At 46.5% G+C, this 71901-nt stretch overlaps 4 protein-coding genes across 7 annotated transcripts in view; 3 read left to right on the top strand and 1 right to left on the bottom strand.

Annotated features, from left to right (window-relative positions):
• The first annotated feature begins 41481 nt into the window (after positions 1–41481).
• LOC141021955 (uncharacterized) lies at positions 41482–41847 on the top strand. The gene has a single exon (XM_073497815.1). It carries the CDS (start codon positions 41482–41484, stop codon positions 41845–41847), a length of 366 nt encoding a protein of 121 aa, XP_073353916.1.
• A 1879-nt stretch (positions 41848–43726) lies between these two features.
• LOC109779093 (F-box/LRR-repeat protein At2g42720-like) lies at positions 43727–46428 on the top strand. Its single transcript, XM_040388159.1, has 5 exons — positions 43727–44173; positions 44279–44395; positions 44985–45140; positions 45223–45333; positions 46375–46428. The coding sequence occupies exons 1-5, from the start codon at positions 43727–43729 to the stop codon at positions 46426–46428; spliced, it is 885 nt and encodes a 294-aa protein (XP_040244093.1).
• A 17025-nt stretch (positions 46429–63453) lies between these two features.
• On the top strand, positions 63454–67343 carry LOC109779087 (F-box/LRR-repeat protein At3g26922). Of its 2 annotated transcripts, none has more exons than XM_020337690.2 (5): positions 63454–64494; positions 64808–64849; positions 64938–65133; positions 66001–66035; positions 67070–67343. In XM_020337690.2, exons 1-5 carry the CDS (start codon positions 63583–63585, stop codon positions 67073–67075), a joined length of 1191 nt encoding a protein of 396 aa, XP_020193279.1. In that variant the 5' UTR covers positions 63454–63582; the 3' UTR covers positions 67076–67343. The 2 variants fall into 2 exon arrangements, with proteins under 2 accessions (XP_020193279.1, XP_020193278.1); XM_020337689.2 differs by having other exon boundaries at positions 64694–64849.
• Positions 67344–69033: 1690 nt separating this feature from the next.
• LOC109779088 (uncharacterized) overlaps positions 69034–71901 on the bottom strand; it is a 7485-nt gene continuing 4617 nt past the window's right edge. For all 3 annotated transcript variants that reach the window (XM_020337692.3, XM_020337691.3, XM_045227947.2), the window contains exons 6-7: positions 70740–70841; positions 69034–69706 (exon numbers count right to left, since the gene is read on the bottom strand). In XM_020337692.3, coding sequence (XP_020193281.1) covers positions 69419–69706; positions 70740–70841 — 390 coding nt within the window. In that variant the 3' untranslated portion in view covers positions 69034–69418. The remainder of the gene's footprint in view (positions 69707–70739; positions 70842–71901) is intronic.

Below are 71901 nucleotides of genomic sequence, written 5' to 3'. Positions count from 1 at the left end.
TTGGCGAAACGCATTGCGCATAACTACGCTTAATCTGTGCATAACTGCACATAAGCATGCGCTTTGGTCAGTAAAGCGCAAGGCGGTGGCAAAACGCACAATTAACGCCTAGCGCTTTTTGGAACTATGATAGCAATGGAATCTTAAATTAGAACAGTTGTTCTTCAGGTTTAGGCACTTGTTCTACATGAACAGAGTACAGTAAGACGCAAGAATATAGTACTTAAAATAGAAAATGAGCTCATAGACCTTACCACATTCTTGGTTCGGGACCAGTACAGAACAAGGCGTTCCCAGTCATAGTCCAGTAAATGTGTCTTAGGAGAACGTAAGGGAATTTGATGAGTTTCTTTGCCGGTGAAGTACGTTTTCTTCAGGTAATTCTGATACTGCCACCAAGCATTCTTGAAGATAGCAGAGGTATTAGCACAGGTTACCTCATCCAGAGTTTCCAAATCGGTCCTTCTCTATAGAGAAAAATTGGAAAATTTGTTGTATTATAACCATCATGGAGGTAGGATGTATAGGACAAAGCAAAGTAATTGCCATGAATAACATTACTTACACATAACTCCTGGACAAACACCTGCAACTGGCATTTTCCTTCATCTTCAGTATAATATTTCCAAGAAGGGAAGATACGCACATACGATTTAACAACATCACATGTGATAAATGCTAAAGTACGACTAGCTGGTTGTGCTTCCTCCACGGGAATAGGCGTACTAACTGGTGGAGTTGGGGTTCGCCGTGGTAGTACTGGCCCTTTGGGCACTGGAGCTGCCTTACTAACTGCTCTTGTTTGGGAGCTCTGTGGTGGAGATGGTGTTGTGTCAACACGAACTGGGTTACTATCTGCTGGGGTTGGGGTTAGATTGGGTGAAGCTGGTTCTCCGTCCATCGCAGTAGGGGTACAATCTGTGAGAGTTTGGGTTATGTGTGGTAGGGCTGGTTCTCGTACATGTACAACCGGGGTGCTATCTCCACCAAGGGGTCAAACTGTTTTATTTGAAGACCGTGTTTTTAGTCCGCTAGATGCTGGCATCACCCGCTCCAATTCAAATGGCTGATAAGCAGGAAACATAGTTGAATGTACAGACATTGTATGAGAGACAGATACAATAGATAGTGTGGAAAAAAGAGGACATGAAATAGTTGACATGTATATTGTTTAACTAAAACGGATAGCATGACATAATTTCACATATATGATGTCTATCTAAACTGGATAGCATAGCATACCATAATCCAAAGATATGATGAATAACTAAAACGCCATGCCAAGTTAGAGCATACACCTCGGTGGGAGAATAGGACTGGTCATCTGTCTCTGAATCCATCTCTGAGGAGCTATCGGGACCAACAAGAGATCTGCTTCGATAGGTAGCACTGTCTGCTCTGAAGGCCTTGTTTTCACTCCAAAAATTTCAATCTCCCACCCAAATGGCTGATTCACTTGAAGAGTAGTTTAATGTACAAACATTGTCCACAAATGGAAATGTAATGAAGAAAAGGATGGGCAAGATATCATTCAAATATATGATGCCTGGTTAAACAGGATGGCATTGCACATTTCACATATATTATGGCTGGCTAAAAGACATGAGACTGCATAATTTCCATATATGATATAGAAACTAAACAGGTGGCGACAGAACATGTCTAAACTAAGCAGATGACATATATGATGTCAAAAGTAGGCACTGGAAGGCAACATATGCATGATATGACTAACATCATCATGCCAAGGTAGAGCAAACACCTTGGGGGTAAATAGGAGTGGTCAGCGGCGTCTGAATCTGCCTCAGAACAGATATCTTCCTCTAGATTACAATCTGGAGAGGGGTGGGGAGGGTTTGCCATTGAACCCACCATGGAGCGATGTCTGCATGACATTGTATTGCCGCGCAAAACTCCTCTCTTTTTCTCTACATGTTCAGCATGACTGTGTACAATATCTGACATGCATACGAAAAAATATGGTGAGATTATGTAAGGAGAGCATGCAGAAATTTAGAGTGATGGTAACAACCAGTGGATGGATCCAAAAATAATGATAGCAGGCTGATGATTGCTTTAATTTAATAAAAAGACAGATGATGAATGCTTTACTATTTGTTTCCCACCCAAGATGAACAACATAGGCATACCCTAGGTGAACCATATATTAGAAAGAGATACTATTCATTGCTTCCTCGATATGTGCCCCACAACTAATTTAGAACTCAAGTTTGAACATTAATTTGGACCTGACTTGGATTCCAAGAGGTGAACAGGATGATAAAGTAGCAGGTAATTTTAAGCAATGCATAACATAAGCAGAATCAAAAGAGTGCGACCTCTCTTGTGGACCTGTGTACTCCTCAGGTTCATCTGCTGAGTCGATGATGGTGATGCCGTTGCAGTGGGTGCCGGCGGCAGGGAAGGAGATCTGAGGCAGCGAAAGACGCTCAGGAGTCGTGATGTCTGGTTTGGTGGATGTTTCTGTCGATGGAGCACCTCAGGTGAGGTGGACGATGTCGCGGCAGGAGTAGGACAAACCACACAAAGTTCCCTTCGAGACCTACCTGTAACTGAAGTAATTCTGTAAGGGCTCATTTGGCTTGCATGATTCTAAAAATGCAGGGATAGGAAAAACACCGGAATAGGATAGGAATGCACATGGTAAACAGAGCATTTGTAAACACAAGATTTTTGTTAACTTGGGTGTTTGGTTTACAGGAATTGGAAGAGCAGAGGAATGCAAAGAAACATGGCCAAAATAAAGTGAAACCATATGAAAGCATGTACAGTTAGAATGTTATTCTGCCACTAATGCACTTGGTCTTGTTTTCATGCATAGGATTTTGAAAAGTAGGTCCAGGTGGATGTTTTGCTTCATTCCTTTCAACAAACTGCATGAATAATTGAATAGTATAGTGCCATTGGAAAATTCTCTATTGCTATGTTTTTCCGTCGAACCAAAATAGCCCTAATGGATCGACATGAATGTATAGTAATAAGTGATGCAACAAGTGTACAACCTCTTTGCCGTAGCTGTGTCGACCTCAGCATCATTGGGTTGGTCGCTGAAGCAGTTGAGGCAGAGGTGGCTGTCAGAGGTGTGGAGGAAGATCTGAGGAATCTGTAGACGGCGTCCAGGGCACTGCTCTGTTGTGATGGATCGTTCTATCGTTGGAGCAGCCCCGGTGAGCCGTAAGACGTCAAGGCTGAAGCAGCACAAGACAGACATCGTCAATCTCAAGTGGGATTCTAATAGCATCTCCAATAGATGATGTAAAATAGATGTAAAATTTACATCACCAAAAACCACCTGACTACAACAGATGAGGTAAAAACTGTTGACTCTGAACTTAACCGTCGAAACTGAAATTTACTGTGGAATCTGAATGTTACTGTCGAAACTGAACGCAATGGTAGCAGAGAGGCACTTGACATGTAGTTTAGGGAGGGCCTGCAGTTCATCTTCAACCTGCACCCCCCTGAGCCGCTAGCCACCACCGGCCGAACCGCCGACCCCAGCGCCGCCTCACCGCCCCGAAACAACTCCCCACCGCCAGTCCGCCGGCGCCCCGGCCAGCCCTATAGGCCCCCCGCCCCCCCCCCCACCCTGAACCCTAAGATAGATAGTGGGGTACCTCTCCGGCGAGCCCCCATCCCCGCGTCGGATGGTTCTTCCTTAACTCCGGCGAGCCCCCCCCCCCTGAAAATCGACTGACCCAAAAGTCGATTCAGTCGACTGAAGTGTAGCTAAATCGGAGCAGAGCAGCAGCACGAGCGAGGGGGAGAGCAGCAGCAGCAGCGCGAGCGAGCGAGAGCCGAAGCAGCAGCAGCTGGGCGAGCGAGTGATCGAGCGAGAGCCGGAGCAGCAGCAGCGCGTGCGAGCGAGCGAGAGCCGCAGCAGCAGCTGGGCGAGCGAGCGGTCGAGCGAGAGCCGGAGCAGCAGCAGCGTGAGCGAGCGAGCGAGAGCCGCAGCAGCAGTAGATCCGGCTGGTATGGACGCCACCGCCGAAGGGGCCTCGCACTGGGGGAGAGCCGCCGTGGAGATGTCGCCCGCAGCGCCGGCTTCATGGTAGCCGCTCCATGGGGGTGCGGGATGGAGCACCGTCGGCGCCGGGAGGTCGAGCTAAGGAGAAGGTGCGATGCGATGAGTGTACAACCTCTTTGATGGCGCCGAGTAGGCCTCGGCTTTGTCCGAGGAGTCGGTGAGGATGCTGTGGTTCCGGTGGAGCAGGTTAAGGCGGCGCTGTGGGGATGGAGCAGCCGCGATAGATGAGGCGATCGTCGGAGCAGCTCCTTGGAGGTGGAGGACGGGGCGGCTGAACCGGTGGGACGATGAGATGGACGACGGATCCTCATCCGGGGAGGTGGACGAGGGACGTCGAGCTGTTGCGGTGGACAACGTCATCGGGGAAGAGGCTCCGGCTGGGCAGCGGTGAGGTGGCGGACGGAGGAGGGTGGGGTTTCGCGGCTGGAGCGGAGAGGTTATGGCGGCCTGGGATTTCGAATGGCAAAAAGGAGGCGATGGGAGGGGGTGAACCATGACTTAGGGACGCGCTTGTCCAAAATGTAGGGTGTGTTACAAAAGTACCCCCCACCGATTTGAACTAGCGCCCCTTTCGGCTCAGGTTAGAAGGGGGATTTCACGTTTTGGGATTTGGCAGCTGGAGGGAGTTTTCGCGCGTGTTGTAATTTCGGGATAGCAAGGCGCGGGTTGTGAAGGCGCCAGTTTTGGGAGCACGATATCTGAATTTTTGGGATATAACAAGGCGCGGGCTGAATTTTAGGGACAAGCCTAACGTGTAATATTGTACTTGTACGTACCAAATCAATTCGCACTTCCCTCAACCAAAAAGAAAACGAAAAAAATAAAACTATTCACACCACACAAAGAGAGTCTTGCCCCGTTTTACTATAAAAATGCTATTTAAAGCTACTCATACCAACAATTTAGTGCAATTAAATGCTATTCGGTAGTATGAATCCATGTTATGTCCAATTAAATTTTTTCGCTTGCTGTATAATGCATGTAACCTACTCATACCAACATTTTAGTGCATTCCAAATGTCTATACTACCGCTGCAATTCGAACTGAATTTGAATTCGTTTCTCTATTTCAATAAGAATCTATAATCATGATTGTTGCCAACTTCAACCATCATTCGTGTATTACCTTAATAACACACCACATGATTACTATAGAGATAGATATGAACTATGTGTACTACATGAACTCGAATTCTATTTTTTGAATACACTTGATGTTGATTCCAAATAATAGTACATTTGATGTACTAATTATAAATTCATAATCTAAACCATGTTCCATACGTGTACACCGCGTTTATCACACATAGTATAGTGCCCCGCCCCCTACAATATGACAAGTATTTAGACCTGAGCTGCAAAAGCCACACATTAGCCCAAATTATGATCAATGTTCTATATGTTATACGTAGTACTAGCAAGATGCCCATGCGTTCCACATAACATCAACATGATCAAGGGGAGGCCTAATTTGCAAATATGGAGAGGGGTGTGGGTATCTTTTTTCAAAATTGCCATAGTTTCCTTCCTATCCGTCAGATATAAATCGGACGGCCTATATTGCAGGATGGCACCATCATCAACAACTCCGTTTTTTTTATAAGAGTAGAGATAAAATATATTAAATGTAGTATCACATGTTCATAACCACACCATGTGTATCACCGTTATATATATTCACACATGCGTCGGTTTAAAACACTATGATAAATTCTTGAAATATCCGAATTCGCTTTTTATAATGAAGTATGATCTCTATTCGTCTTTTACACCCACACAATCCTCTTATCTTTGTAGCTAGCTAGCGCTAACTTTCTCTTGTGCATGCAGACGCCTGCATCCCTCTCACCCTCCCTCAGCATTCTCTAGCTCCATCGCACAAATTCGTCTTTTCACTTTAGGTCGTTCACCCACAGTGTGTGTAGGCCCCCCAGCTCCTTCTTTACGGCACACATCGATCGATATGCCTCTCTAGCCAGGTGTGCCTAGCACAAAACACAAGCTCCCCCTCTTCTCTTATCACCGTCCATGCCTCACTCCCACCACTCTTTTCATCGATCTCGTACTCGCACACTCCTCCCCCCTCGATATAGTATGACTCTCGCACCACCTCCTAGATGCATCCCTCTCTCTCTATCCTTCTCCCCGTGCCTCATTTGCTTCTAACACACACATGCATGTATACCGATCAATCTCCCAACATATACCTAGGTCCACTTTAACTATTCCCCCCCCCCATCGATCGACGTACCTCACAAGTTATGTCTCTCCTTTCTCTGACAAAGGACGATTGATCTTCCTATGTAGTTATGTCTGCTTACCACAGCCATATCGCCCCCCCCCCTCATCATTCGTGCATGCCTCTTGGCCCGACTCTCACACGCACGTGCACAGACAGGCAGTCATCCCCTCTCTTATTGATATTGTAGGCGTGCCCTCCGGTTGTCTAGCAAGCCTATCCCACCATTTGTTAGAAGCAACTCCACTACCACCCCCTCCAACACTCTAGCTCTGTCTCTCTCCCAACCTTATTCCTCTCCTACACATATGCATGGATGCCGATCGATCTCCCTTAATACATGAGGTAGATCGATCTCCCTTAATACATGAGGTAGGCCTCTCTCCTCCTCCACACATATACTAGCCATTGTACCTCTATAGTTAATTAGGCCTCCCTCCCCCCCCCACCACACACCGATAGTCGAGCGCTATAGGTAGGTATCCATGCCACAGAGACAAACTACACATGTCCCCTCTCACGTTCCAGTAGGCCAGCCACTCTATATCTTTGACGTGGGCACACACAAATTCGATGGCACTCTTTATCGACCGCGCGCACACACACACACACATCATCATCCCTCTCTTCGATTCTATGGACACCTCAAGCCAATGATACCTCCACTCTCTTCTCGTGGATCGCCCCCTCTATATATATGATATATCCAGGACTCTATTTCACACACATTGCATATGTTACATTTTTTGATTAACCCCCCCCCCAAAAAAACTCTCACGAACCCACACACTATATCTCTCTACGTTTGTATCTCTCTCACACAACCCCACGTAGGTGGTGTACGTACACAAGAAGAGAATAGGTGCACTGGTTTCTCAAAAAAAAAGAATAGGTGCACCGTGCACGTACTCACGCTTCGTGCCCAGCCACACCCGCGCGGGTACACGGTGTAGCTCATTTCTGTACGAAATGGCAGCCCACGTGCTAATTTGAACGCGTGTAGCGGTTGTTTACCTACGGAGGTCGTGTACCACGCGTGCACGAAAAAAAGTTCGACTTGATGCGTTGGTGCGTTATTTTTAAATAAAGTTATATCGCTCAATGGCACGTACACAGAATATAAAACGATTTTTATGGAGAAAAAGGTAGTCCGCTCCACTATATACAATGGAGCCTGCCTGCCTAGTTTGTCTCTCTTCAGAGTATCTCACACAAGGCTGCGGTGGCCTCTCTCTCTCTCTCACCGTTGGTCACTGATCCGGCCGCATCCCGTCCGCCGGCGGAAAGGGAGAACGTGCATCGTTTCTCCGTTCGACGGTGCCGAGGCAGCACGTCCCGATCTGCGGTACACGCCATTCTCTCTGACCAAGCTTCGGCATGGTAGGGCCTACGCCACCTGCTCGTTGCCGCAGTATGGGCAGATTCCGCCTGCCGCCGCTCACCTGGTTACATCCCGACGACCTCCAGGTATCCCCTCCAGCCTTGCTCCACTGCCCGTCTTCCCACATCGCTGCATGTGGATCTTCCATAGTTCTTTGCCCAAAACGTAGCTCGTCCGGTGTACTTTCCATATTGCAATCTCGTGCTCACACCGTTTTAGACAAACACAACCGTGTTGTTATCTTCCCTTAGGACAAGGAATATGCTTCTTTTTTGTCGTCGCATGTGTCATCAATTGTTATTGGCCAGTAATTGTTTCCTTTCTACCTCTTTTTTGCAAACAGGGCTATCCATTTCACCTTGTTGCTATTGCGACCTTTTGGTGAACTGCACAAATCACTTTTTTCTTAAGAGTGTTTTGTGCAGTTCTACCAAAATGTCACATGGGCAACGTCTCTACATTTCAGTGCGACTGCACAAAGGGAGATTGGTTTTTCTCTATCCTCCTCATCCAACTCCGAGCCTAATCTTCTCCAAATAGTTAGTCTTAAGAGAGACTGCAAAGGTGATCGGCTTCTATTTGTGTGTTTATTGTTTCATCAGCAGTCCTCTATTATCGTAATCACACTTCATATCTTTGGAACAGGGATGCTCAGCTCTATTTTAGTGGAACTGCACAAAATGATCGGAATGTTGCATGCTCCAGACAGCTACTTTTTTCCCAACATGCCTTGTTGATTTAGACAGAGCTCGGGGACGTTGCTGCCAATGAAAGCATGGATCAATTTTAATTTAACACCTTCTCACAACTTTGTCTTCAGTTGTGACTTAAATATTAGCTCTGATTAGCAAGGAAGTTAGTTTTTTATTGTTTCCGAAAGAGCATCGATGGCAAGACACACGAAACAAAAGCTGAAAGCTCACACCATTGTACAATTTCATGTCGCTGGAAAATTATTTGTATAGTACGTCAATTATGTAAACAAATGCTGGAAGCTTGATAGCACTGCCAGAAGCCTCTTCGGCATCCGGGTCCATGTGCCATGCATAAAATTATACTCCTTCGTTCCTAAATATTTGTCTTTTTACAAATTTCAAATGGGCATATTTTAGAGTGTAGTTTTACTCATTTTGCTTCGTATGTGTACTCCCTCCGTTCCTAAATATTTGTCTTTCTAGAGATTCCAACAAGTGACTACATACGGAGCAAAATGAGTGAATCTACACTCTAAAATATGTCTATATACATCCGTATGTAGTAGTCCATTTGAATCTCTAAAAAGACAAATATTCGAGTAGTCACTCGTTGAAATCTCTACAAAGACAAATACTCCGGAGTATATTTAAGAACCGAGGAGGTAGTGCACAGCCGCATGGGAGACTCAGACCAGTCGTTGCGCCGCATTAATAGTGAGTAATGAGCAGTAAAATCATAAGCCCCACCTTTCCCACTGTAAGTTGCTTGGAAGAAGCAACCATCAATACGCTCTTCTTTGAATCCGCTCATACTACTCCATCCGTCACTGTTTATAGAGCGCGCTTCAAAAAAGGAGAAAATTTCTGGGACCAAGGCGACTAGCGATCAGCCTGAAAAATAGCATTGGTAGTTATAGCACGGCGTCTATTACTAGAGGAAATAATGCGTACACACATGCATGCAGTGCTTCCACCCCGGGTACACACATGCATGCACTTACTCCACTCCGTAGTACTACATCGAGAGAAAATTGCGGTTACCACGCCCTAATTAATTGAGCATTAAACCAAACGCATCTAAAGTCTCTCTGGTGGTGGAAATGCATCATAATGAAGCGCGCCCTGTAAACTGTGACAGAGGGAGGAGTAGTATGAAGGTGCAAAACCAAGTATGCGTATGGCCAGTCGGTCAACGCACCTCCTCTTGGCATATCACTGACATGTGAGACCGGAGTGTGAGCAAACCGATCTCAATTAACGGCAAAATGGCCAACCTGCCGTTCCTTGAGAGAGACGAGGAGCGAGAACACACAGACGGGCTCGCACGGAGGACAAGATATATTCGAGCATGGTTGATCGATATCATCATTACATGTTGGGCTGCCATTTTCCGCCCTTCTCCGGAATAAATGTGTACTTTATCAGAGATTAAGAAAAATAAGAGTACAGAGGCTCCACCATGCGGTTCTAGTAGTACTCGTACTACTAAACCTTGCGCTTGGCTCTTCGCCTCTTCGTGAAGTCGAACAATGATGGTACTCCGCATGTTCGGTACTACAGTGTATGCCTCTGGCAATCTGACACCGAATGAACTGATGCATGTCTACCGCCTGGGCGAGGATACGTTGCATTAGTCAAAAGGCGTAAGCGAGCTTCACCTTGTCCTGCAAGCTTCTCCTCGTTCTGCGAGTTGACGGGACACACCAACAAGTAGTGCTAGTCCATACTCCCTCCTTTTCGGTTAATATGGCTTAATCTTTTTTACGGGTAAATGAGAGAGCTTTATTCATATATAAGCATTCTTAGGACGATCAGCCAAGACACTGGTCACTAGGAAGCGAGGTACCCCGCAAAAAAGAAGTAGGAAGCGAGGTGTTTCATCAAGCCAGCTCTCGGCCACATTCAAAGTGCAACAAGCACGGTTCGCACAAAGATGCGCCGCAAGGTTTGCTGACCTGTTTACATGTTGAATAACAAAAAAGAGGAAATATTACCGAGCGCTCCTATTTGTAACAGGATATGAGCCAGAATTAAGTGAGAATTGTGGCGAGTGTTCCATGCAATCAACTTCCATTATCACATGCGAGAACCCTCGAAGAGAACCAAATGTGTTGAAGATTGCTTTATCACATTTTAAAAATATAATAAGAGTGCAGACGCTCCTCCATCCGGTTCCTAGTACTACCTCTATAGACTATAGTAGTAGTACTAGTACTGGTAAACTTTGCGCTTGGCTGTTCGCCTCTTCGGGAAGTGCAACAATAATAGTACTACTAGTATACTGTATGCTTCTGGCAATCTGACACCGAATTAACTGTTGCACGTCCACTACCTAAGCGAAGGACTGCTTGCATTAGTCAAAAGTTTCTCCTTGTCCTGCGAGCCACCGCGCGCAAGCTTCTCCCGTCCAGCAAGCTTTTCCTCGTTCGGCAACTTTACGGGACACAGCAAAGTAATGCTAGTCCATACTGCCTCCTCTCCGGTTAATATGGCTTAATTTCAAATGAGATAAATACACTGTATGTCACTGTATATTTGTAAAAATACGGTCACTGGACTTCATAATATGCTCATTGCGCTCAATATATACATTTTCCGGTGTTTATACGGTCACTAGCTCACCCTGGTTGAGTATGTGTGTGCATGCACGTGTAGGTTGAGCACTTGAGCGTGACCATGTGTGTTCCGTCGTGTGCTCGGACATGCATGCATTAGGGCGTCGCGCACGTTTTTCCGTCCATGTGTACGTGTGACTGTTGCATACACGTAGGGGGAGTACGTGTAGGGGCCACTAAAGGAGCAGTCAAATCACACAGTAAGTTAGTCGGAAGAAGCAACCATCATTTCACTCTTCAATGACACGTACGCAATATAAAATGGTTGATATGGAGAGAAAAAGAAAACCACTATATATCCACTAGCAGGAGCCTAAGCTACAAGCCTTCTTGCTTGGGTTGCTCTCTTCACAAGCATAGAATGATGGTGGCCACACTGCTGGTCACATATCCGGCTTGATCCCGCAGCTGGGGGAAGGGAACAATGTTCTGCGTAGACGCGGTCGACATCGGCGAGGGAGAAAATCCACAGTCGGTGCGTCCCAATCGGGGGTCACCGCGGTATCGGCCGATGCCGCGTCCCAACCGCCCTTCTAGCTACAACCCGACATCCCAGGTAGTCCATCTTCCTTTTGGAGCCGGCTTGCTCCACTGCCACAGCTCCCCACGTAGCTCCATCTCCATGTTGATCTTTCTCTACTTCTACCGGCTTCTACTTGTGATGAGTTTATGTCTCATGAACTAGTGCCAGTACTATTATTCTAATCACACTTCTGCAATATCTTTGCCATCAGGGATGCTCAGCTCAATTTTAGTGGAACTGCACAAAAGCATCGTATGATCTGAGGGTGCCAGCCGTCTTTCCTTCGACAGGTTCTACCTGGCCAGGAAATTAAATCCTGTTTAGGGTTTAGGTCGTAGTGACCCCATCAGTAGTTTTTCTTTCGTACACGCTCTCACAACTTTTGTCTTTAGTTGTGAAGTAAATATTGGCTATGATCTGTGAATCATTGAGATGCATCAGCATGCGTGTTAGTTTTCCTTTGTATTTGATGGAATGTTGTAATGGGGCAACCTTGGAGTAGGAATGAAAATAGAGTGGAAAGTTTCCGTTTTTCCGGAGAAAAAATGGAAACGGAGAGAAACCAACGTTTCGTTTCGTTGGATCGCGCCATCGAGCAAAACCAACGTTTAAATCACGTCTGTCGCGTTCGTGTCTCACCCTCCTCCACGGCTCGACCCCACACGGTCGCTCAGCATGCCACTGATCGCAAACCGAGTATACGATAACTTTCCCGCCTACTTGTCGATGGATCGCACCATGGAATACTAGTACTACTGGAAGAGATTGACGAGTTGGGGGAGGACAGCTAGCTGTAGCACGGACTCCCAAGAACTTTTTACATGCATGTTGTGGCCGGCTATTGCGACCTTTGAATGCGGAGCAGTCGCGTGCACCAAGAAGCGGCGCGGGCGACGCTCTCTCGGCCGGCGCGCCGCTTCAATGACGGCGCCAGTGAGAGGTCGCGTCCGCTCTGGCCGGGCATGAATGCGGCACTGACCGTTTCGGGCGGGAAGCACGCACGGGTGATGAAGAGGGTTCGGGTTGGTCAGGAGCGGCCGTGGCAGTGGTCCGGACGCCCGCAAACAAGAGATGATGTACATTAATATTGCCGCGTATATAATTAACAACGTAAATAATGTGCCAGTTGGACAAATATGATTGGAGATAGAGATGGAAATGGAATTTTACGTAAACACGGATATGCATGTCTATGTCTATGTGTGTGTGTGCGACGACTCTCGCGGCCTGGAAGCGGGGCCGTGTTTTTGATCGAGTTTTCTTTCTTGGTACGTTAAAAAATTGTCCGCCAGTTTTCGTTTCTTTTTTCCGGGAATGCGCGTATTCTATTTAAAACCACTGCTATGGAGAGATTGTTTTACTCCATTATAGTGTCTTGTTTGATAGAGTTTCTCGCGTCTCGCTCTCTCACCCTCTCCATATCAAAACAAGATGACAGTGTCCACACTATCTCTCTCCTCACCGGTGGTCACAGATCCGGCCGAATCCTGTCCGCTGCGGGAGGTGAGGAGGTGCAGCATTGACATTGTCGCCGTCGGCGATGGAGGAAGCCGATGCGCACCGTCCTCTCGAAGCCGGTGCTGGCGCGGACGAAGGTCCTCTGCACCCTTATTCGCTGCCTTCGTGTGGGCAGATCCCGCCCGCCCGCCTAAGCGACATCTCGCCCACCTGAGGTATAACTTCTTGTATTGGTCTAGCTCCCCAGGTCGCTGCATGCGGGTTTTCTTCTATGCGACTACTCCCCAGCTCCCCATGTATAGTAGCTAGGGTTCGTCGGCTGGTCCAACATCACCTACTATTATAGAGGAAATGCCACTCGAAAAGGTGTCCTGATTTATGCCTCGGTGGAGGTATACATGTTGTTTCGACAAAAAGTACATGGTGGTTGTGCGGTCATTGTCCATATGCTCCTATTGCTGCTGCTAATCTAATACTATCAGAAGAAATGCTTTTTTTCTCGGGTATCCTGGTTTAGTTCCCATCAAGATAATCATGATGCTTCTGTTTGTTGGTGTACTTTTCATAATTCTTATTGACAATTGAGATGTCGTTGTTAATCTTGTAAAACAAAGTAACAAGACTATATCCCTTTTTCATATTTTTGGAAACAGCGATGCGTATCTCCATACTCGGGCATGTCTTCCTCAATTTTAGTGGAACTGCACAAAATTGGATGGCCATTGTTGTTCCGCCTCACTGTCCTCTGCCGCGTGGTTCTTCCTTCCTCGAGCTTGACTACTGAGAAGAAACAGACCACAGTGAGTATTTGTCGAACTTCATAGGTGCCTCACCCAAACTTGATGCCAAATGGATGATGCATCACCACGATGACCTATCGATGCTCATGGTTGCGCCTCATGGTTGCGTCAGCTGGTGAAGCTAGTCGATTTTCAATGAAAAAAAGTTGTCTTCCATCAGTGCTCTTTGCTTGTTACCCACAAAGATGATATCCTTCGTCAGTTCACCTTGGTTGCGTTGGAGACGCAGTCGTCTTTCACGTTGGTGCAATTTTATCACACAATTGGCTATGAACCAAATGTTTCCTCGAAGAAGGATCGACGTTGGTACTAAGAGCATAAGTTTTGTATTGATTTCTAAGCCTTCTCACAACTTTGTCTCCAGCTCCCCTGTAATTTTATTTGTCCATCTATTAACTTTGATTAAAAAATGGTGTGGACTAAAAACCCGGATGGATGTAGTAGCCCTCCATTTTTATTTACTCCGCATATTAGATTTGACTGAAGTCAAACTTTGTAAAGTTTGACCAAGTTTAGGCCGAACACCACAAACCATAATTATTAGAGAGGGCAAACTGTACATACTCTCAAACCTTTCCGATAATTAAAATTAAAATTCTTTATTTGTACACACTCTCACACGTTTTGATAATTTGGCGCATGTGTGGTTGTTCACTTAAGGGAGGGTAGTGTACTGCACGTGAAGGACGGGAAGTGCGACCAGGACGCGTGGATTGTTAGTTCATCGGAAGTACTCCCTCCGTTCCTAAATATTTGTCTTTCAAGTGGTTTGCAATGGACTACCACATACGGATGTATATAGACATTTTTTACAGTGTAGATTCACTCATTTTGCTCCGTATGTAGTCATTTGTTGAAATCTCTAGAAAGACAAATATTTAGGAACAGAGGGAGTAGTAGTTTTCTTCACTGGTACGTTAAATAAAGAGTTTCGTTTCGTACTTACACAATTTAAAACGATTGTTATGGAGAGAATAAGAAAACCACTCCACTATATATTAGTCGTATACACAAGTACTATATGGACGCAGCTTCATTGACTTTAGTGCACCTGCCTTTGGGTTTATGACAGGTGGGCCCAAAATGTGGCTGGCCCACCTGTCATACAGCCAAAAGCAGGTGCAGTTAAGGCACCGGAGCTCAGTCTGTACTACAGTATATATATAAGCTGGAGCCTCAGCGCTTGTTCGCTAGGGTTTGCACTCTCCGCACTCTCGCCGCACTACATATATATATACACGCTGGAGGTTCAGCGTTCCTTTGCTAGGGTTTGCTATATTCACTGTCTCTCACCCTCTTCACCAGATCTAAACAAGACTGCGTTGTGGCCTCTGTCTCTCTCACCCCCCTCACAGCTGGCGAAGGAGGCATCCGGATCCCGTCGCACCAGGAAGGGGAGGAGGTGCAGCGTTCACTCTATCGCCTTCGGCGAGGGAGGCAATCCACTGCCGGCTGCGCTTTTCTCTTTCACCCAGCGCCTGTGCGGGAGGGCCACCGACCCCTTCTTCCTCACTGTCGTACGTAGTGTGGGCAGATCCGACCTCCCGCCGCATGCCTTGCCACATCCCGACGACCCTAAGGTATAAGTTTCTTTGCAACCGTCATTGGTCTAGCTGCATGCTGATCTTTTTTTATTCTGTAGTCGAATATAGGTCTTGGTTCAAAGAGGAAAGAAGGGTGCGGTGGGGTGGAGCATGAATCTAGGACGTGGTTCAATGAGGAAAGGAGGGAGGGAAAGTAGTATAGACTAGCTATCCAGCCGCTTTGTTGGTCGAAAAGGGAAAAAGGGGGTAACCCAGTACACACATCTGTAAGGAACCGAACTCTTTGTTGAAAAGGGAAAGAAACTGGGGGGTCGGGTAGTTTGTGCAGGACTAGATTTGCTGCCCTCACATCGGAAAAAGTTTCAAAGAGAACAAATATGGGACCAACGCAGATATGTTGCTTGGCTACATACTCTGCATCACCCATTTATACGTATGAACGCACATGGTGCTGGCATGTCCCATGTCCCATCCACATGATCATGCAGTGTGTTTTGAGATGTTGTGCTACTTGTATTGGTACTGTTTTAAATAAATGTTGAATTGAAGCTATTGTATTTTAAGCAATGCCACTCTCAAAATTAACTACTGAACTATTTTAAGAGAATTTCTCTGTTAATATGAATCAATGCAACCGTTTTAGAAATGCTACTGTCCTATACTTTGTTTTCCATCAAGATAAGGTAGATGCTTCTTTTTGTGGCCGCATGTTTCATCCTCCTTTATTGGCAGTAATTGTTTCCTTTTTGCCTCTGTTAAATCAGGGATATCTATTCAACTTGTTGCTATAGCAAACTTAAATGTCACACCGGCGACTTTACTTGATTTCAGAGTAACTGCACAAAACGAGATTGGATTTCCTATTCGTGTTGGCAGATTCATACATGATCTTGTGTGCGTCATGACAGGTTGGTACTTGCCTTCATCCACATGATCGTGCAGTGTGTTTTGAGATGTTGTGCTACTTGTATTGGTACTGTTTTAAATAAATGTTGAATTGAAGCTATTGTATTTCTGTCTTTTCCCATTAAGTAGTGAACAAAAATGGGACCAACCCAGACATTATGCTTGTTGCTTTGTTACAACAAACTCTGCATAACCCCCTTTATAAGTAGATTGAAGCACATGTTGTTGTTGCGCCCACTCTCCCCTGGAACTGTTTATGCTTTTTGTTAATATAATGCCGCTGGTAAAATTAAGCAATGCCACTCTCATAATTAACTATTGAATCTTATTTCAAAACTGCAACACTTGTTAGGGATTGGCAGGATTACCATTTTTGTGGCCGCATGTTTCATCCTCCTTTATTGGCTAGTAATTGATTCCTTTTTTGCCTCTGTTAAAACAGGGATATCTATTCAACTTGTTGCTATTGCGACATTTTGCTTCGCTTAATTTTGGTGGAACTGCACAAAATGAGACCGGATTTCCATATATGTGTTGAGATCTCTCTGAGGTCTTCCTCACGAGTTATTTCAAATCTTGGTCTTGAAAGGTCAGTACCGACTTTCCTCAGAATTAACTACTGAATCTTAGTTCAAAACTGCAACACTTGTTAGGGATCGGCGGGAGTACCAGTTCTGCTGGGGATCGGCCGAAGTACATGTTTAAGAAATGTATTGTTCAGATAATGTCTCTGTTATTATATATCAGTTACAGTGTTTTACAAATGGTACTATCCTGCTTTGTAGTTCTTTCACATGTTTAACCAAGGTATTGTTAAGATAATGTCTTTGTTAAAATGAATCAGTCGCATTGTTTTAGGAATGATACTTTTCTGCTTTGTCGTTCTGTATACATGTTGAAACAAGGCATTGTTAAGATAGTGTCTCAGTTAATATGAATGAATCACACTGATTGAGAATTCCTACTCTCTTGCTTTGTTTCCCATTAAGATAAGGTAGATCAGTAGATGTTTTTCTTCTGGGAGTACAAGTCATCAACCGTTATTTCTCAGTAATTGTTTCCCTTATACCTTTTGTTGCTTACAGGGATATCAAAACTAAAGCTCAATTTTATTCCGACTTTGATTTTAGTTGAACTGCACAAAAGGAGCCAATGTGTCTAAGGCAAACTGCTGCATTAGTGGGTCCAGTTGGTCTTACCACTTTGCAGAAAGAAGCAGTCATTGTTTGCGCTACATTACACAAGGAATGATTGAGAAGCTTTACAGAGTATTAGTAGACGCTGGTGACATGACTAGTCTGCAGAGAGCATAGGAAGCACTGGGCAAAAAGTGCCCAAACAAGTACAGGAAGCCAGGACAGGACTCCAAATCTATCAATGTCATTCTAAGCAACAATGATGGGGCATCTGGGTATGGTAATCTGTTTACCGTACATTCAGTTTGTTAGTCCATCGATTGGTGGGTTGACACTGGGCCGATATTCATGTGTGTGCTGTTGTGTCTTTGTTTTCTTGCAGCATATAAATACGATATCCACAGGGATGCTCAGCTTGATTTTAGTGGAACTGCACAAAATGTCCAGATGGTTTGTGTCCTCCATAATACTTCATCATGCACAATACATCGAATGGTTCTCTAATCATTCGTCATCACCTTGAGCCACCGGACTATATGTTTGAATGGTGCTGCCAGCGTCAGCCATTAAGAAGGGTAAGAAGAAAGACAAAAAGAGAGATGGATGCTTTACTTGTGGTTCGGAGGAACACTGGGCAAACAAGTTCCCAAACAAGTACCAAGAAGCCAGGACAGGACTCCAAGTCTGTCAATGTCACTCTAAGCAACAATGATGGGGCATCTGGGTATGGTAATCTGTTTACCGTACTTCCAGTTTGTTAGTCCACTGATTGGTGGGTTGACACTGGGGCCAATATTCATCTGTGTGCTGATGTGTCTTTGTTTTCTGGCAGCATATAAATACGAAATCCACAGGGATGCTCAGCTTGATTTTAGTGGAACTGCACAAAATGTTCAGATGGTTCGTGTCCTCCATAATAATACTTCATCATGCACAATACATCGAATGGTTCTCTAATCATTCATCGTCACCTTGAGCCATCGGACTATCAGATGACAAATTGATGACAAACCCTGCCCGTTCCACAATCATAGGCATTACATATTTTGAATGGGAAAAGCTTGTCAAAGTTGACATTAGTTTAATATATTGGAATTGGAAAACCTTGTCAATTTTTGCTCATTTTATGTTAGCCAGAAGACATGCATTTGATATTTTGGAGTGGGACACCCTTTGCTGTGAGCAACGTCGATCGTTTTTTCCTATTCCTGTCTTTAGTTCAGAAGTAAATATTTACTCTGCTGATATGCATAGTCACATGAATGTTGACTTATGTAAGATATTTTAAGAGTTTGTTCTGAATATTGTCTATGTAATGCCAGGCCTTGTGTTTGATTGCAAAGTTGAGCTTGGAATGTTGTGGCATGCGGCATCATGAGCTGTTCACCGTGCCTCCTGAGAATAATGCTTCGTATTGTTTTGTATGCCGATCTAATGCCAGTGATTTGCTTGTTAGGAAGATCATCCTCTTCTGTTGTTTCCGTGCTTAAGAAGTTCATCGTCTTATGTTTCATTCATAGCCTATACGACAAGTCAGGTAGGTTAGACGTGAAACCATATGATCTTCCGACCAACTCATCATCTTAGGTTGTGATTGGATCGTCGTTTTCCAACTGAAACCGCTTGTAAAACTGACGCTTGTAAATAAAAGCAGATGGTCTCGGGCGAAGCGCTTGGTTGGTCGATTTTGACTAGTAAAATACACACCGGTCTCTCAAATTACACGCGTAACCCGCCGGTTTTACTTACAGACCTCGGGCCCTCGGTTTCATTATGCCTGTATTTTACGTGTTGTTTCCGATGACGAGTAAATTACACTTGTATCTTAATACAGGTGTGAAATAAACAAGAGCTCCCAAGCGCGGCCTTACCGTCTCATGCCGTCTCAGTCTCTTGAAGGTGCTCATAGGTGTTTGATGATCCTGGCTTCCTGAATGAGCAGTGGGCGCTGTATCAGACCATCCGTAGGGCCCACGAGGCCCTCTCCGTCGTCCTTCGAGTTGTTGCGCTCGCCGTGGCGCCGAGCATTGTTAACATGGTCAATGAACATGAGGATTCAGGAGATGAATTTATTTTGACAGGTTGACAGTAGGGACCCACTAGGGCCATAGCCGTACGTACGCAAGTGCCTCCTTATTATGTGCAACTATATTATTTTTTTGCTTCCTCCTGGTTTCCTGACATCACGGTCCCACACCATTGTCAACCTATGTAGTCAATATAAACAAGAGAATTACACAAGGTGCGGCCGACAGCTGGGACCAAGCAGCTTGAGTAGTATTTGTGTTTTTGAGGCGTGAGCACTGCAGAGTTTTTCTTGGTGATGTTTTCTTTGTTATTCAGAGGAGAGCAGGGTATTAACTGGGCAGGCTGTGGCCCGTCTATCCCAGGATAGATATCCAACCCAGATATTAATTTTTTTCAAGATGAAAATGGCTAGCCCAGCTATACGTTTTTTTGAGAAATACCCAGGCAAGGTCAACTTGTTACTCTCCGCCCCGCTGGGCTGCAAATCTTTCCTAGGAGGGATGCATTAGGCTTAACAGGAAAATGGGCTTTAAAAATAATAAATGGGATGTAATTATAAAAACTGGGCAGTAACTATAAAAAAATGCACCAAGCACGAAATTAGTTTATAAAATATTATTTATGGATTTTGAAAGTCTTAATTTTTAATTGTTGCGCGCGCAATGTTTTGTTAGATTTTTATGTAATACAAATTTATATTTAAGCTGACTAGAATTTTTGGGATAAAAATATTTCGGATCCCATCAAAATGTGGGAAATTTTATTGAATTCTGTCTTGAACGGTTGGTTGAAATTATTAATCGTTGTCCTAGCTAGAAAATGGGTTGTACTTTTAACAAACTGTAAATGGGTTGTAGTAAATTCCATTATAATTCAAAAATGGGATGTACATTCTTACAAATCACAAATGGGCTATAAGTTCTCTGCCACACACTTATGGGCCTACTAAGTTGACGCGTCCCCTAAAAAAAAGAAGTTGACGCGTATGCAAGGCTTTGTCAACTTATTATAGTCAACACACGGTTCTAGCAGCAGTGGCCGTTGGATGTCCATCCAACGGATGTCGTGCTTCTTCTTCAATCTCGGATATTCTAGCTTCACCCACCCAAAAAATGATTCCTCCCCCTGACATCTAGGGTGCACCGTTTCGGAAGCTGACCTGTGGGCCTACTAAGTTGACGCGTACCAAGGGCTTTGTCAACTTAGTCAATATGAACGATTCTAGCTGCAGTGACCGTATGATGTCCATCCAACGGCCGTAGTGCTTCTTCAACCTCAGGTCTTCTTGCTCCAGCCGCCTAAAGCAGCGCCGGTCGTGCCGCCTGCTCCTGCCTCCCGTGGCCGGCTGTGCTGCCGTGGAGGCCTCACCGCCCCCTACTACTCCCACCGCTGGCCAGGCCATCCCTCCACTCACCCAGACCCCCTGTTATTCTGCGGCGACGGCAGCCTCACACCGCAGCCGAACCAGTGAACCCTCGTACTCCTCTCTGCGCGGGCTTCCACTGCTGCGTCTTCCCCGGCTCCGCGTCGTCCCCTTCCTAGGCCTCGTCGCTCGCCGTCGTCCACCGCCCTGGTGCTCTCGGCGCGGCGTGGTCAACGTGGTCAAGGAACGACTTCCATCGGAAGAGTACTATACGTGGAGAGGCTGACAGCTGAGTCCACGGCAGCCGCAAGGAAGTGCCTCCTTATTATGCGGAAAATAATTATTCCTCCACCTGACAGCAGGGACCCACCGGACGGGCCACCGTATTTGGCGAAAAAAACATTTCCCCCTGACTGCTGGGACCCACCGGACGGGCCACCGTATTTCACGAAAAGAACGTTCCCCCCGCTGTCAGCTCGGACCCACCGGAAGTGCCTCCTTATTACGCACAAAAAAATGAATACTCCCCCTGCTAGTTGGGACCCACCTTGGTGGTAGGCTGACTTGTGGGCCTACTAAGTTGACGGGGATGGAGTGCTTTGTCAACTTAGTCAATATGAATGATTCTAGCTCCAGTGACCGTACGATGTCCATCCAACGGCCGTAGTGCTTCTTCAACCTCTGGTCTTCTTGCTCGAGCCGCCCAAAGCAGCGCCGGTCGTGTCGCATGCTCCTGCCTCCCGTGGCCGGCTGTGCTGCCGCGGAGGCCTCACCGCCCCTTACTATTCCCACCGCTGGCCAGGCCCTGCGGCCATGGTAGCCTCACACCGCAGCCGAACTAGTGAACCCTCGTACTCCTCTCCGCGCGGGCTTCCACTGCCCGTCTTCCCCGACTCCGCGTCGTCCCTTTCCTAGGCCTCGTGGTCGTCCACCGCCCTGGTGCTCTCGGCGTGGCATGGTCAACGTGGTCAAGGAACGACTTCCATCGAAAGAGTACTATACGTGGAGAGGCTAACAGCTGGGTCCACGGCAGCCGTAAGGAAGTGCCTCCTTATTACGCGCAAAATAATTATTCCTCCACTTGACAGCAGGGACTCACCGGACAAGCCACCGTATTTCGTGAAAAAAACGTTTCCCCCTGACTACTAGGACCCACCAGCTACATCTTCGCACGCAAGGAAGTGCGTCCGGGCAAAAAAACGATTCGCCCCCCTGACTGCTGGGACCCACCAGCTACATCTTCGCACGCAAGGAAGTGCCTGACAGTCGGGACCCACCTAGTCGACGCGTACGTAGCGTTGTCATTCTGGTCGCGAACGCGTACGTACATACTGGTCGATGTAGAGGCGCCCACTTGTCGTAGTAGAGGCGCGCACGTAGCATGTACACGTACGTACAGCGGCAAGTGTGCAAGAAAGAAAATACGGCCACGTACATACGGGCAGGGTCTCGAACGCCTACTCGCGCATATGTACGGCCAGGGCTCGTGTACATGGCTGGGTCGGAACGGAGAAACTGCGTCGTCGTCGTGTTCATGGGGAGCCAACCGGCTGGGTCGGAACGGAATGCGTCGTCGTGTTCATCGGAAGGGCTTGGACGGAACAGCCGATAGAAACGAGGCCTGGCGTACCGCAGAACGGAGGAAACGCCCTTGTGTTCGACCGGCCACGGTCGAAACGGGATCCTGTTCATCGGGAGGGGTCTGGCGTACCGCAAAACGGAGGAAACGAACCTCCTACGGTCGAAACGGGGGTCCTGTTGATCGGGAGAGGTGTGGCGTACCGCAAAACAGAGGAAACGGACTTGTGTTGGAGCGCTACGGTCGAAACGGGGGTCCTGTTCATCGGGAGGGGTGTGGCGTACCGCAAAACGGGACTCCACGGGATACTGTTCATCTCCACCGTCGACCCCCTCCAGCCTCTATGGGCTACTGTTCATCCACCGTCGACCTCCTCCAGCCTCCACCTGCGACTGTTCATCCACGGGCTCCTGTTCATCCAGCCTCCACCGCGCGTTACTCCACCGGCTACTGCTCAACCAGCCCTCTCCACGGGCTCCTGTTCAACCACCCCTCCACGGGCTACTATTCATCCAGCCCTCCACCGTCTACTGTTCATCCTGCCCTCCACGGGGTGGTCCTGTTCATCCTGCCCTCCACGGGGTCCTGTTAATCCAACCCCAACCGGCTCGATCGATCGGGGTCATGTTCATCCAGAGGCAACACCACAGGGTCCTGTTCATCCACCCCCACCGGGAACTGTTCATCCAAACCCCCCAGCAACGCTCACTGTTCATCCAGAGGTAGCATCGATCGGCTTCAGTTAGCAGCAGTAGCGAAGGAATCGCTCGATCGAGTTCAGTTAACAGCCATCGATCGATCGCTCGGGTTCAGTAACGCGTAGCCTGCAGTGCAATTGCTCGGGTTCAGTTAGAGCCCAACGCCTAGCTCGGGTTCAGTTAGAGCCCAACGCCTCGCACCCACACGCGTGCGTGTACGAGAGAAACGCGCATCGCTCGGCCCCGACCACCCACCGTAACTGGGAACAACCCGATATTTTCCTCGCCCTCGCTTCTACCACGGTTTTTCCCGTCATGGACGGCCCAAAGAATGTCATGCAGCTGCGTCTCCGGCCCGCCCAGGACGAAAAGCCAATTTTCTGTCATGATTTTTTTGTCATAGAAGTAGGACCCCACCACATCTATGATGATACCGTGTTTTGTCACAATTATTGTCATAGAAGTGTCATAAGTATCACAGAAAAAAATTCGTTCGGCCCAAAATGTCACGGATGTGTCTTTTTTTTGTAGTGGCTTCTTATCGCTGCTTTTGAACGACCCCTCGTTGAACGGCCTTGGTTGGCGGTGATGAACGGACTGAGGGGGTGGCGGCTATGAACGGCTTGGCCCTCCCTTGGATTCCACCACGAGGCACTAGGGGAAGATGGGGAAGGGCGCAGTCGATGGCGCTGTGCCACATCAAGGAAATGGGGTTGGGGCCGCAACGACGCTCTAGGGGAGGGAGCCGATCGGCGGCGGCGCGCTGGGAAAGGGAGTCGGTGCGGATCCAGGGTGCTGCTGCAATGAACGACATGCAGTGGTGGCGTAGAACGGCCTGCAGTGATGCCGTCAAACGGCCATGGCGGCAGTGGGGGAGGAGGGCCTCGCTGGTGAGCAGGCCGGTGGCGCGGTGGCGCTTGGCCAGGCGGAGTATGGGGCGGGCGTCGGTTAGGAGGCGTGGGGCAGTGCGTGACTGGGAGGTGGCGGCGGTGCGGCGCCCGAAGGTGGGGGCGGCGCGTTGCCAGAAGGTGGGGCTGGCGCCGGGAAGAAGGTGGGAGGCGGGGCGGCGCCGGGAAGAAGGTGCGAGGCGGGGCGGCGCCGTGAAGAAGGTGGGGGCGGGGCGGCGCTGGGAAGAAGGTGGGGTGCGGGGCGGCGCGAAGAAGATGGGGGCGGGGCGGCGCCGGGATCCAGCCGGGGAGAAGGTGGGAGCGGGGCATCACCGGGGTCCACACAGGGGAGAAGGCGGGGGGCTGGCCATCGCCGGGATCCAGCCGGAGACAGGGATGCGGGAGTGGGTGGGCTGGGTTTTCTTTTTTTTCCTTCACGCCCCTTATAGGCCGAGGGGTAACAGAATAATATTCTGTTACTAGTAACAGAATAGTCTTGTCCTATAACAAAATTAAAGGAAAAAGAAATCATGAACCCAAAACCCCCCAAACCTTTTAGTACCGGTACTAAAGGGCTCCCCGCCCCTGGCGCTGGCACGTGCCACGTGGTGGCCCTTTAGCGACGGTTCATGCAGAACCGGTACTAAAGGGGGGGACCTTTAGTCCCCACCCTTTATTGCCGGTTACAGAACCGGCACTAAAGGGCCTTACGAACCGGTGCTATAGCCCGGTTCTGCACTACTGTAGGATTCCCCTTTCCTTCTCCGAAGTGGGAAAGGGGGAAAGGGAGAGGGAGTAGGAGAGGGAAAGGGAGGCGCCGCACCCTCCCCTAGTCCAATTCGGACTCCCATGGGGGGGAGTGGCCACCCCTTGTGGGCTGTCCCCTCTCTCTCCCGTGGCCCATGAGGCCCATGACTTCCCCCGGGGGATCCGGTAACCCCTGGTACTCCGGAAAAGTACCCGAACCACTCGAAACCATTCCGGTGTCCGAATACCATCTTCCAATATATCAATCTTTACCTCTCGACCATTTCAAGACTCCTCATCGTGTCCGTGATCTCATCCGGGACTCGGAACAATCTTCGGTCACCAAAACACATAACTCGTAATATAAAGCGTCATCGAACGTTAAGCGTGCGGACCCTACGGGTTCGAGAACTATGTAGACATGACCGAGACACATCTTCGGTTAATAACCAATAGCGGAACCTGGATGCTCATATTGGTTCCTACATATTCTACGAAGATCTTTATCGGTCAAACCACAATAACAACATACATTATTCCCTTTGTCATCGGTATGTTCTTGCCCGAGATTCGATCGTCGGTATCCTCATACCTAGTTCAATCTCGTTACCGGCAAGTCTCTTTACTCGTTCCGTAATGCATCATCCCGTAACTAACTCATTAGTCACATTGCTTGCAAGGCTTATAGTGATGTGCACTGCTGAGAGGGCCCAGAGATACCTCTCCGATGCTCAGAGTGACAAATCCTAATATCGATCTATGCCAACCCAACAAACACCTTCGGAGACATCTGTAGAGCATCTTTATAATCACCCAGTTATGTTGTGACGTTTGATAGCACACAAGGTGTTCCTCCGGTATTCAGGAGTTGCATAATCTCATAGTCAGAGGAATATGTATAAGTCATTAAGAAAGCAATAGCAATAAAACTTAACGATCATTATGCTAAGCTAACGGATGGGTCTTGTCCATCACATCATTCTCTAATGATGTGATCCCATTCATCAAATGACAACACATGTCTATGGTCAGGAAACTTAACCATCTTTGATTAACGAGCTAGTCAAGTAGAGGCATACTAGGGACACTCTGTTTTGTCAATGTATTCACACATGTACTAAGTTTCCGGTTAATACAATTCTAGCATGAATAATAAACATTTATCATGATATAAGGAATATAAATAACAACTTTATTATTGCCTCTAGGGCATATTTCCTTCACATTGCACATCCCGGTACACTGCGAGAGGCATTCATATATATGTAGTCATATAATTCAGTTTAATGAGTTGTAAGTAACTTAAACTGTGATGATCATCATTATTAGAGCATTTTCCCAGTGAGGAAAAGAATGATGCAGACCGATGAGTCCTAAAAAAAGTGGGGATGATGTTCATAATATTGTTTTAAAAAAATGAGAGAGAAAATAAAAAAGAGAGAAGTGGCAATGTTACTATCCTTTTACCACACTTGTGCTTCAGAGTAGCACCATGTTATTCATGTAGAGAGTCTGCATAAGTTGTCACTTTCATATACTAGTGGGAATTTTTTACAATCTATAACTTGTCTTGCATATTCCGACGATGAGCTTCTTCAAATGCTCGCGGTCTTCATGAGCAAGCAAGTTGGATGCACACCCAGTTAGTTCAATATAGAGCGTTTTCATACACTTATAGCTCTAGTGCATTTGTTGCATGGCAATCCCTACTCTTCGCATTGATATTGATTGTAAGGCTTCTCCATTGCGTAATGATCCGCCGAGTTGATGCGATACCTTTTCAACTTTTTGTCTTCCCTTATAAACCCCTACCATCATTCTCTTTGCCATACAAAGTGCTAAGTCCATGGCTCACGCTCATGTATTGAGTGGAGTTGAAAACCTGAGGCGAGAAAAAGTATAATACAATTGCTTGGTTTGGCACCTGGGTGTTCATGATTTATATTTTATGCTAGGAAGACCAAGCTATGCCATGCTTACATGATTAAATGACTAGGAATAACGTTCTTTAAGGGCATCTCCAACAGCAACCCGCAAAATTCCTCCCGCATCCGTCCGCGGACACGAATGCGGGAGGACGCCATCCAACCATAGCCGCATCTATTTCAAACTCTTTTTCAACAGACCAGATGAAATTCATGCAAACCCGACGGATTTCCTTCAAGTTCTAATATAGTTTAGATAAACAGACCATATTTCGACCATTTACTAAAACTATAAAAAATAAACCCTATACCGGACAACCACCTCGTAAGTATGATCGACCTGTCCTGTCACACCGCCGTCGGCATCCGTGCCGTTGTCATCGTCCCTCCAGCGGCATAAGGATGTTGGAGGGCCGCGACAGCCCAGTCCAGCGGCTGCCTGACGCTCGCAGAGGAGCCGCTCCGCCTCCTCCTACGGGTTGTGAATGGCCGCCCTGGCCATTGCTGGAGGTGGCCTTGCCCCTTCCGGCGTTGCAGAGCAGTCACTAAGCGACCACGCCTCGCCGACCTTGGCGAGCCCATTGTCAAGACGGCGGCGGCGCCTGGCGGCTGTCTCCGCGGTGGTGACGGAGTGGTCGACCACTGATTACCCACAAGTATAGTGGATCAATCGTAGTCCTTTTGACAAGTAAGAGTGTCGAACCAAACGAGGAGTAGCGGGAAATGATAAGCAGTTTTCAGTAAGGTATTGTCTGCAAGCACTGAAATTATCGGTAACAGAAAGTTTGATAGCAAGGTAATTTGTAACGATCAACAAGTAGCAATTGTTACAAAGGTGCAGTAAGGTAGCCCAATCCTTTTTGTAGCAAAGTACAGGCCGGAACTTTCTCTTATAGCAAGCAAAGCGTTCTTGAGGACACACGGGAGTTTCATCTAGTCACTTTCATCATGTTTGTTTGATTCGCGTTTGCTACTTTGATAATTTTATATGTGGGTGGACCGGTCCTTGGGTATTGTTCTTACTTGAACAAACCTCCCACTCATGATTAACCCCTCTCGCTACCATCCGCAACTTCGAATGAAGAATTAAGATAAATCTAACCATAGCATGAAACATATGGATCCAAATCAGCCCCTTACGGAAGAGCGCATAAACTAGGGTTTAAGCTTCTATCACTCTAGCAACCCATCATCTAATTACTACTCCACAATGCCTCCCCTTAGGCCCAAAGATGGTGAAGGCCCAGTTCTTTTGGCCGACTCTCCCATAAACTTGAGAATTGACCCTCCACCCAGCTTCTCCCAGAATCTTGAACCCATATTTTTTTACAACCCTGGCTAGTTAGGTGTCAACAGCTGGGATTGTAAAAAAAATATGGGTACAAGATTCTGGGACAAGCTAGATGGAGGGCTGATTCTCAAGATTCTGGGAGAATCGGCAAAAAGAACTGAGTCGAAGTGTCATGTAGTCGACGTTCACACGACACCACTAAAGGAAGCAACAACATATACATATCATCAAAATATCGAACGAATACCAAATTCACATGATTACTTATGACCGGACTTCTCCCATGTCCTCAAGTACAAAAGTAACTACTCACAAATCATATTCATATTCAAAATCAGAGGGGTATTGAATATCATTAAGGATCTAAACATATAATCTTCCACCAAATAAACCAAAGCATCAACTACAAGATGTAATCAACACTACTAGCAACCCACATGTACCAATATGAGGTTTTGAGACAGAGATTCAATACAAGAGATGAACTAGAGTTTGAGATGAGATGGTGCTGGTGAAGATGTTGATGAAGATTGGTCCTCCCATGATGACAGGATCGTTGGTGATGACGATGGCTTCGATTTCCCCCTCCCGAAGGGAAGTTTCCCTGGCGGAATCGCTCCGCCGGAGAGCAAAAGTGCTCCTACCCAGGTTCCACCTCGAGAGGCGTCGCTACTGTAGGATGGTCCTAACGCGACAGTAAAATCAGAGACCCTTTGACGAAACTGTGTGTGATGCATTAATCGCAAACAGTGTTGTAAGAAAACCGTTAAAAATGATACGAACTGTTTGCGATGGCGGAGACATCAAACATGATTCCGATTATGTAGCGACCAGACCTCAAATGGCTTGTGCTGCTGTGCACCAGTGTCATCCCTGGATCAGTAATGCTGACACGCACAGTACAAATGGAGGATTTATAACAGAGTAGCAATCACACACTTATTACATCGGATATCTCCATAGAGACTAAGTATAATAAACATGGCTTAAGGCCATCTAATAACGATAACAGCGGAAGACTTGGAAGATAAGTGAGTCCATCAACTCCAGCGGCATCACTGAGTATAAGACCACGACCTAAGGCACCTTACTCGTCGTCTGAAAAGTCTGCAACATGAAACGTTGCAGCCCGAAAACGGGTCAGCACATAGAATATGCTGGCAAAGTAACACATAGAGAATAATGAACATAATAATACTATACTACATGCATATATGGCTGGTGGAAAGCTCTATGGTTACAGTTTTGCGAAAAGCCAATTTTTCCCTACTTCAAAGGAATAAATTTTATTTAACTATCATGGTGGTTGTGAAACATTGAGATGGTTGACAGCATCTCAATCCCAATTAAAAAGTCATCAATAACCCAACAAAATTAATTAGAAGTAACATAGTGTTGAGATTCACATGATAATCCAAGTACTAGATACTCAAGTTGTCCATAACCGGGGACACGGCTAATCATGATCAGTTTGTACACTCTGCAGAGGTTTGTGCACTTTTCCCACAAGACTTGATCTCCTCCGTTGGATTACTCGCACTACATGGTGTTTGAGTAACGGATGACCAAGACACAGTCTTTCAGAAGTGTTTGCACCTTACGTATGGGTAGACCGTTACACCTACTTTCCCCTACATCTGCTAGTCTACCACTGTAAGAGTTCACACAACTTAATCAACTATGCTAGAGCCCATAATAGCTTGCGGCTGCACACGGAAGTTTCTAGCATGAAAAATCTCATGATCCCTTTGAACCTGGGTGGCGGTCCAAAAGAAAAACAGGCAATCCTGGAATACCCAGGTACCTCAATCCACCCAGATGTGAGTTTAAGTTGCCACCTTAAGTAAACCATTAATTAACAATCTCACATCTGTCATGAATTTCACTCAAACCCAATCCACGTCTACGAGCATAGCATGGCAATAGTAAAAGCAACGTAGAAGTAACTCCCAAGGGTTTGATAGAAAACAGGTAATAGGTACTACCTCAACTACTTCCCAATACCCACAGTTTATTAGATCCTAATCATGCAATGTGTTTGAAGGAATAGATCTAATGCAATAAAACTGGGTATGAACGGGGTATGATCAAAGTGTTACTTGCCTTGCTGATGATCCGCAAAACCTAGCGATTCGAAGTAACAAGCGGCACACTCCGGGTACTCTATTGCAAACAAACAAGCATACAATCAGTTCTCAACTAATGCACAGGTAAAACTCGAATGAAAGATCCAACCAGAAAGTTCAACTTAAGAACTCCGGTTTGCAAAAAGAATCAACTCGAAAGAAGCAACGAAAGTCAAACGGCGGAAGAAAGAAACTTCGTTTGCTAATCTGGATCTAGGTCAAATTTTACTGTAGCAAAAACTTGTTTGAGTAGGTTAAACGGAAAGAGAATTTCGAGACGAAACTCTAGGCGCTTGAATCACCTGATTCCGATAAACGAGCGAGAAGTTAAACAGAAACGAAGATTCGATCAGAAATCGAATCTGAGAAAATAACGAGAAAAATCCGCCGAAAAAGAAAAACGGACGAACGGTTAAAGAACGGACGTTCGTTAACAGAGAAAAACCGACGAACGCGTTCGTTAAAACGAACGGTTCGGTGAACGCTCGTGAAATAAGAAAAACCGGAAAAAAAACCGATCTAGGGTTTTTTTTAAACAAAAGGTTTTTTTTTCAGAAAACCGGTCAACACGACGGGAACGGCGGCGGCAGTACCTCGACGGGGCTCGCTCCGGCGAGGGCTCCGGCGGGCGCGGCTCGGCGGCGGGGGTGCGGGGCTCGGGGGCGGAGGCTCCGGCGGCGAGGGCGGGGCTCGGGCGCGGCTCCCGGCGACGGGCGGCGAGGCGAAACGGCGGGCGGCGGCGGGGCTAGATGCGGCGGCGGCGGCGGCTTCTCCGGCGGCGATGATGGCGAAAACGGAGAGGGGGGGTATATATGGAGAGGGGGGCTAGAGGCTTGGGGAAGGGGGCACCGAGGCGGAGGCGAGCTCCCGTGGCGTGGCCGGACTCCGGCGGCGTGGGGAAGAAGGAGAGGTCGCGGCGGCGGGCCGTCGGCTGGGCCTTTGGCCCAGTCGGCGCGGGCGTCTTTTTTTTTTTTTTAAAGTTCCGCGAAGCAAATTGCATATAAAAATAAATAAAAATCAGAAAAATATGAAATAAATTTTCCCCGTCTAGTTAGAAAATCTAGAATAGGGTGAACATTTTTTAAAATCAAAAATAAACATTTTGAAAACATGCATATTTTTAAATGCAATAAAAATTGCAAATAAAATCCAATAAATTCCAAATAATGATTTTAACATTTTTCCTCCAGTATTTCAATTGTTTTGGAGAAGTCATATTTTCTCCTCTCGTTTATTTTAAAATGAAATATTTTTCCGGAGAGAAAAATAATTAAAATCCCAATCCTCGTTTGAAAAATCAAATATGAAAATTCGAGAAAATCCCCAACTCTCTCCGAGGGTCCTTGAGTTGCTTAGGATTTATCGAGGATTTGTCAAAATGCAATAAAACATGATATGCAATGATGATCTATGTATAACATTCCAAATTGAAAATTTGGGATGTTACAAACCTACCCCCCTTAAGATGAATCTCGCCCTCGAGATTCGGGTTGGCTAGAAAACAGGTGGGAGTGGTTTTTCCGTAGATCTTCCTCTCGCTCCCAGGTGGCCTCATCTTCCGTGTGGTGACTCCACTGAACTTTGCAAAACTTGATAACCTTGCTGCGGGTAACTCGGCTGGCATACTCGAGAATCTTAACTGGTTTCTCCTCATAAGTCAAATCACTTTCCAACTGAATCGCTTCCAGTGGCACAATATCTCTCAGTGGTATCTCAGCCATCTCTGCGTGGCACTTCTTCAACTTCGAAACATGAAATACATCATGTACTTCAGACAATCCTTCGGGCAATTCCAGCTTGTAAGCAACTTCTCCCATACGTTCCAACACTCTGTATGGTCCGATAAAACGGGGCGCTAACTTTCCCTTAACTCCAAAGCGCTTCACTCCTCGAAGGGGTGATACTCGAAGATACACTCGGTCTCCGACTTCGTGAACTGTCTCTTTTCGTTTAGAATCAGCATAACTCTTCTGCCTGGACTGGGCTACCTTGAGCCTATCGCGAATCAACCTTACTTTCTGTTCAGACTCCTTAATCAAATCTGGTCCAAACAACTGACGGTCTCCAACTTCGTCCCATAGCAACGGTGTTCTACACCTCCTTCCGTACAAAGCTTCGAAAGGGGCCATCTTCAAACTGGTTTGATAACTGTTGTTATATGAAAACTCCGCATATGGCAAATTGTCGTCCCAACTAGATCCATAATCTAGTGCACATGCTCTCAACATGTCCTCCAAAATCTGGTTGACTCTCTCGGTCTGTCCATCTGTCTGTGGGTGAAATGTTGTACTAAATTCCAACCTGGTTCCCAATGTTTCATGTAGCTGCTTCCAAAACTTCGAGGTAAATTGGGTTCCTCTGTCTGATACAATAGTCCTCGGAACTCCATGCAAACATACTATCCTGGTCATGTATATCTTTGCCAACTTAGCACTGGTGTAGGTGGTCTTCACTAGAATAAAATGAGCTACTTTCGTCAATCGATCAACTACAACCCATATTGAGTCATAGCGTGAACGAGTCCTGGGTAATCCTGTGATAAAATCCATGCCTATTTTATCCCACTTCCATTCGGGTATCGGCAATGGTTGTAGCAATCCTGCTGGCTTCTGATGCTCTGCCTTCACTCTCTGACATACATCACAAACTGCTACATACTCCGCAATATCCTTCTCCATTCCGGTCCACCAGAAAGTATTCTTCAAATCCAAATACATCTTGGTATTCCCTGGGTGAATCGAGTACGGTGAATCATGGGCTTCTTGCAAAATCAACTTTCTGATCTCCGGATCATTTGGCACATATACGCGGTCCTCAAACCATAAAGTATCGTGCTCATCCTCACGAAATCCCTTGGCTTTTCCTTTGCTCATCTTCTCCTTTATCTCTTTAATCTTCTTGTCTGACTTCTGAGCTTCTCTGATCCTTTCCATCAAGGTAGACTGAATCTCCAATGTCGCTAAATAGCCTCTCGGGACTATCTCCAAACATAGCTCGCATAGGTCCTCGGCTAACTCCTCAGGTAACTCTCCTGGCATGAGGGTGTTGACATGACTCTTGCGGCTTAACGCATCTGCTACTACGTTAGCCTTTCCAAGGTGATAATGCAATCTCATATCATAATCCTTGATGAGCTCCAACCATCTCCTCTGTCTGAGATTTAACTCCTTCTGCGTGAAAATATACTTCAAACTCTTGTGATCCGTATACACCTCACAATGGTTTCCGATGAGAAAATGTCTCCATGTCTTCAATGCATGCACCACGGCTGCTAATTCCAAATCATGTGTAGCATAATTCTTCTCATGGGGTTTAAGTTGTCGTGAAGCATACGAAACAACTCTTCGTTCCTGCATAAGCACTGCTCCAAGTCCTCGACGAGAAGCGTCGCAATAAACTTCATAGTCCTTGCGTTGATCTGGCAGAATCAACACTGGTGATGTAACCAATCGTTTCTTCAACTCTTGGAAACTAGCTTCACATTTCTCAGTCCAATTGAATTTGGTGTCCTTCTTCAATAGCTCAGTCATGGGCTTAGCAATCTTCGAGAAATTCTCGATGAATCTCCGGTAGTATCCTGCAAGTCCAAGAAAACTCCGGATTTCTCCAACTGTCGTGGGTGATTCCCAACTTGTCACTGTGTCAACCTTGGCAGGGTCTACTGCTATTCCTTCTCCGGAAATAACATGTCCAAGGAATCCAACTTCCTTCAACCAAAACTCACATTTGCTGAACTTGGCATATAACTGATGTTCTCTGAGCTTCTCAAGTACCAATCGCAAATGCTCCTCATGCTCTTCCTCATCCTTGGAAAAGATTAAAATATCATCAATGAATACCACGATGAACTTATCCAAAAACTCCATAAATACTTTGTTCATCAGGTTCATGAAATAGGCAGGTGCGTTAGTCAGTCCAAATGACATAATGGTATACTCATACAATCCATATCTGGTGGTAAATGCCGTCTTGGGTATATCCTGCTCTCGAATCTTTAACTGATGGTATCCTGATCGTAGATCGATCTTGGAAAATACTTTAGCTCCTTGCAGGCGGTCAAACAAATCATTTATCATTGGCAGTGGGTACTTGTTTTTGATGGTCACTTCATTCAATCCTCGGTAATCAACAACCATCCTTAGTGATCCATCTTTCTTCTCCACTAGAAGTACTGGTGATCCCCAAGGTGACGAACTTGGGCGAATATAGCCTTTATCCAGTAACTCCTTGATCTGCTTCTTAATTTCCTCCAAATCCTTAGCGGGCATCCTGTACGGTCTCTTAGATATTGGCCCGGTGCCTGGCAAAAGTTCAATCAAGAACTCAATGTCTCTATCCGGTGGCATGCCTGGCAACTCTTCTGGAAATACATCCGGATAATCCTTCACCACTGGTACTTCCTCCTGTACAACTCCTGATAAGGAATTCACTTGAGTCCTCTTCGGCATATGCCTGGATACATACTTGATCCGTTTTCCTTCTGGGGTGGTAAGCAAAATCGTCTTGCTGGCACAATTGATGTTTCCTCCATACAACGATAGCCAATCCATTCCCAGAATCACATCCAAACCTTGCGATTCCAAAACAATGAGGTCTGAGGGGAAAACATGCCTACCAATGGCCAATGGTATCTGAAAACATCCTTGGGTGGCCATATACTCTGCTCCTGGCGAGGTTACTAACATAGGGTTTCTGAGAACTTTGGTGGACATCTTAAACTTATTCACGAATCCCCTTGATATGTATGAATGCGATGCACCAGTATCGAATAGAACAGTTGCAGTAAATGACTTAACCAAAAACTTACCTATTACTGCATCAGGCTGAGCTTCAACCTCCTCCACGCTCACGTGGTTCACATGTCCTTTGTTGAACGGGTTCGGCTTCTTCCCAGAGCTTCCATTGCCATTTCCATTTTGGGCTTCGGGACATTCGTTGGCATAATGTCCATTCTTCTGGCACTTAAAACAAGTGACTTGGCTCAGGTCCCTCTTGGCTGGGGTAGATGGGTTGGTGCGGTTCTGTCCGTTGCTTCCTCCATTCCCACTACCATTCTTGGAGCCATTATGGTTGTGCGAACTACCTCCTCCATGGGTATGCTGAAACTGTCCTCCCGGCTTTGGGGTAAAACGTGGCTTCTGCTGGGCTCCAGAGTTATACTTCCCTTGTCCATACTTCCTCTTACGGTTTTCAATCTGTTGTTGCTTCCCTTCAATCATGAGAGCTCTATCTACCAGCTCCTGGTAGTTGTTGAAGGTTGCTACCATCAACTGCATACTCAGCTCGTCATTCAGTCCTTCCAAAAACTTTTCCTGCTTGGCTGCATCTGTAGCAACGTCATCTGCTGCATAACGTGCTAGCTTACTGAATTCCTCCACATACTAGCCTACGGTGCGTCCTCCTTGGCGTAGGTTACGAAACTCACGCTTCTTCATAGCCATAGCTCCTGCTGAAACATGAGCTGTACGGAAAGCTTGCTGAAACTGGTCCCATGTGACAGTGTCAATAGGGTGCGTGGCTGTGTAATTCTCCCACCATGATGCTGCGGGTCCATCAAGCTGATGTGCGGCGAAACGCACTCTTTCCGCATCTGTGCAACCTGCAATGGTCAACTCCCTTCCAACTTTGCGGAGCCAATCATCTTCAACAATCGGCTCGGTGCTACTGGAAAACACCGGCGGATTTAACCTTAGGAAACGGGCTAAGTGATCAACAGGTGGTGGTGGCGGTGGGTTGTTGTTGTTGTTGCCTTGGTTCTGAACTAACACTTGCATCAGGGCATTCTGTTGCTGAATCAACTGGGTGATCTCTGGCGGGAAAACAAATCCGGTGTCGCGTCTCGGAGGCATCTGATGGGTTTAGAAAAGATGAGAATTAAGAATAGAATGAGGTCTAGAGAGAAAACACTACCCATATGCTCATGAGACAAATTCAATCAATATCACTCAATCAATCCAAACAAGACAAAACAATCGATCTAACTAGCGTTACAAAGTGCTTGAACTATAGTACTGAATGGAGGTAAAACGACTACTGGTATGGTGGTCTACTAAAAATTCTGATCCGTTGAAGACTCCATGATGTCTGCTCCAGCTTCATCAATCCATTCGTCTTCACTTGGTTCCGAGTCGGTGTCGTCGATGATGATGTAGTTATCCGGACAAGTGCATTCGTCGACTTCTGCTTCTGGTACTGGATTTTCCACGGATGCTCCAATCTTCTTCTCCAAATCGTCAATCTTCCCGACAAGTGCTTTGATTTCCTCCAAATAATCTTCGCATGTAGTCTTGAGTTCTTCTTGGAGTTCCTTGATCTTCGTAAATGCCTTCTTTAGTTCTTCCTTGTCCGTGCACATCTGGTTCTCCTGGCGACGAATATGTTGGTTCTGTTCCTGGATGAAAGCTGCAATTGATCCATCCTTCTTGGTCTTGATCATCTCCCATTGCGCGTCTCGACGTCCACAAATTTGATAAACCGTATCCTTAAGCTCCTGGTGGTAGACTTCTCCAATGCGTCCCATGGCGATGTGTGCGGCCATGCTCTTCCCTAAACTCCAAGTTGGTGCTTCGAAAACCAATCTCATGGGTTCCGTAATTGGTGCGAACGTCCTTCCTGGAATGATAACTTGAATCTTCCAGCTCTCCTCTTCAGGTAATGTGGCGTTGTAGGTTCCGGTGACGCTTGGTATTCCTATATTCAAGTACTTGGTGACTTCCTTCAAATGCCGTCCAAACGGCGTGTCTTCATCTGGTTGCATGAACTTGCTCCTTGCATTCGCCATTCCTAAGAGAGTAGAAAGTGGAGAGGAGTCAGAAATGAGAAGAGAGAAGCTTTCTAAGGCTTAAGCTTAGTGGTCGTCTCCTATAGTCAGCGTGTGCTCTGATACCAACTTTGTAGCGACCAGACCTCAAATGGCCTATGCTGCTGTGCACCAGTGTCATCCCTAGATCAGTAATGCTGACACGCACAGTACAAATGGAGGATTTATAACAGAGTAGCAATCACACACTTATTACATCGGATATCTCCATAGAGACTAAGTATAATAAACATGGCTTAAGGCCATCTAATAACGATAACAGCGGAAGACTTGGAAGATAAGTGAGTCCATCAACTCCAGCGGCATCACTGAGTATAAGACCACGACCTAAGGCACCTTACTCGTCGTCTGAAAAGTCTACAACATGAAACGTTGCAGCCCGAAAATGGGTCAGCACATAGAATATGCTGGCAAAGTAACACATAGAGAATAATGAACATAATAATACTATACTACATGCATATATGGCTGGTGGAAAGCTCTATGGTTACAGTTTTGCGAAAAGCCAATTTTTCCCTACTTCAAAGGAATAAATTTTATTTAACTATCATGGTGGTTGTGAAACATTGAGATGGTTGACAGCATCTCAATCCCAATTAAAAAGTCATCAATAACCCAACAAAATTAATTAGAAGTAACATAGTGTTGAGATTCACATGATAATCCAAGTACTAGATACTCAAGTTGTCCATAACCGGGGACACGGCTAATCATGATCAGTTTGTACACTCTGCAGAGGTTTGTGCACTTTTCCCACAAGACTTGATCTCCTCCGTTCGATTACTCGCACTACATGGTGTTTGAGTAACGGATGACCAAGACACAGTCTTTCAGAAGTGTTTGCACCTTACGTATGGGTAGACCGTTACACCTACTTTCCCCTACATCTGCTAGTCTACCACTGTAAGAGTTCACACAACTTAATCAACTATGCTAGAGCCCATAATAGCTTGCGGCTGCACACGGAAGTTTCTAGCATGAAAAATCTCATGATCCCTTTGAACCTGGGTGGTGGTCCAAAAGAAAAACAGGCAATCCTGGAATACCCAGGTACCTCAATCCACCCAGATGTGAGTTTAAGTTGCCACCTTAAGTAAACCATTAATTAACAATCTCACATCTGTCATGAATTTCACTCAAACCCAATCCACGTCTACGAGCATAGCATGGCAATAGTAAAAGCAACGTAGAAGTAACTCCCAAGGGTTTGATAGAAAACAGGTAATAGGTACTACCTCAACTACTTCCCAATACCCACAGTTTATTAGATCCTAATCATGCAATGTGTTTGAAGGAATAGATCTAATGCAATAAAACTGGGTATGAACGGGGTATGATCAAAGTGTTACTTGCCTTGCTGATGATCCGCAAAACCTAGCGATTCGAAGTAACAAGCGGCACACTCCGGGTACTCTATTGCAAACAAACAAGCATACAATCAGTTCTCAACTAATGCACAGGTAAAACTCGAATGAAAGATCCAACCAGAAAGTTCAACTTAAGAACTCCGGTTTGCAAAAAGAATCAACTCGAAAGAAGCAACGAAAGTCAAACGGCGGAAGAAAGAAACTTCGTTTGCTAATCTGGATCTAGGTCAAATTTTACTGTAGCAAAAACTTGTTTGAGTAGGTTAAACGGAAAGAGAATTTCGAGACGAAACTCTAGGCGCTTGAATCACCTGATTCCGATAAACGAGCGAGAAGTTAAACAGAAACGAAGATTCGATCAGAAATCGAATCTGAGAAAATAACGAGAAAAATCCGTCGAAAAAGAAAAACGGACGAACGGTTAAAGAACGGACGTTCGTTAACAGAGAAAAACCGACGAACGCGTTCGTTAAAATGAACGGTTCGGTGAACGCTCGTGAAATAAGAAAAACCGGAAAAAAAACCGATCTAGGGTTTTTTTTTAAACAAAAGGTTTTTTTTTCAGAAAACCGGTCAACACGACGGGAACGGCGGCGGCAGTACCTCGACGGGGCTCGCTCCGGCGAGGGCTCCGGCGGGCGCGGCTTGGCGGCGGGGGTGCGGGGCTCGGGGGCGGAGGCGAGGGCGGGGCTCGGGCGCGGCTCCCGGCGACGGGCGGCGAGGCGAAACGGCGGGCGGCGGCGGGGCTAGATGCGGCGGCGGCGGCGGCTTCTCCGGCGGCGATGATGGCGAAAACGGAGAGGGGGGTATATATGGAGAGGGGGGGCTAGAGGCTTGGGGAAGGGGGCACCGAGGCGGAGGCGAGCTCCCGTGGCGTGGCCGGACTCCGGCGGCGGGCCGTCGGCTGGGCCTTTGGCCCAGTCGGCGCGGGCGTCTTTTTTTTTTTAAAGTTCCGCGAAGAAAATTGCATAGAAAAATAAATAAAAATCAGAAAAATATGAAATAAATTTTCCCCGTCTAGGTAGAAAATCTAGAATAGGGTGAACAATTTTTAAAATCAAAAATAAACATTTTGAAAACATGCATATTTTTAAATGCAATAAAAATTGCAAATAAAATCCAATAAATTCCAAATAATGATTTTAACATTTTTCCTCCAGTATTTCAATTGTTTTGGAGAAGTCATATTTTCTCCTCTCGTTTATTTTAAAATGAAATATTTTTCCGGAGAGAAAAATAATTAAAATCCCAATCCTCGTTTGAAAAATCAAATATGAAAATTCGAGAAAATCCCCAACTCTCTCCGAGGGTCCTTGAGTTGCTTAGGATTTATCGAGGATTTGTCAAAATGCAATAAAACATGATATGCAATGATGATCTATGTATAACATTCCAAATTGAAAATTTGGGATGTTACAGATTAGAGTGGAGTGTGCGATATGTGGCATACGGTTGGTCCATACGAGCTGTTTGCGATGAGCATAACAACAGAAGCAGTCAGCCAAATGAGGGTGTGTGCTATATACAACATACAGTTCACTCAAATGAACTGTTTGTGATTAGGCAACACAACAGAAATGGTCAGCCAGATCAAGGTGTGTGCGATATACGGCATATAGTTCACTCGGATGAACTACTTGTGATGAGCCAAGAGAACAGAAACGGTTCGACTTAACAAGATGTGTGTGATACGTGGCAAACAGGTCCGTAATCAGAAATGTGTGCGAAGACCAATAATAACACAGACGATTGCTGCTAATAATCCGTGTGTGTTGTGGGAAAATGCTTGCTGGTATACAATTGTCAGCGGTTGATGAAGTCATCACCGACGGGTTCCCTAGTTTACTCCGTGTGCGATCTGATTTGCCCTGTCTATAGAAGAACAACATATATAACCAAAATAAACATCCAATTACATAAGTGACTATACAAAACATTCGCACACACCTCAAGAAACAATTACATGCATTCTAAACTAGGAGAAACGATCATCTAATCATCTACTTCTTGTGACGCTGCCGCCACTGCTCTGTGGCTCGACAATCCCTCATCTGGGGCAGGACGAAGGCACTTCCTCATGTCAATGATCCGCATGTACATATCGTAGCTTGTGTACGCATAATTGGCCACGTACTTGATGTGGTCTTCATCCATTCTCTGCTCCCAGGCACTGTGCCAAGCGACCTTGTCCTTCTTTCTCTCATCCTTCATCTTCATGTAGTAGGGGTCGATGATGGCCGAGGAGAGGTCAACCAGGGAGTTCTGATTGTTCTTTGTGCTTCCTCGGACCCTGTAGTGGTCACAGATATTGACAAGATTCCGGCAGGCCAAGCCTGAAACCTCGAGCACTTTTAGATCGTTATTGGTGTCCACCGTAGCAAAACAGTAGTTGTGGCTGTTGATAAACCTGGCGAAACGCTTGCAAGTCCTTGTGGCCAGGTGGTAGTGGTAGACGAGGACGTCATGGCGCATGCACAACTGGGCGACGGCAACCTTCTGGTCATGTTTGGCATGACTGTCGGTGAACTCGAGGTCGAAGTCGACTACTTGGTACTTGTCCTCAACAAGCAACTTGTCCATAGTTTGGATGGATGTCTCCATCGAGACCGGCTCGTTTGTGTACACCACTGAGAGGTCCATCCCCCTGGTTTCCACTACGTGAGGCGTGGTGGACTGCCGCCCGTTGTCGCCGTCAGCCACTGGGGAACTTTCAGCGCTCTGGTTTTGCCTTGCGGACTTGATGGTTGTGGCTCCAGGCCATCGATCCTTCCCGGCCTTGGCTTCATCTGCACATGCCAAGCTGTCCCGAGGTTCAGGCCATCTTCCGAGCTTCCACAACATGGACCCTTGGGGACGGCTGCACTTGTCGCTTATGGGTTGACCACTGGATCAACGGCAACTCCATCGCGGAGATCGGCCCGCTGATCTACGACAAAGTGCCTCGGCCACGACGCAAGACCTCCTCTGTCTGTGACGCCCTCACCGACCGATCCTAGGTGCAGGACATCTCCAGTTTTCTTAGGCCGGCTACGTTGGTCCAGTATGTCCATCTGTGGCGACGACTGCGACACTTAACCCTACCAGACTCTCCTGACTCGATCTCTTGGCGATGGGCCGCCAACGGTGTCTACTCCGCGAGCTCTTGTTACAATGCTATGTTCCTTGGCTCCATTGAGACCCCCTACTGGTGGCTAACCTGGCGTACATGGGCGCCACTTTGGGTGAAGATCTTCTTCTGGCTCGCGCTCAGGGATCGATGCTGGACAGTGGAGCGCCTCACTAGACATGGCGTACCGCACGGCTTAATGGGCTCCCTGTGCGACCAGGCGGCGGAAACCATCCCCCATCTCCTCTCGGGATGCCCATTCTCTAGGCAGGTATGGCATGACATCCCTGCTTGGTGTCGACTTCAGGCGACCATCCCTTCTGAGGATGTGCCCTTCCTCGACTGGCTTGCTTCCTCGGCCACCGGCATCCCATCCTGCTTGCGTCGCGGCTTCACATGGCTTGCGCTGCTCATCACTTGGTGGATCTGGAAGCAGCGCAATGCTTGCGTCTTCGATGCCGCCAGGCCGTCTGTCTCCATGATCTCTGCGACGATCAAGGGGGAAGCTCGCTGCTGGGCTCGCACGGGCGCCCTAGGATTGTGCAACATCTTGCCTAAGGAGTAGACCTTCTGTCTTGCGGGCATGTGCACCTTTTTTTTGTACGCCATAACCTGCTGACTCACGCCGCATCGTGTGTTCGTGCTTGTGCTCGTGCTCGTCAGAGGTTCCTGTAATTGCTTATGCTACTATTTCTACCCATCAATGCAATGATACACAAGTCTTGCGTATTTGCAAAAATATATCTTATTTGAGGTAATCATGTCATGTTAGTTTCATTTTGCTATCTTTTGTCTTTTTTGTCGTAATATGGCATTGTCCAACAATTATTATAGTCAAATCTCAAACTAAAGATGTGTGATTGAAAGTTTACTCCTAATATTATACAAATGAAGTTATATATTAGGAGTAAACTTTCAATCACACATACATACACATACATATTGCACACACATACATATATATGGTCTTAGTACTTAGGAGCCCATGTCACCGAGTTCACCCTAGGGTCTTCCGAAACATAGGGCTGGCCCTGTTCTCGTTGTCATCGTCAACCTTGTTGGTTGGATGCAATGTTGTGCCCGACACCGTCACCAGCATTGTTCCTCTTGGCTTTCTCGCTCGCGACCTACTACGCCTGACGCCGTCATCACAAGCACATTGCCAAGAAACTCTACTTTAACTATGGTCATGTGTAGTTGTTAACTCTTAATCATGCTGCATGTACACAACCAAATACCGTATAGTTGCATCAATCACCCAAATGCAGGACACTAAACGCCATGCCAAAATTGCTCCCCCAATGCATGAAGGGCAACCAAACGATGTGCATACAATAGTTTTTCAATCAGGTCCAACTGACATACATACAATACGGACAACCAAACACGTCATAAGTTAAGATGACGAAGAGAGAGGCTTGCCTTCTCATATCATAACTTTTTTTAGGGATCCTTGTATCATAACTTAACTATGTTTTCCCCCTCACGTTCCAACCCAAACCATACGACTCTACCTCTTCCATCCAAACCAATCCAATCCAAAATTTAACCATCATTATCCAGACCAAACCAAACTACGTACGTTTTCTACCCAGACTCATCCAAACTAGATTTCGTTTTTGGACTGAATCTGCGGTCTGAAACCGTGGACACAAGAAGCGGGTGTGCTCGCCTACCCATGCTCGTGAGGATTGACGTGCTCGCACACCCATCCGAGGGAGAGGATGCGAGGAGCCAAGGCGCGAGCACGCTGACGTGCACTCGTAAGCTTTTGTTGACATGGACGTACACGGGCGAGTGGGCCGGCGAGCGTGCGTGGTCCGCAGCCGGAGCCGGCGGGGAGCAGCGCGTCGACGAGGTCCGCTGGGATGCCACGGCCGGCCACATGCATGATGCGGCCGTGGGCACGTCGGACACGCAGGTGACACCTAAGGGAGAGTCCGGGTCGGAGGTGTCGAAACCGGCCACGTCAACAACATCTTCAGACCGCATGCACTCCATCGGGATCACGGACAGACTACTCATGCTCAATGCCTCCATGCACGCCATTGATGGATTGACTGAATTGAGTTAAGTACGTACATGTGTATGGAGTGAAGCGAACTGGAAGCTGGCCGTCTTGTACGATTTGGTGGAGAGACTGAATTCTGTCCACAGATTGAAACGGTTTGAGACCAAATCGTCTGTGTTCAGACCAAACCAGTCCAATCCAGTAGTTGACAGAATCCAAACCACACCAGATTGCTTTAGATTCTCAGCCCATTTAAACCAACCAAACAGAATCTAATAGGGAAACCAAACTGAAACTAAGGTTTTAATCCAAACCATTCCCAGGGTTACTGATATCCCCCTTTCTCCTAGCCGTTTCTCGTTCTGTGCTTCCTGAGCGGCGGCGCACACCACCTGTTCGACGGAACACCGCTCCAGAGCTGGAAGCCTCGTCCATGGCGAGCGGGGTGGATCGCATCAGCGCCCTCCCGGATGACGTCCTCCACCAAGTGCTCCACTTCCTGCCGTCTCAAGAGGTGGTGCGGACGTGCATGCTCGCCCGGCGCTGGCTCGGCGTCTGGAGGTTCATGCCCGCCCTCCGCTTCAACGGCGCCAAGGGGTGGGGCAGCGCCGACAAGTTTGCCCAGTTCGTGGACCACCTCCTTCACCTCAGATTCGGGGACGACGGCGGCAGATGCGCGCCTCTGGATTCCTGCGATTTCGACTTCGATGCCGACGGGTTCATGCGATTGCCCGCTAACGAGCGGCATGCGAGCAACTGGATCTGGAAAGTCGTGCCCCGTGTCCGAATGCTACGGCTTCGTGTGGTCGAGTTTGGGCAGGAGCCCTCGCCATTATCTGATCTGCATCTCGTTTCCCAGCACCTCACCAAGTTAGAGCTTGTTGGTGTCGGTGTGCAAATGTTGACTGGTGGAGCCGAGTATGGATGTTTGTGATGTTAAAGTGACCATACACGATACCTGATTGATCCTCTTATTTTATCTTAGGGACCTTCATATGTGACTGAAACAGAAGGAATGTACAAACCATTGGGACTGTCAGTTGCATCTAACTGTCTTAAGATCGTTGAAATCAGATGTGCAAATGTTGACTGGTGGAGCCGAGTATGGATGTTTGTGATGTTTTTGTCAAACAGCTGTTGTCTCCGTCCTTGAAGCATCTGCGCATTACCCGCTGTTATACCTCTGAGTACACTCGCATCCTTATTTCTGTACCCAGTCTCGTTTCGCTCGAGTTGATCGAATGCCGCCAAGGAAGGGTTCCATTGCTTGAAAGCTTGCCGCGTTTAGCAAGGGCTGTTGTTGTGCTTACCGATGATTCTAGTGATCGATGCTTGAAGGTTCGATTTGATAATTGTGGTGCTGATATCTGTGAAGATTGTTGGTATTATTATGGGGATCCTGAATATGGGCCTATTTATGACCGCAATAACAGCATCTTTCTCAAAGGTTTATCTGAAGCTACGGACTTGGAGTGTCGGCTGATTCTGAGTTGGTATGCTTGCAACTACTTCTCTCTTGATTCCTAATGTTATATTGTTATTGTTTCATTATTTCTGGTGCAGCAACCACATCCATCATCACAATCACAGTTACATTACGCTTTACATACTTCACACATAGCTAGATTGCACTTTGTACTACAAAGGCCAAAAGGTTCTAATTTGATCTGGCTCTTTTGTGTTTTCCCTAGATTCTTTTCGACAGGGATTTGAAGTGGTGCCCTACATTTACCAAGTTGAAGACTTTGTTACTCAATGATTGGTGTTTGGCTGCCGACCACAATGCACTGATTTGTTTTCTTCAACACTCGCTGGTTTTGGAGAAGCTTACACTTCAACTTTCTAAGGTATATATTCTTAAGATGGATAGTTGCGTGTTATTAAAGTGACCATACACGATACCTGATTGATCCTCTTATTTTATCTTAGGGACCTTCATATGTGACTGAAACAGAAGGAATGTACAAACCATTGGGACTGTCAGTTGCATCTAACTGTCTTAAGATCGTTGAAATCAGATGTGCAAATGTTGATAGTAAGGTTCACAGACTATTGAAGATACTGACTACCTATGGCATACGCCTTGAGCAAATTAGGACCCAACAAACTAGCAAAATTTCTGCATCTGGATGTAAGTTAAACTGCTGGCGCTCTTCACGCTCCTTATGTCTCTTCCATTTGTTAATATGTTTATTTATGCTTTATAAATCAGGCAGTGAAGAAAACCAAACTAATTAGATGAATATTATTGTTAGAAATTTTTATGTATATTTGCAAAAAAAAAAAGAGAGAGAATTTTTTATGTATGTGGAGAAACACGTTTAGACTCCCGATATTTGATGAAGTAAAAGACAACAATGTACTAGTACATGTTTGTAAAACTGGCTTCATTATCCAAAAACCTGTACTGTCAATTTAGATTTTGGACTAAACTACGTTGTATGCACAAATTAGTTGATAGCAATTACCGTCAAGCAGCTGCAATTGCAATTATGTATTGGCATTACATAGGAGTTATAATTTATCGACATATTGCAAATGAATGGTCCCCATTATTCTGGGTAGATAGCACCCATATAGGCGAATGCTATCCTCTATCCACCCATTTTGATTGAGCTTGCTGTCATTTAGATCAATGTACAAACTAGAATGTGACTATCTTGCTCTTGTTTTGTCCCTTTTTAGTTGACATCTCATAACAAATAACATATCAATTATTTTGTTAAATTCTAACTCCATATTGTGGCCCTCTGTAATTGTTTGTGAATCATCTTGTGTACAATGTTACATATCAAATAGCCAGAAAGGAAGCCGAAATATTCAGTCCCACTTTACAATATATGGATATTAAGAAGTATGTTACTCCCTCCATCCCAAAATAAGTGTCTCAATTTAGTACAAATTTGTACTAAAGTTAGTACAAAGTTGAGACACTTATTTTGGGACGGAGGGAGTACAAGTGAAGCTCTTATTATAAGAAATATATACATAGTTCCATAATACCGACCAAACATTCAAAATTCCCATTTGTATGTAGTAGGTTCTCTCAGAATTGGTTCTGTGCTTTCCTTATCTTTGCAGGTTTCAATTTTGTTTGCAGTAGTTTCAGCTAAAACTAGAGGTATGATGATCTGAACTATTTCTTAGACTTGGGTTCCCTTTGATTTTTTAGAAATGCATAGAGCAAGTTTGGGGTTGTGATGTGTCTGTATGGATCTTATGGTTATTCCACTTACCATATTATATTTTTGACAAGTGATTTCATGTGTTGGCTTGCACTTTTTAAATGTCTTGATTAAGTTTTATTAACTATTACTACAATCTTCTATAATGCAACTCTATTCAGGTATCCGGCAATATGTGTCGTAGATGTTCACTATTTTTGCTTCTTATAAATAATAATATGTGCATATATATAAATATAATAATACAATTTTAAATAATAACTTGCTGGTCGGGTGAAAAACAAACTGAGTTCTCAGAGCAAGAAAAGAGGAATGTACTCAAAACTTACCCTTCAGATAACTACTGTTGCGCTGCTCGTTGAAATGCACTTTGAGCACATTTCTTTTATCACCGTCGTGTTGTTAACTAGAGCTATCTATCTTCTGCTGATCTTTCTTATGACCTCTGTGGCATATGCTTGTCTAGGTACGACGTCGGGACGACCTATGACAATAAGTTAGTCAGCTACATTCTCCCTACTGGAGGAGAGCTACTTCGCCGCATTCAACAAGTTGCTCATCATCGTCCTCAATCCCTTTCTCTCCATAGCTGCTTGTCATCGTTCCAAAGCCGTATCACTGTGGTTTTGTACTCCATATTAGATCATTGCAGTACGTCTGCTAAACAATGTTTCTTGGTTCATGAAAACTTTGCGCTGAGAATTTTTCTGAGTTTCTAATCAACAGGCTAAAATTGTTGTGCTGTCATCTTGTGAAAGGATGATGCGCTAATCTCAACCATAGGTTCAGCCGCATGGGCTTGTTGCTAAGAACCACATGGCTTAGTTGGTCAGAAATGGAGGTCCACAAACCAAAGTGCTATTGTGAGCTCGAGCTCACATGATCTTGAGTGAACAGTAAATTCCACAAAAATTGTTCCTTTTTTGAAAAATTCTGATTTTTTTTAAGAAACATTGATGCTTTTTCTACACGCATGCAATTTTTTGTGATGGAATCACATTTGTGGAAGTGTGGGAAAAAGATTGATGCTCCAAAAATGCCAACAACTCCGCAAATGTGATTTCATCTTGCGTGTAGAAAACATCAATGCTTATTGCTAAAAAGAATCATAGTTTCTGAATTTTATGATTTTTGCAAAAAAATCGAGTTTACTGTTCACTCGAACTCATGTGAGCTCGAGCTCACAAACTCCATGTCCGGTCCGTAAACAGTTATTCTCTCCATTTCCAAATATAAGTCTTTGCAGAGATTTTACTATGGACTACATACGAAGCAAAATGAATGAAGCTACACTCTAAAATGCATCTATATTCATCCGTATGTGGCCTCGAACAACTTTCAAACGTACTCCACCAAGAAATGTTCAACTTTGATGAACCGAGTGGTTGTGTGAGGTGCATATGTGAATTTGAAAAAGCAGATTGAGTCAATAAGTATTAAGTCGAAAGGAAGTCTTTTGTACTTCTATATAGAAGTAGCATCGAAGACGTCGATGTAAAAAGCATGTGTCAGCCCGTGATTTATGTTGAATATATGGTTTGTGCATGTATATTGTATAGCCCGGCCCACCTCCTAGTCATTGTATAGTTGAGGTTGTGGCCCACATTGTATTCCATATATACGTGCGCTATGCACCGATCAATACATCGTGAAGCATTGCCAAAACATTCGTTTCCAACATGGTATCATACCTGCGATCCTAACCCTAACCCTTGCCGCCGCCGCCACCCACCGTCGCCGTCATCACGCGCCGCCGCCGCGCCGCCGCCCGCGCTTCCGCCCGCACACCGCAACGCCGCCCCAAGCCGCGCCGCCACCCCCCTTGTCGCGCTGTCTCACCACGCGCCGCCGCACCCCCCTCTCGGACATGGCCTCCCCCGGTTCCACCGGTACCACCCGGCGCCGCCGCAGGCCCCCCCGCCGCCCCCCGCCGAGCAGCAGCAGCTCCGGGGCGGGCGTCGCGGCCGAGGTGCCCGCAAGAAGCAGCAGCAACAGCAGCCGGCTGCCCACAGCGGGGCGCCACGCCAGCCGCAGCAGCAGCTCCCGCCGGCGCCCTGGCAGGCCGGCCAGAACCCCTCGACGGGGGTCGTTCACGCGTACTCTATGCCTATACCGCGCGCCCCCCGTCCCCGGCTTCTTTGGCGCCCGCCCGGCATCTCATCAGGCTCTGTACGCGGCTCCTCAGTCGTATCCGCCAGCGCCGCTCTACGGCCCCTCTGCGGCCTATGGGCTGCCTTCGGCCGGTGGGTTCGCGGCGCCGCCGCCACAGCCGCTGCCGTCGGCCCCGGCCCTCCCGCCGGCGCCTTGGGACCCCGCGCTGCTAGCGGTCCACACCGTCCCCATGCCACAGCAGTACACTGGCGGTGGCGACTGGTATATGGACACCGAAGCCACGGCTCACATGGCCGCCAACCCCGGTAACCTTCTTACCGCTCACCCCGTTCACACCGCTTCTCGCATTACCGTGGGCGACGGTTCCTCCATACCTATTACTCATGTCGGCCATGCTGCTTTTCCTTCTAACTCCATGCCATTATATATTTCAAATGTACTTGTCTCACCCGACATCATTAAAAATCTTGTTTCGTTCATTCTCTTACACGTGAAAATCCTGTCACCGTTGAATTTGACATGTTTGGCTTTTCTGTTAAGGATGCCCGTACCCGGATGGTGCTCCACCGATGTGACAGCCCCGACGAGCTCTACCCGGTCCACTCTGTTGGAAATATGCCCTAGAGGCAATAATAAATTGGTTATTATTATATTTCCTTGTTCACGATAATCGTTTATTATCCATGCTAGAATTGTATTGATAGGAAACTCAGATACATGTGTGGATACATAGACAACACCATGTCCCTAGTAAGCCTCTAGGAGACTAGCTCGTTGATCAATAGATGGTTACGGTTTCTTGACCATGGACATTGGATGTCGTTGATAACGGGATCACATCATTAGGAGAATGATGTGATGGACAAGACCCAATCCTAAGCCTAGCACAAGATCGTGTAGTTCGTTTGCTCAGAGCTTTTCTAATGTCAAGTATCAGTTCCTTAGACCATGAGATTGTGCAACTCCCGGATACCGTAGGAATGCTTTGGGTGTACCAAACGTCACAACGTAACTGGGTGGCTATAAAGGTGCACTACAGGTATCTCCGAAAGTGTCTGTTGGATTGGCACGAATCGAGACTGGGATTTGTCACTCCGCGTAAACGGAGAGGTATCTCTGGGCCCACTCGGTAGGACATCATCATAATGTGCACAGTGTGACCAAGGAGTTGATCACGGGATGATGTGAGTTACGGAACGAGTAAAGAGACTTGCCGGTAACGAGATTGAACAAGGTATCGGGATACCGACGATCGAATCTCGGGCAAGTAACATATCGATAGACAAAGGGAATTGCATACGGGATTGATTGAATCCCCGACATCGTGGTTCATCTGATGAGATCATCGTGGAACATGTGGGAGCCAACATGGGTATCCAGATCCCGCTATTGGTTATTGACCGGAGAACGTCTCGGTCATGTCTGCATGGTTCCCGAACCCGTAGGGTCTACACACTTAAGGTTCGGTGACGCTAGGGTTATAGAGATATTAGTATGCGGTAACCCGAAAGTTGTTCGGAGTCCCGGATGAGATCCCGGACGTCACGAGGAGTTCCGGAATGGTCCGGAGATAAAGATTTATATATGGGAAGTCTTATTTTGGTCGCCGAAAAAGTTTCGCACTTTATCGGTATTGTACCGGGAGTGCCGAAAGGGGTCGGGGGGTCCACCAGCCCCGGGGGGCCACATGGGCTGTAGGGGGTGCGCCTTGGCCTATATGGGCAAAGGGCACCAGCCCCAAGAGGCCCATGCGTCAAGAGATAAGGAAAAGGGAGAGTCCTAAAGGGGGAAGGCACCTCCGAGGTGCCTTGGGGGGGAAGGACTCCTCCCTGGCCGCACCCTTCCTTGGAGGAAGGGCCAAGGCTGCGCCCCCCCCCCCTCTCCCTTGGCCCTATATATAGTGGGGGGAAGGGATGGCAGCAATATCTAAGCCCTGGCGCCTCCCTCTCCCTCCCGTGACACACCTCCCTCCTCCCGCAGCGCTTGGCGAAGCCCTGTTGGAATCCCGCTACTTCCACCACCACGCCGTCGTGCTGCTGGATCTCCATCAACCTCTCCTCCCCCCTTGCTGGATCAAGAAGGAGGAGACGTCGCTGCTCCGTACGTGTGTTGAACGCGGAGGTGCCGTCCGTTCGGCGCTAGGATCATCGGTGATTTGGATCACGACGAGTACGACTCCATCAACCCCGTTCTCTTGAACGCTTCCGCTCGCGATCTACAAGGGTATGTAGATGCACTCCCCTTCCCCTCGTTTCTAGATTACTCCATAGATTGATCTTGGTGATGCGTAGAAAATTTTGAATTTCTGCTACGTTCCCCAACAGTGGCATCATGAGCTAGGTCTATGCGTAGTTTCTATGCACGAGTAGAACACAAAGTAGTTGTGGGCGTAGATGTTGCCAATTCTTCTTGCCGTTACTAGTCTTATCTTGTTTCGGCGGCATTGTGGGATGAAGCGGCCCGGACCGACCTTACACGTACACTTACGTGAGACAGGTTCCACCGACTGACATGCACTAGTTGCATAAGGTGGCTAGCGGGTGTCTGTCTCTCCCACTTTAGTTGGAACGGATTCGATGAAAAGGGTCCTTATGAAGGGTAAATAGAAATTGGCATATCACGTTGTGGTTTTACGTAGGTAAGAAACGTTCTTCTAGAAACCTATACAAGCCACGTAAAAACTTGCAACAACAATTAGAGGACGTCTAACTTGTTTTTGCAGCATGTGCTATGTGATGTGATATGGCCAGAAGATGTGATGAATGATATATGTGATGTATGAGATTGATCATATTCTTGTAATAGGAATCACGACTTGCATGTCGATGAATATGACAACCGGCAGGAGCCATAGGAGTTGTCTTTATTTTTTGTATGACCTGCGTGTCATTGAATAACGCCATGTAAATTACTTTACTTTATTGCTAAGCGCGTTAGCCATAGAAGTAGAAGTAATCGTTGGCGTGACAACTTCATGAAGACACAATGATGGAGATCATGATGATGGAGATCATGGTGTCATGCCGGTGACAAAGATGATCATGGTGCCCCGAAGATGGAGATCAAAGGAGCAAAATGATATTGGCCATATCATGTCACTATTTGATTGCATGTGATGTTTATCATGTTATGCATCTTATTTGCTTAGAACGACGGTAGCATAAATAAGATGATCCCTCACTAAAATTTCAAGAGAAGTGTTCCCCCTAACTGTGCACCGTTGCGAAGGTTCGTTGTTTCGAAGCACCACGTGATGATCGGGTGTGATAGATTCTAACGTTCGAATACAACGGGTGTTGACGAGCCTAGCATGTACAGACATGGCCTCGGAACACATGCGAAACACTTAGGTTGACTTGACGAGCCTAGCATGTACAGACATGGCCTCGGAACACAAGAGACCGAAAGGTCGAACATGAGTTGTATAGTAGATACGATCAACATGGTGATGTTCACCGATGATGACTAGTCCGTCTCACGTGATGATCGGACACGGCCTAGTTTGACTCGGATCATGTATCACTTAGATGACTAGAGGGATGTCTATCTGAGTGGGAGTTCAATAATCAGATGAACTTCATTATCATGAACATAGTCAAAAAATCTTTGCAAATTATGTCATACGCTTTAGTTCTACTGTTTAAGATACGTTCCTAGAGAAAATTTAGTTGAAAGTTGGTAGTAGCAATTATGCGGACTGGGTCCGTAAACTGAGGATTGTCCTCATTGCTGCACAGAAGGCTTATGTGCTTAATGCACCGCTCGGTGTGCTGAACCTCAGCGTCGTCTGTAGATGTTGCGGAACATCTGACATACACGTTTTGATAACTACGTGATAGTTCAGTGCGTAATGCTAACGGTTTAGAATTGTGGCACTAAAGACGGTTTTGAAACGTCGCAGAACATATGAGATGTTCTGAAGACTGAAATTGGGATTTCAGACTAGTGCCCACGTCGAGAGGTATGAGACCTCTGACAAGTTTCTTAAGCCTGCAAACTAAGGGAGAAAAGCTCAATCGTTGAGCATGTGCTCAGATTGTCTGAGTACTACAATCACTTGAATCGAGTGGGAGTTAATCTTCCAGATGAGATAGTGATGGTTCTCCATAATCACTGCCACCAAGCTGTTAGAGCTTCGTGATGAACTATAAACATATCAAGGATAGATGATGATCCTTGAGCAACTCGCGATGTTTGACACCGCGAAAGTAGAAATCAAGAAGGAGCATCAATTGTTGATGGTTAGTAAAACCACTAGTTTCTAGAAGGGCAAGGGCAAGAAGGGATACTTCATGAAACGGCAAATCAGTTGCTGCTCTAGTAAAGAAACCCAAGGTTGAACCCAAACCCGAGACTAAGTGCTTCTGTAATGAGGGGAACGGTCACTGAAGCGGAACTACCCTAGATACTTGGTAGATGAGAAGGCAGGCAAGGTCGACAGAAGTATATTGGATATACATTATGTGAATGTGTACTTTACTAGTACTCCTAACAGCACCAGGGTATTACATACCGGTTCGGTTGCTAAGTGTTAGTAACTCAAAATAAAAGCTGCGGAATAAATGGAGACTAGCTAAAGGTGAGATGACGATATGTGTTGGAAGTGTTTCCAAGGTTGATGTGATCAAGCATCGCATGCTCCCTCTACCATCGAGATTGGTGTTAAACCTAAATAATTGTTATTTGGTGTTTGCGTTGAGCATAAACATGATTGAATTATGTTTATCGCAATACGGTTATTCATTTAAGGAGAATAATGGTTACTCTGTTTATTTGAATAATACCTTCAATGGTCTTGCACCTAAAATGAATCTCGATCGTAGTGATACACATGTTCATGCCAAAAGATATAAGATAGTAATGATAGTACCACATACTTGTGGCACTGCCACTTGAGTCATATTGGTATAAAACGCATGAAGAAGCTCCATGTAGATGGATCTTTGGACTCACTCATTTTTGAAAGGATTGAGACATGCGAACCATGTCTATTGGTATATATGCATGAAGAAACTCCATGCAGATGGATCGTTTGGACTCACTTGATTTTGAATCACTTGAGACATGCAAATCATACCACATGGGCAAGATGACTGAAAGGCCTCGTTTTCAGTAAGATGGAACAAGAGAGCAACTTGTTGGAAGTAATACATTTGATGTGTGCAATCCAATGAGTGCTGAGGCATGCAGTGGATATCGTTATGTTCTTACTTGACAGATGATTTGAGTGGATGCTGAGTGTATTTACTTGATGAAACACAAGTCTGAATTATTGAAAGGTTCAAGTAATTTCAGAGTGAAGTTGAAGATCGTCGTGACAAGAGGATAAAATGTCTATGATATGATCATAGAGATATCTGAGTTACGAGTTTGGCACACAATTAAGACATTGTGGAAAGTGTTTCACAATTAATACCGCCTGGAACACCACAGTGTGATGGTGTGTCCGAACATCATAACTGCACCCTATTGGATATGGTGCATACCATGATGTTTCTTATCGAATTACCACTATCGTTTATGGGTTAGGCATTAGAGATAACCGCATTCACTTTAAAAGGGGCACCACGCAATTCCGTTGAGACAACACTGTTTAGAGAAACCTAAGTTGTCGTTTCTTAAAAGTTTGGGGCTGCGAAGCTTATGTGAAAAAGTTTCAGGCTGATAAGCTCGAACCCAAAGCGGATAAATACATCTTCATAAGAATACCCAAAACAGTTGGGTATACCTCCTATTTCAGATCTGGAAGCAAAAGTAATTGCTTCTAGAAACAGGTCCTTTCTCGAGGAAAAGTTTCTCTCGAAAGAATTGAGTGGGAGGATGGTGGAGACTTGATAAGGTTACTGAGCCGTCACTTCAACTAGTGTGTAGCAGGGCACAGGAAGTTGTTCCCGTGGCACCTACACCAATTGAAGTGGAAGCTTATGATAGTGATCATGAAACTTCGGATCAAGTCACTACCAAACCTCGTAGGACGACGAGGATGCGTGCTACTTCAGAGTGGTACGTGATCCTGTCTGAGATATCATGTTGTTGGACAATACTGAACCTACGAGCTATGGAGAAGCGATGGTGGGCCCATATTCCGACAAATGGTTAGAAGCCATGAAATCCGAGATAAATGGATCTTTGAGAAGAAGACGGACATGGACGGTAATGTTACCGTCTATGAAGCTCGACTTGTGGCAAAGAGTATTTTCACAAGTTCAAGGAGTTGACTACGATGAGATTTTCTCATCGGTAGCGATGCTTAAGTCCGTCGGAATCATGTTAGCATTAGCTGCATTTATGAAATCTGGCAGATGGATGTCAAAACAAGTTTCCTTACCAGTTTTCGTAAGGAAAGGTTGTATGTGATACAATCAGAAAGGGTTTTGTCGATCCTAAGGATGCTAAAAGGTATGCTAGCTCCAGCGATCCTTCCAAGGACTAGAGCAAGCATCTCGGAGTCAGAATATACGCTTTGATGGAGTGATCAAAGTTTTTGGGTTTATACAAAGTTTGTTAGAAACTTGTATTTACAAAGAAGTGAGTGGGAGCACTACAACATTTCTGATAAGTATATGTGAATGACATATTGTTGATCTGAAATGATGTAAAAAATTTCTGGAAAGCATAAAGGGTTGTCCGAAAGGAGTTTTTCAAAGGAAGACCTGGATAAAGCTGCTGACATATTGGGCATCAAGATCCATAGAGATAGATCAGGACGCCCGATGATACTTTCAAAGAACGCACACCTTGACATGATTTTGAAAGAGTTCAAAATAGATCAGCAAAGAAGGAGTTCTTGGCTGTGTTACAAGGTGTGAGTATTGAGTAAGACTCATGACCTGACCACAGCAGAAGAAAGAAAGGACGAAGGTCGTCCCCTATGCTTTAGACGTAGGCTCTATAGTATGCTATGCTGTGTACCGCACATGAAGTGTGCCTTGCCATGAGTTGGTCAAGGGGTACAATAGTGATCCGGGAATGGATCACATGACAGCGGTCGAACTTATCCTTAGTATCTAGTAGACTAAGGAATTTTCTCGATTATGGAGGTGAAAAGGAGTTCGTCGTAAAGGGTTACGTCGATGCGAACTTTGACACTAATCCGGATAACTCTGAGTAGTAAACCGGATTCGTATAGTAGAGCAGTTATTTGAAATGGCTCCAAGTAGCGCGTGGTAGCATCCACAAGATGACATAGATATTCGTAAAGCACACACGGATCTGAAAGGTTCAGACCCGTTGACTAAATAACCTCTCTCACAAGCATAACATGATCAAACCAGAACTCATTGAGTGTTAATCACATAGAAATGTGAATTAGATTGTTGACTCTAGTAAACTCTTTGGATGTTGGTCACATGGTGATGTGACCTGTGAGTGTTAATCACATGGTGATGTGGACTAGATTATTGACTCTAGTGCAAGTGGGAGACTCTTGGAAATATGCCCTAGAGGCAATAATAAATTGGTTATTATTATATTTCCTTGTTCACGATAATCGTTTATTATCCATGCTAGAATTGTATTGATAGGAAACTCAGATACATGTGTGGATACATAGACAACACCATGTCCCTAGTAAGCCTCTAGGAGACTAGCTCGTTGATCAATAGATGGTTACGGTTTCTTGACCATGGACATTGGATGTCGTTGATAACGGGATCACATCATTAGGAGAATGATGTGATGGACAAGACCCAATCCTAAGCCTAGCACAAGATCGTGTAGTTCGTTTGCTCAGAGCTTTTCTAATGTCAAGTATCAGTTCCTTAGACCATGAGATTGTGCAACTCCCGGATACCGTAGGAATGCTTTGGGTGTACCAAACGTCACAACGTAACTGGGTGGCTATAAAGGTGCACTACAGGTATCTCCGAAAGTGTCTGTTGGGTTGGCACGAATCGAGACTGGGATTTGTCACTCCGCGTAAACGGAGAGGTATCTCTGGGCCCACTCGGTAGGACATCATCATAATGTGCACAGTGTGACCAAGGAGTTGATCACGGGATGATGTGAGTTACGGAACGAGTAAAGAGACTTGCCGGTAACGAGATTGAACAAGGTATCGGGATACCGACGATCGAATCTCGGGCAAGTAACATATCGATAGACAAAGGGAATTGCATACGGGATTGATTGAATCCCCGACATCGTGGTTCATCTGATGAGATCATCGTGGAACATGTGGGAGCCAACATGGGTATCCAGATCCCGCTGTTGGTTATTGACCGGAGAACGTCTCGGTCATGTCTGCATGGTTCCCGAACTCGTAGGGTCTACACACTTAAGGTTCGGTGACGCTAGGGTTATAGAGATATTAGTATGCGGTAACCCGAAAGTTGTTCGGAGTCCCGGATGAGATCCCGGATGTCACGAGGAGTTCCGGAATGGTCCGGAGGTAAAGATTTATATATGGGAAGTCTTATTTTGGTCGCCGGAAAAGTTTCGCACTTTATCGGTATTGTACCGGGAGTGCCGAAAGGGGTCGGGGGTCCACCAGCCCCGGGGGGCCACATGGGCTGTAGGGGGTGCGCCTTGGCCTATATGGGCAAAGGGCACCAGCCCCAAGAGGCCCATGCGCCAAGAGATAAGGAAAAGGGAGAGTCCTAAAGGGGGAAAGCACCTCCGAGGTGCCTTGGGGGGGAAGGACTCCTCCCTGGCCGCACCCTTCCTTGGAGGAAGGGCCAAGGCTGCGCCCCCCCTCTCCCTTGGCCCTATATATAGTGGGGGGAAGGGAGGGCAGCAATATCTAAGCCCTGGCGCCTCCCTCTCCCTCCCGTGACACACCTCCCTCCTCCCGCAGCGCTTGGCGAAGCCCTGTTGGAATCCCGCTACTTCCACCACCACGCCGTCGTGCTGCTGGATCTCCATCAACCTCTCCTCCCCCCTTGCTGGATCAAGAAGGAGGAGACGTCGCTGCTCCGTACCTGTGTTGAACGCGGAGGTGCCGTCCGTTCGGCGCTAGGATCATCGGTGATTTGGATCACGACGAGTACGACTCCATCAACCCCGTTCTCTTGAACGCTTCCGCTCGCGATCTACAAGGGTATGTAGATGCACTCCCCTTCCCCTCGTTGCTAGATTACTCCATAGATTGATCTTGGTGATGCGTAGAAAATTTTGAATTTCTGCTATGTTCCCCAACACACTCATCCACCTCCTCCGTCGCTGCACCCATGGCGCTTTCCGCCGGAGTGGACCTTTGGCATGCTCGTCTTGGTCATCCCAACACCGCCACCCTTTGTCATATTCTTCGGAGTTTTTCATTCACGTGTAATAAGATCGACGATCACACTTGTCATGCTTGTCGTCTCGGCAAACATGTTCGTCTTCCCTTTAGCACTTCCTCGCATGTTGCATCATACCCGTTTGAGTTAATTCATAGTGATGTTTGGACCTCTCCTGTTGCAAGTAACACGGGCTATCTTTATTATCTTGTTATACTTGATGATTTTTCGCACTATGTGTGGACCTTCCCGTTGCAGCGAAAGTCGGATTCTGTTGCCACTCTCACCGCATTCTACTCCTATGTCTCCACGCAGTTTGGTCGACCCATTCATGCGTTGCAAACAGACAACGGGAAGGAGTTCGATAATCTTGCGATCCGCAACCTTCTCGCCACACACGGCATGATTTTTTGTCTCACTTGCCCGTACACTTCGCAACAAAATGGCCGCGCTGAGCACGTGCTTCGCACTCTTAATGACTGCATCCGCACCCTCCTCTTTCACGCCAACGTGCCACCACGTTTTTGGCCCGACGCGCTTGCCACCGCATCACTACTCCTCAACATCCGTCCCTGTCGCACTCGCGGGAATTTTGCACCTCATCACCTTTTGTTCGGCACGCCACCTTCCTACGCCGAGCTCCGCATCTTCGGTTGCCTGTGCTACCCTAGCATCGCTTCCACTACTCCTCATAAGCTCGCACCACGGTCCGTGGCATGTATTTTTCTTGGCTATCCCCCCAACACCAAAGGCTACCGCTGCTATGATCCTATCTCACATCGGGTGATCACTTCCCAACACGTTCACCTTGATGAGATGGTTTTTCCGTTTCAGCAGGTACCTTCGGATGTTGCGGCTTTGCCCGCTCCCGGTGACGGCCGCTCGCGAGCTTCTCTTGGGCCGCCTCCCGGCTTTGAGGGTGCCCCATGCGCCACAGGTCGAGTTCCTCCCCGGCTGGTTGCCTTAGGGGCTGCACCCCTCCCGGTGCCCTCGACGCCCACTACGCCCTCGGCCTCCCCGACGGCCACACCGCCATCAGCCTCCCCGGCTGCCGCGCGGGCCTCCTCGGCGCCCCCCGCGCCCTCGTTTGCGGCCTCGTCCGAGGCGGCCTCGCCCGCGACCACACCCGCGGCGGCTTAGCCCGCGGCCTCGCTCACGGCATCGGAGGTGTCGGGCTCTTCTTCGTCTTCGCCCGTCGCCAACCCGGACTCGCTGCCCCGCCCGATGACTCGCTCTCGGGCTGGCACCTTCCGTCTGAGTACGCGGTACACCAGCGATGAGTATCTTCTCGCTGCTTCCGTCTCCGAGCCGTCCCCTCTCCCATCGTCAGCTCGAGCCGCCCTTTGGGATCCTCATTGGCTCGCTGCGATGCAGGAAGAGTTCGACGCGCTCCAACGGAACCGCACCTGGCAGCTTGTCCCTCGGCCGCCTCGTGCCAACATCATCACGGGCAAGTGGGTTTTTCGGCACAAGACTCATCCGGATGGCACTCTCGAGCGCTACAAAGCTCGCTGGGTGGTTCGAGGCTTTCGACAACGTGCGGGCATGGACTTCACCGACACTTTTGCCCCAGTTGTTAAACCGGGCACGATCCGCACCGTGCTTCAGCTAGCCGTCTCCCGAGCTTGGCCTGTGCATCAGTTGGATGTCTCCAACGCCTTCTTGCACGGCCACCTCGCTGAGCGGGTGTTCTGTGAGAAGCCTACCGACTTCGTCGACGCCACACATCCAGATCATGTGTGCTTGCTCTCCCGTCCCCTTTACGGGTTGAAGCAGGCACCTCGGGCCTGGTACCAGCGCATCGCTGCATTCCTGCAAACGCTTGGATTTACATCGACTCGCTACGATGCGTCCCTCTTCGTGTACCATCACGGGGTTGACACGGCCTACTTGTTGCTCTACGTCGACGACATCATCCTGACGGCATCCACTATCGCGCTCCTCCAGCGGCTCACTGCTCATCTTCGCGATGAGTTTGCCCTGAAGGACTTGGGGCCCCTCCACTACTTCCTTGGCATTGAGGTGGTCCGACGGCCAGATGGGTTTTTTCTGCACCAGCAGCATTACGCCCATGAGCTTCTCAATCGAGCCGGCATGCTTAAGTGCAAGCCCGCTCCCACGCTTGTCGACACCAAGGCCAAGGTTTCCGCTCTGGAGGGTTCTCCCGCATCCGACGCGGCCTTCTATCACTCCATTGTGGGTGCTTTGTAGTACCTCACTCTGACACGCCCCGACTTGCAGTATGCCGTTCAGCAGGTCTGCCTTCACATGCATGCTCCGCGTGACTCTCACTGGACCTTGGTGAAGCGCATCCTCCGTTACATACGCGGCACCCCGACCATGGGACTTACACTGACGGCCTCCGCCTCCACCGACCTCGTCGCCTACTCTGATGCGGACTGGGCTGGCTGCCCGGACACACGGCGCTCCACTTCGGGGTACTGTGTCTACCTTGGGCCGTCTCTGATCTCTTGGTCCTCCAAGCGACAGCCCACCGTCTCCCGCTCGAGTGCCGAGGCAGAGTATCGGGCAGTGGCTAACGCCGTTGCCGAATGCTCTTGGCTTCGTCAGCTGCTCCAGGAGTTGCTTTCTGATGTTCACAAGGCCACGCTCATCTACTGCGACAACGTCTCCGCCGTGTACCTCTCCGCCAACCCGATCCACCATCGACGGACGAAGCATATTGAGCTCGACATACACTTTGTTCGTGAGCAGGTGGCCCTTGGGCGCATCCGGGTCCTCCACGTCCCGACGGCGCAACATTTTGCCGATGTCATGACAAAAGGACTGCCTACTTCTGTTTTCGAGGAGTTCAGGTCCAGTCTTTGCGTCTCCGGCGACGCTTCGACTGCGAGGGGGTGTTGAATATATGGTTTGTGCATGTATATTGTATAGCCCGGCCCACCTCCTAGTCATTGTATAGTTGAGGTTGTGGCCCACCTTGTACTCCATATATACGTGCGCTATGCACCTATCAATACATTGTGAAGCATTGCCAAAACATTCGTTTCCAACAATTTACGACCACGGTCTGATGACACAGGGATGTTGTTTACAAAGAGTACATGTGTAGTTTTACCTCTAACTTGCATCACATTCGCGAACCAACCTGTGGTTAGATGGTTAGAGAGACTATGTTATCTCTAGCCCACCAGGGTTCAAATCCTGGTGCTCGCATTTATTCCTGAATTTATTTTAGTATTTCCGGCGATGCGCATTCAGTGGGAGGAGACGTTCCCGTCGACGACGAGGTGCCAACGGTGACTTCGTAAATTTCAAAATGATATGCCGGCTCGCTCTTTCGGAGGTGTTCATGGGGGTAGGGTGTGCGTGTGTGCGTTCATAGGGGTAAGTGTATGCGCGTGTATATGAGCGGCTTGCGTCTGTACTGTGTTCAAAAATTCCCCGCATCACATTCATGCATTTACTGTGAGTTCTTTGTTTCCAGACAAATATGTAGTACTTCTGCTGATGTTTTCACTCTAGATACATGTCCTCTCTGCAGTACAGGATGAATTGCAATGATGAAATGCGGAATTGTACCATAATGCTTATCTAGAGGATTTGGACGTTACGGTCGGAGATGGCACATGGTAAAGATGTTACAAATCGGGCGCTGACGGACGACTACCTCCAAAGCTATATGCGATCATTACACTTGGCTAGAAGATACTCTACAAAAATCATAAAGGGGAAGATGCCAGTACAGCGTGACGAACCGATTAGGCAGCGCGATGCGGCGGTGCTGTTGCCGTGGCCGCGACCGCCCGCTGGTCAAGCCGCGTTATCGATTGACGGGGCGTTCTTTTATGCGGATGGATCAGCGGCTGCAGGTATGGCACCGAGAAGACATGATGGTAGTGTCATCTTTGCGGTCTACAAGTGCATCTTCAACTATAATGATGCGTTGGAGGCGGAACTACATGCAATATTGCAAGGAATGGCATTAGCAATTCAACATTGTAGCCTTCATATCATCGTTCAGTCCGACTCTTTGGAGGCATTGTCGCCTTTGATGGGAGAAAGTCTTACCGTTCGGCATATGGACATTTGGTTGCTGAAATTCGTCATCTTATGTGTGAAAGAGAGTTTATTCCTTCGAAAGTTAAGTAAGAGCAGAATAGGGTAGCAGATCGTCTGGCGGTATATAGTTATATAGAGAGTACTACTGATGTATGGCTAGCGAGGTCCTCCGTGTGTTGAGGAACTTTTACCACTCAATTGTAACACTATGAATATGGAATAGAACTCTTTTACCAGTGCAAAAAAAAAAACCTTGAGACTTCCGCAAATCTACGAACATCACTTTCTCTGCCTATTAGTTATTCAAATAACCGTTGAGATCCTTTCAACATTATTTTCATGTATCAGTTCCCTTGGCAAGTTGGTTTTCGTCAAGTTTTTTCTGGGCTTGCTGAGGATAGAAGCAGCACTCGGTTTCTAAATTAGAAGCACATATTTGCGCTTTTGTGAATGGAAAATGTTTGTTTTAAGCCGGCTGATCTCTCTTTCTCGAAAACCGTCTTCTGTGATTGACACGTGTTTTTTGTTGGACCCGCCCGCGACCCACCGCATCCACTCCCAGCTACCTTATCCTCTCATACCCCAACCGCTCGTCATCTCTTTTCTCTCGACCCAGCCACAGTGTCTTCTTCCTCTCGTCTCTTCCCCTCTCGCGCTCTCCTTTGACCCATCGCCTATTGAATCCCGTAGCAGCAGCTATTGTTGCTACAAACGAAGCACTCGATGCCAGCCATCCGCATCGCCGCGGGGCTGCGTGATGAAGTTCGTGTACGCGCACCGTCGCGGTGATGCACCCCGTGGATGCAGCACACCATTGTTACAAGTGCGACAGCGTATCCAGCTCGCCACCGGTGCTGGACAAATCGCTGCCAGCCGCAGCCGCCGTTGTAGGAACTTTGGCAGTGCTGCATGGCTGCAATGGCGCGCTCATCGGACACTCCCTACCGGCGCTGCAATGGAGCACTCATCGGCGCTCCCTACTAGCGCTGCAACGGAGCTCGTCGGAGCTGCAACGGAGTGCTCCCTACCGGCGCTGCAATGGTGCGCTTGCCGGCGCTCCCTCCCGGCGCTGCAACGGAGCTCGCCGGAGCTGCAATGGAGCGCTCGTCGGACGCTCCCTACCGGTGTTGCAATGGTGCGCTCGTCGCCGCTCCCTCCCGGCGTTGCAATGGAGCACTCGCCGGCGCTGCATTGGAGCTCTGTCCGGTGGTCTCGAAGCTGCGATGCACCTCTCGGCGCAGCAATGGAGCGCTCGCCGGTGTTGCTTTGCAGCATCCAGCGGAGGACGCGGTCTACTGCACCGGCAACCAATGGCACCAGCGCTACCGGCGATGCAATCAGGGCAAGCGGATGGCCGGCCGCTGATATAGAAGAGAGAGATGATGGGAGGGGGCGTGTGCTACGGGAGCGATGCATGATCCGTGAGAGGGCCAAGCGACGGTCGTGATGGTGCATATCTAACGGTTGTAGAGGCGGCTTATGTTCCCCTATAATCAATCGGATGATTTGTAGCAGCGCCTTTGTGAATTTATACAGGATTGTCCCATTTAATTTCCTTTGTAAAATATCCCGCAAAAAAAATTCCTTTATAAAATACTCCCTTTCTCAGCAGTGCTTATACTCTCGGAAAAAAATAAAATCAGCGCTGCTTTCCTCTCCCTTCTCGTAGCCGTTCTTTTCCTGTGCTCGCCGAGCGGCGGCGCACACCACCTGTTCGACAGAACGCCGCTCCAGAACGGGAAGCTTCGTCCATGGCGAGCGGGGTGGACCGCATCAGCGCCCTCCCGGAGGACGTCCTCCACAGCGTGCTCCGCTTCCTGCCGGCTCAAGAGGTGTTGCGGACGTGCGTACTCGCCCGGCGCTGGCGCGCCGTCTGGAGGTCCGTGCCCACCCTCCTCTTCACCGGCCCCGAGGGATGGGGCAGCGCCGAAAGGTTTGCCGAGTTCGTGGACAACCTGCTCCACCTCAGGTGTGGGGGCGATGGCGGCGCAGGCGCGCCTCTGGATTCCTGCGAATTCAACTTCGTTGACGACGATTTCATGCTATCGCCCGCGAACCAGCGGCGCGCCACTAATTGGATCTGGAAAGCGGTGCACCGTGTCAGGGTGCTCCGGCTTCATGTCGTCCATGAGCAGGAACCCTCGCCACTATCTGATCTGCATCTCGTTTCCCAGCACCTCACCAAGTTACATCTTGATGGTGTCTCTGTCAACGACAGCATTCTTGATTTTTCAGGCTGTCCGGCATTGGTCGAGCTGACTATGGAGTATTGCGATGTTTTTGTTAAACACCTGCTGTCTCCATCCTTGAAACGTCTGCGCTTTGCCAGCTGCGATAGTTCAGAGTATACTCGCATTCTTATTTCTCTACCAAGTCTCGTTTCACTCGAGTTGATTGAATGGCAACGAGGAAGGGCCCCATTGCTTGGAAGCTTGCCGTGGTTAGCAAGAGCCGTTGTTGAACTTGGTGATGATGCTGCTGATCGATGCTCTAAAGGTCGATTCGATGATTGTGGTGCTTATATCTGCCATGGTTGTCGTTATTATTATCATCATCATCATGGGGATCCTGAATATGGGCCTGGTTATGACCGCAACGACAGCATCTTTCTCAAAGGTTTGTCGGAAGCCACGGACTTGGAGTTGTCAGCTGAATCTGACGTGGTATGCTTGCAACTATTTCTCTCTCAATTCCTAATAATATACTGTTTTTGTTTCATTACTCTCGTGCAGCAACCACGTCAATGATTAGAAATCACAGTTACATTCCATATGACATACTGCACCCATCAACAGATTGCACTTTGTACTTGAAAGGTCAAAATAATCCTAATTTGATCCAGTTCTTTTGCACTTCCCCTAGATTGTTTTCAACAGGGATTTGAAGTGGTGCCCTACATTTACAAAGTTAAAGACTTTGTTACTCAATGACTGGTGTTTGGCTGCTGACCACAATGCACTGATTTATTTTCTCCAGCACTCACCAGTTTTGGAGAAGCTTACTTTTCAACTTTCTAAGGTATAGATTCTTGAGATGGGTAGCTGGGTGTTATTAAAGTGGCCATCTATGATTACCTGATTTGATCTTCTTCTTTTTTACATGCTAGGCACCTCCAAATGTGATGAAAACAGAAGGAATATACAAACCATTGGGACAGTCAGTTGCATCCAACTGTCTTAAACTTGTTGAAATCAGATGTGCAGAAATCGATAGCCGTGTTTACAAAATTTTGAAGACACTGACTACCTATGGAATAAGCCTTGAGAAAATTAATATCACTAGCAGAATTTCTAGATCTGGATGTGAGTTGGCACTCTTCATGCTACTATTTCTTCTATTTGTTGATATGTTTATGCATTATAAACGACAAGTAAAGAAAATCCCAAACTAAATGGAAGAATGTGATTGTTAAATAATTGCATGTTTCTGGATAAAGAATGTACTGCATGTTTCTAGCTGACTTTCATTATCCTATCAGTTTGGCTTTTGGATTGAACTACGTTGTATGCACAAACTACTCCCTCCGTCTCAAAATTCTTGTCTTAGTTTAGTCTAGATACGGATGTATCTAATATTAAAACATGACTTGATACATCCGTATTTAGACAAATTCAAGACAAGAATTTTGGGACGGAGGGAGTATTTAGTAACTGTTATGTCTCAAGTAGTACCAAGTTGACAATGTATCGGAATTATATAGCGGTCACAGTTTGTTACATACTGCAAATAAATGGTCCCCAATACTATTGGTAGATAGTAGCCATCTAGATCATGTACAAACTAGCATGTGACTATCTTGCTCTTGTTATAAGCTATTCCCCTTGTGGATGTTGCATATTCTTTTGTCCCTTCTTTTTAGCTGACATCTCATAACAAATAATATATCAAAGTTTTGTCAATTTTAAACTCCATAATGTTGCCCTCTGTAAATGTTTGTGGATCCTGTTATTTGCAATGTTATATGCCAGATAACCAGAAAAGAATCCAAAATATTTATCATCTTATTTTGGTAAATTTAGCCACACCTCACGATATTTGGATATAAGGAAGTGTGTTACAAGTGAGGCTCTCACTAAAATAAAATATACAGATTTCCATATAACTTACAAAGTGTTGAACCCATTTGACTATATTTCTGTATTGATTCTATGTTTCTCTTACCTTCGCAGGTTTCAGTTTTGTTTGCACCAGTTTGAAATTAGAGGTATGAAGATCTCAACTATTTTCAGATTTAGGTCTCTTTGTTTTTTCTTTCTTTCAGAAATGCATGACTGGGGCTGTAATTCACCTTGTGGTTATTCAACTTACCATACTATATTCCCCTGCAAAGAAGAAGAAGAAACTATCATATTATATTTTTTAACAAGTGATTCTTTGTCTGCGCTTGCACTTTTTAAATGTCTTGGTTAAGTTAGATTAACTATTACAATCTTCTACGACATCTTACAATCTCTGTTGTTGATGTTCACGCTTTCTGCTTCTTGCATTGACACAGTAAGTGCATATACGATTAAAGGAAAAGATAGAAAAATCTACATGTTGGTTGACTTTTAGATTTATAGCAGTTGAAAATTAATATGTCGTTATTCCTAGATCCAACGATGAAAAGAGGGGGGAAATTGAAATACGCCAGTACAAGACTCTCCCTCAACCGCAAACCTAATTGCCCTCTTTTTTGCAATTATGCTACAATGTGGCAGCATAAATTTTCATTCTGTCGATCTAGTTACACAATGCGAATAATACAATGGAAGGGTCAGGTCGCCTGATGCGCTGAAAATAAGCAGCATTGCCCACCATGTTCTTATGGTTTTCTTGGAATTAACTCAACAAGCTACCAAACAGCTGTTGGATATCACGGTACGATTCCCATTCCAAAAGCACAACCACAAACTGACCAAACGCATGTAGCAACCAGCGAGTCGACAAATCATGCACAGGTGATTGTCGGATTCAGCAGCACTACAAACAGGTGATTGCTACCTTTCTGTCCATTTTAAGCTTATTATCCAACTCACTATTCCCCAAAACAGGCCAAGGAACACGTTACCAGCAGTCAAAATGTGTACATGGTTGCAAATTTAAGTTTCTAGAGCTAGATAAGAGGGATGTACTGGAAGCACACACTTTAGATCCTAACGCTAACTTAGCACATCCTTTTATCACTGTTCTGCCGTTCATTAGAGCTATTTGTCTTCTGATGGATCTCTCGCATGACTTCTATATATGTTTGTCTAGGTATGACATCGTGCTGGGGCCCTACGAGAAGAGGTCAACCACGTTAAGGGGTACTGCAGGACTGCAGCTCATCATCGTTCCCAAGCCCTCGTCGTCACCGTGGCTGCTCGTTATCGTTCCAAAGCCCTATCCCACTGTGGTTATGTACTTCAGACAAGATCATTGTATACTGTATGTCTGCTAAACAATCTTGGTTTGTTTAAACTTTGCATTGAAAGAGTTGTTCTGAATTTCGAATCGATTGGTAAGATAATTATATTGTTCTCATGTGAAAGGATGCATCAGTCTCAACGAAGGTCCGGTGGCATCAGCTTTGTTGCTAAGAACCACATGGCTAAGGGCAACTCCGACGCGGATCACTAAATCACCCCTAAATGTCCGGATCGGACAGTTCGGTCGTTTTTGGCATCCAACGTCGGTCACCAAATTTATTCGGACTGGTCTGGATGTCCAAAATTCCACAAACCAGAACTAAACGTAGGGAAGGTTTGTGGGCGTCTGGACCTCCGCCACATATGCATCCGACAGCATGGGCCCATGTTGAAAACCGTCGTGTCGCTCCGTCTAGAACCCTCACTCCGCTCTTCGCGCCACATTCATGCCGGTCAAAGCAGACGATGGGATGTTATCCTATACACATTCATGCCCGCCGACCAGCCAATCGCCTGCCCAGTATTCGCACCGGTACACTGCCGCCTCTCCTCTCCCCAAATTTGCTCCAATGGGAAAGTCGAACGGCTTGAAGTGGTTCTCCGCGACCCCCACTGGCTCCGCGTTCTCCGGGCTTATCTGCATCGACCGCTCCCTCACACGTGAAGCCGAATTCTATCTCCTCGAATGACGAAGAGCAGCAGCAGTCGTCCCTCCTCGTCGAGGCCGTCGCAACGAACAAGGAGTTCGTGCGGCAAATGGAGTTGTTGTTGGAGCGGTCGTGCTACAATCATGATCCAGCGTCACTATCCCCGTCGCTTCCACGCAATAGCGGCGTACAAATAGGATACTGCGTGAAGGAGTCGTCGTCGTCCCTGGTGCGAAGCAGTCTCCACCGCGACAAGGAGGTGATGCCGATGTCCCTGCCCCATTGGCAGTCTGGGAACCAGTGACGCCCGACTGCCGTGAAGAAGGGTTCGTGGTCCTCACTCCATCCGCAGTCCGGGAGCCAGTGGGGCCCGACCGACATGCAGGAGTCGTCGCCCTCCCGGCGATCTCCAAGGCGCGCAGCCGCGTCACCTACTACCTCGGTGGTGATGGCGGCGGCTCCTCCACATTGAAGATGGCCACCCTAGCACCCTTAGAGGCGGAGCGCCTTGAGCGGCGCACTGCACAACGTCGGGCGTTGTTCAAGCGGTTGGACGTCGCACCATCCTGGATCCTGGAGGAACGCCCGCTCGTTGAGGCCTGGGCCATCAAACGGTCCAGGACCACCACGGAGACCTCCATGTGAAACTTTGTTAAGTTCCATCACCATCAGTACCACACATAATTTTTAGTTTTTAAAAGTTTTTTTAGGGGAAATTTTAGAGTTCTAGATTTCATTGTGAAATGAAACTTTGTTAAATTTTGTCCCTTTTGGTTGTAATATATCAAAGTTTAACAAATGTCATCCAGTCTAGCATGAATTTCATCCAATATTTTTTTTTGAAAAAATCCGTTAAAAATAGGTCGCCTGCCCTGATTGCTGTCCTCAGACATTTGGTGATGTCCACACACAATTGTTGTCCTCGGACATTTGGTTATGTCGAGACGTGTAAGAGAAGATTTGGTGATCAGCCTTTGAGTTGTCCTAAGTTGCTCCCAAACAAAGGTAGGCAAACAGTTGCATGCTGAAATAGGTGGCACGTTGGCTTTAGCAACATGCTGAGACAACTGTGGAGAATTGTCACCGAAACATAATATAATCAACCATCAAATCAGCATAAACACTACACAAGAGGAATAAATTTGCAGAACAAAACATAAAGCACTATTAGAAATGTCTTTTTTTATATATATAATTGTCTGGTCTCAACAGGCCTGAACGGTACCAGTCATGACGTCTGAGATAACAGAGTATACACAGAGAACAAACTGTCCATTAAAGCAGAAACCCGACATAATAACACACATATCCGAAAAAGCAAAAGCTCACCCATGAAATATTCATAAGTCACACATAGCACTAGCTATTCTTTTTTATATATAGTTTTCTGTTTTTTTGGTTTTTTTTGTGTATGTCCCATCTACATTTTTTATTTTTTTGGTGTTTTTATGCTCCCTTTTTCCGAACAAACTGGATCTTCATTCCTCATCCGAAATAGAAGAGTTGAGCATGCCGTAACCAGTGAAAACTCGGCATCTCTTTGTTGTGTATCAAAAGGTATCGCTTCTGAGCAAACTTCTCTCTGTCTGCTGCCCAAAAATGGGTCCACTGCCATTGCTGTGTAGTCCTCTGAAGGTAGGTGCTTGATAGCCTATACTAACTGAAGTTGCTGATCTAGTAAGGAGAGCTTCACGAGGATAGTATGTCCCCTCAAGTCCAACAGATTGATCAAACTGAGACGCCAATGAATCAATGTTGGATGTCACGGGGGCATCAGAATAATTTGGTCTGGGAAGCAACCAAATCTCCCATCTTGCACGCCTCCGTATTTTGTCACCCTAACAAAGCAGAAAAAAGTTAAGCCTTTCAATGGGAACTGTGGTGTGACTGGTAGTACGTCACCTAAGGAATATTTTGATAAAGAGTGGTCATATTCAGGGTTCTTTGTCACCAATGTTAAATACAGAGCAAAATGGAGCATGCGGCATTATACGTGTACGGCTAAGGAAAGCAGCGAGTGACCTAGAATGTGACTGGTTCAAGTGACCTTCATTGCAAGTTTACATAAGAACTGTAGCAATAAGCTGCCAATTGTAGTAGTGTTTAAAAATGCAATCTGACATGACAAATGGCGGCCTAGACTTGTAATTAACATAATTTTTTTGTTAATGAAAGGAACTTTGCAAGTGAAGATGTGGTGTTCTATTCATGTGTGGTGAAATATGAGATCGTGTACTTCCTCCGTTCCTAAATATAAGTCTTTTTAGAGATTCCACTATGGACTACATCCGGATGTTTTAGAGTGTAGATTCACTCATTTTACTCCGTATGTAGTCCGTAGAGGAATCTCTAAAAAGACATATATTTAGGAATGGAGGTAGTAGTAGAATCATAAAAATGCTCTAAGCAATCGCTTCTGACCATCAAGGATACTAATGGAACTCTTCAAATAAACAAGAAGGATAATCTGGACATAAACAGGGCATGCACTCTATAATATTCTTACCTAGTTGTCTGTAACCAGAGGTGGACATACAAGCTATGCCCCACTGGTATTGCATAAAGAGTGACATAGTAGGCCATAATTGAAGGAGGAGATACAAACTTTTTTAAATGGATCTAATACATGGTATCTATATTTGTGATTATAGACCAAACTTAGCATTGTTGAGTTCAGAAAGAGAAGCCATTTTCTTTGGAACACTCCTACAAACGCATACATCTTCAGCATGGCAAGATATGTTAGAATATCATGTTCAACCCTTCTAAAGTTGTGCTTCGGTTGTTTATAAGTTATTTATAGCATCAACCAATTAAGTTTAATTTTAGATTAAGTCAAATAATGGCAAATGACGTCAGAAAATTGATTACCTGTACTTCCACCACAGTAGACTGCCTGACTGTATCCAAGATAAACTGCAAACTATTAGTCAAGTTTTTGACTTGTCCAATACGATATAGGAGCCTTTGGACCTGTGCAAAATAATTTAGTTGAGCAATCTGTCCTTTTTTTGTAAAAGAGAAAGCAAAATATATTTTTTGAATATTCCGGATAGAGTTGTCTCATCTCATTATGCTCAGAAAAGGACACCGCATTTACTAGGCAATGACCCTTTGATATAGCAACAGATGTAGCTTTCGAAAAAAAAGGGTATAGCAACTGATGCACAAGCACAATTTTTCACAGCTATAAATGCTCAATGAAGTATAGTGTAGAGTAAGAGCAAACCGCCGTCCGCACAATACACCTGGCAGCTACAAAACAAAATAGAGTAGCAGAAAAGAGAAATGGCTCCCTTTCGAACTAGAAATCTCCAAAACTTTTAACGAACCCTTTGTTAGCTCTAAAATGAACATTTGTGCAAGCCACTTTCAGAGTAGTTTGTGTATGGTAAGTGCCACATGCTAGGGCTGATAAGGATCTCAGGACCAAGGAGTGTAGCAATGAGGGTATGGCTTCAAGGAGTGAGGCTAGAGCCATGGCTCCGTGGATGAGAGGGAGGAAAGGTTGGGGACAGGGATTATAACTTTAATAGTAGTTGATAATTCTCATTGATTGCATAATACTCCCTCCGTCCCGAATTACTTGTCGCAGAAATGGATGTATCTAGAACTAAAAAATGTCTAGATACATCCATTTCTACGACAAGTAATTCCGAACGGAGGGAGTACACATGGATAGAAAAGTCTGACTTGGTGCTGGAAAAGAGGATCTCTAGTTTCCTAACAAATCGTATTTGTACATTCCTAACTAGATCGATCTCCTGCCTTGCAAAACAATAACAAGTGAAAAGAAAAACAAGAGCATTCACTTGGCAATCTTATGGGCCATACCACTGTCTTGTTTACCTCAACTATTAAAAATAATGCACATCCAGGACAGAATGACGCAAAAATCCACAACACTTAAACAAGCAAATGACTAATCCAGAAGACAAGCATAACAAACAATCAAAAGTTTTCAGGTCAACATGACAAGAAGATGGAGTCATGGAGATGGTATTCTGGATACACAAGAGGAAAAGGCAATCAT

Source organism: Aegilops tauschii, chromosome 4 (genome assembly GCF_002575655.3).
Source record: "Aegilops tauschii subsp. strangulata cultivar AL8/78 chromosome 4, Aet v6.0, whole genome shotgun sequence".
Taxonomy (NCBI): Eukaryota; Viridiplantae; Streptophyta; class Magnoliopsida; order Poales; family Poaceae; genus Aegilops; species Aegilops tauschii.
The sequence above is the reverse complement of the archived record's forward strand: the minus strand, read 5'-3'. Positions and strand labels throughout refer to the sequence as shown.

Bases quoted from the DNA above. Each gene is read 5' to 3' on its own strand.
- LOC141021955 (XM_073497815.1), top strand. From the start codon at position 41,482: ATGGGCTCCCTGTGCGACCAGGCGGCGGAAACCATCCCCCATCTCCTC.
- LOC109779087 (XM_020337689.2), top strand. From the start codon at position 63,583: ATGGCGAGCGGGGTGGACCGCATCAGCGCCCTCCCGGAGGACGTCCTC. The intron at 64,495-64,693 runs GTATGCTTGCAA...CACTTCCCCTAG, and splicing joins TGTCAGCTGAATCTGACGTG to ATTGTTTTCAACAGGGATTT. The intron at 64,850-64,937 runs GTATAGATTCTT...TTTACATGCTAG, and splicing joins TTACTTTTCAACTTTCTAAG to GCACCTCCAAATGTGATGAA.
- LOC109779093 (XM_040388159.1), top strand. From the start codon at position 43,727: ATGGCGAGCGGGGTGGATCGCATCAGCGCCCTCCCGGATGACGTCCTC. The intron at 44,396-44,984 runs GTATGGATGTTT...TGTTTTCCCTAG, and splicing joins ATGTTGACTGGTGGAGCCGA to ATTCTTTTCGACAGGGATTT. The intron at 45,141-45,222 runs GTATATATTCTT...ATTTTATCTTAG, and splicing joins TTACACTTCAACTTTCTAAG to GGACCTTCATATGTGACTGA.